Raw genomic sequence first — 72089 nt, 5'->3', positions numbered from 1 at the left:
GCGCTGCAGCTTTAAAAAATTCCAAAAACTGCCCGTAAGCTTTCTGACATCCAAAAAAATAAAATAAAAGAATGATGACATAATGATGCCAACATAAAGTGGACATATCATAAATGTTATTTATTAATTATTTTGTGTGGTATGAGTTTTTGCAAACTCTTCTAAATTTTTTTGTAAATGTCAATTACTGTATAAATAAACACAAAACCTATAGAACGCTAATATAAGGTACAGTGTGTCATGAAAAAAATAATAAAAATAATATCAGAATCACTTGGTTCAGTAAAAGCATTTCAAAGTTACCCCCACATAAAGTGGCACAGTCCAAAACTGGCTGCAACTCCAAGGAGTTGAGAATGCTGTTCTCTCATGTTGTAATTCCTACCACCCTCCCTGACCAACCATTCAGTGTATCAACCGCTCTACTTCTTCTCCTTCTCCAATTGGTGTTGAGTTCCCCCAGAATTTGGCCCTAGCACTCCCCTCTTTGAAAAACTGGCGTTTGAAAAACTGGTCTTAATAAACTTCTCCATATATATATGAAGAGGTTAATTAAGACCACTATTTCAAACGCCTCGTCATGCATGCCTCTTTATTAGAGATGAGCGAGTATGCTCGCTAAGGCACATTACTGGAGCGAGTAGTGCCTTAGCTGAGTATCTCCCCGCTCATCTCTAAAGATTCGGGGGCCGGCGCGGATGACAGGTGAGTTGCGGGGGGGAGAGAGGGAGAGAGAGCTCCCCTCTGTTCCTCCCCGCTCTCCCCCGCCACTCCCCGCCCACCGCTGGCCCCCGAATCTTTAGAGACGAGTGGGGAGATACTCGGCTAAGGCACTACTCGCTCCAGTAATGTGCCTTAGCGAGTATACTCGCTCATCTCTACTCTTCATATATTATGTGTATCTCGGCCCATCCGTGAGCCTACACAGAAATCCAAAAATCTACACTAGCTAGGAGCTGGCATAAGGTTTTGGTATAATTTAGGTGAGTTTTTTTAAATAAATTATACATAAATGTGTTGATCCAGGAAAGCCACATCCCCTTCTGACAATACACCCTTTTTCCAGAAAACTAACATGAAACAATGTAAAGGGTAAAAAGTAAAAACAAATTTTACAAGCTAGCCTTGCACTAAAATGTGCCACTTTTTTGTGCCTGGTTTTAGTTTATAAATCTTCCCCATAATATTTATAGCTAGGTGCACCAGAGATGATCTTACACTTTAAGCCGATGTGTCAATAACAATTAGAATTACACTGGTGACTGCTGTACGTGTCTGGTTTTAGTTCTTGATGTTCTAGTTGGATTTCAATGAAATAAGTATTAGGTCATTTCAATTTCAAAAGATAGGTAAGCTGAGACAGGTATTACCATCTAGCTATACCACAACCATTGTACAACCTAATAAGGAAATGTAAATATCCACTGAGTCTCTAGCTCTACATCTACTTTTACTGATTTTCTAGATCCTACTTTTTTCTGCCTCTACAAGTGTGGACAATATGATAGATAGATAGATAGATAGATAGATAGATAGATAGATAGATAGATAGATAGATATAGATATTAGAGTTGAGCGAACATACTCTGCCGAGCTTGATGCTCGTTCGAGTATTAGCGTACTCGATGGTGCTCGTTACTCGAACGAGCATCACGCAGTGTTCGACCCTGCCCCAGTTTTTGGCTCCTCCCTGCTGTGGCGTGCCTGTTTTGGCCCCTCCCAGCTGCGACGCAGCGCGCGTCAATGGCAAATTTTTTGGCAGGCAGGGGGAGAGAGAGAACCAAGGTAAAAAAAAAAAGCTCGGTACCCGGCGTCCAACATACAAAAATGCTCTAGTCTCTCATTGTAGTCAATGGAGCTCATTACTCGAGTAGAACTCTCGAATTTTCCGAAAAGCTCGACTCGAATAACGCGGACCCGAGCATTTGGGTGCTCGCTCATCTCTAATAGATATGATATAGATGGATGGATAGATAGATAGATAGATAGATAGATAGATAGATAGATAGATAGATAGATAGATAGATAGATAGATAGATAGATAGATAGATAGATAGATAGATAGATAGAAAGGCTTCTGACGTTTAAGCCCTTTACTCTAATAGTCCACATTCTATGGGATTAAAAGCGTTTCACCACTTTTTGGAACTAGACCCACTTATGCCACATCAACAGAAGCTTTTCATTATAGACTCCATTCGTTTTATCTTGCACAACAATTATTTTGTTTTCAATAAACAATTTTATCTCCAGAATAAGGGAACTGCGATGGGGTCCCAGTTTACCCCAAGTTATGTGAACCTCTACGTAGGCCTTTTGCGAGCTTGCGTGCGCTTTTAACGTGCCTTTTAACAGATCACTTCATGTATTTATTTGTGGTCCTTCTACTCGTTTCCTTCTTGATTTTGCTTTCCAAAGGAGCCTTAAGCTCTGCACGGTGTAGCACCCTACTCCTGATTGTGCACATGTAGTTCCCTGTATTTTGTTTTTGTTTGTTATTCCCTTTTTATTTTGGTATAATATTTGTCTTCTAATGCCAGCATGGAAGTGGACCTAATTCTTCTAACGTTTCACTTCACACGTTCTTGGATTTATAGTGGGTGTCTTAAACTTCCATAGACCCTCTCTCAAAGTAAGTTATTTTGTATCTTCGGTTTATGAATATCCACGTCATCATGTTCTCACGTGACTAGTGACGGTCGTACGTCCCCATGTGACCACTCACCTAATACACCCAGAGCCCGCCGCATCATCACGCGGCGTGACTGACGTGCACACGCGACCACCTGACATCCGGAAGCGACTCCACACACCATATGGGGAGGTACTCATTTTATTGTTATTCTATAAATATTGTATGTTTTTTATCATGCTTTGTACTTGATGAAGGCCAAAACTTTGCACGGCGGAAATGCGTCTACCATCATTTAATAAATCGTGGAACCTACTACTGTTGCCGACGGTAATTTGATACGTTAGCCGGGATTAGGGGGCGTCTGGGCACGGACGCCTCCGTGAAGTAAGTCATCTGCTTTTATCATTCTTACATCACCCACCAGCCTGTACCCTTATTTTTGAGCGCTGAGGTTTTTCTTCTTTTTCTCTTTTCATATTTACTCCACCATTCACATGATTGGAGCCTTCTCAAGTTGCTCTGCAGCATTTCCATTGTCTGCATGAATTTGGGTATATTCTGCAACTGCATCAAGAGGAACATTTCTACCACCGCACTTCTTACCACAGGGATACCTATGGACATCTAATTAGTGAGCGCCACCTATTTAGTAACTCTGACGGTTTATGAATACAGATACAGCAGGTTCTACTTTTGGAGTATGGGAGCCTTTTCCTTAACAACCTTTGTGTATATATTATTTTTGAGACTCCATTTGTGTTTCTTGGACTCTCACTGTCACCCTTTCCTTTAGTGGATGTCTATTTGACAGGGTATTGGCCTGCAGCAATTGGACATACAGGCATTTTGGGCATGGTGATCTACCCACAAGGGTCTGGCCGTCCATGCTGGGTAAGTTCCCCATCACTAATTCCTTTGCTATTTACTCATTTACTCTGAGGCACTGTCTTGATTGTTTTTTGTCTTTGTATGCCTTTTGCTTTTACAGATTCCCTGTTGGAAACTCAGTGCATTTTTTGTGGACTCAGTGATGGTAACCCTAAAGTAAGAAAAGCGTACCCTGCCAGCCAGAATTATCAAATCTCTTATTAATGAATTTTTATTGTGAATGTGCCTTCCCATTTTGAAAGTTTATGGGAATGGGGAACATTGCATAAGAATGACTGTCCTGGGAATATACACAATTTAAACTACAGACTTAAGAGTTGCATGGGAAATTTAAGTAGACACACTATAGATTATAAATCTTCAGAAAGAACCAAAGAGAACCAAAGCAGCCTTCCCCTTGGATTCCATTTTCTCTGGGGAATAGACTTTGATGCTTCAGACTTTTTCAGACCTCATGCTGGACAAGGTCATTGAGAAACGTCAGAGTAAGACCCTCCTGGATGATCTGTCTGAGCTTGTCCTACTGAGCAAACAGGAAAACATTGATTTTGTCCTGAAATACACTAACCATGTTGATTTGAATCTAATACACAGGAAGGTTAATAAACTTAAAAGACATGGGAGATTTTGGTAAAACAAGATCTTTCCTTGGGAATACAAAAAGAATAATCCCTCCCATCACCTTATTCAAACTAGACCCAATCCCCTGTGGCCAAACTCATCTCTGTTTGGTCTGGCCAAACCAAGACATTAACTAACAGCACCCTTCATTCTACACATCAGTGTTCGGTGGACTGCCAGCAATTCTCCCTCCATCCAATTATGTCCTGCTCCACCATTACCACCAGCTCTTCCCAGTTTGACCCTTGAGGTTTCTACCATTCCACCTACATCATCTGGATCTGAGTCATCTTTATCTTCCAGCATCTCAGCTATAGCTCCACCTAACAGCTGTACACCTACTTTGAATCCACCCCAGGTCCCAGAGAACAGTTCCACAGCTTACTCAAATTAGGCATCTTCTGTTTTTTTAGATCCTGGCCTCCACCAGTATTCTCTCCTAGACCCATTGATCCCCAGTCTCAACACTCCATCTGTGAGGGTATATGTATATATTGCCATATGTTTTTTATGCTTTTATACCTGTATGCAAGTTCTATTCAAAGTTAAAATGAGAAAAACTTATATGTCGCCTTACATCAGATATTCCAAAAGTTTGCAAGGCTGAGAGAGATGTGTCCAGAAATTCAGAGACGATACAGAGCCGGACGCGAAGGCCGTGTGCTTGGCTGTTTTCCCAGAGGCGCCGTATCAAGATAACGACTGTTCAACTACGTATATAACTTTCACTGTCTCAGGCCGGAAATCCGGACTTTACATATATGGTTATGCGGTAAATTTGAGCCAATGAGCCCATCACCCATTCCTAGTGATGAGACCAAAGGGTATAAGATCCCATGTAATCTGTAATAAAGTGCGCAGTCATGTCCCCGTGTGAGGAACTATACCAGACCTCCGTGTGTGGTGTCTCTTCTTTACCGCCGGCAGCGGGGCATTGGGGTGGGCCTGATTGGTGCTGTACGCAGAATTTTCCCTGACACATCCATTTCCACATCCTTAAAACAGAACACACTCTTTCGATCAAATCTCACTGCTTACCCCTTACCAAGAGTCAAATCCAAAAGCAGTCAATTCTATCTACCTATCACCCTGACCCGAGCCATCAAAAAAGACCAAACAGAGATGGACAAGTAAGAGGGCAGGGAAACACCTGGACTAAAAAAATATTCATGCCCATGAAGAAATAAGTAATGAAGAGATCCGTGCTCATGAAATTTTTAATATATCTAACTACATTCTGAAAAGGGGTGAATTGGAAGTTCTGAGTAAGGTTCTCTCCTTTAGTCCTACACTTCCATCAGATCTGTTTGATTTTTTTGTTGATTTAAACAAATGTATAAGAAAACTGACAATATGTTGTCATTGCTTTATCAAAAAGACAGAAGGCCTTTCCCATACAAGGGATGATTTTGTTTTGAACCACTCACCGAAGAGGACTCCACCTTGTCTATATTACACGATCTGATCCTTATTCATTTTAAATTGGTCAGTAAATTCTACCCAGTAGAAAATAAAGGCCCCGAAATAGAGAATTTTTATATGAGAGTTTTGGATGATTTTTGTTTCATGTCTAAATGCAAAGGGACACCCAAAACAAACCTAAGTAAATCACAAATATCTACACTTGGCGTACTAGTTGATAATGGTGTAGTAATAAAGAATACGGATAAGGCGGGTACTGTTGTGATTATGGACAAGGCATATTGCAAACTGGAATCCCTTAGAATCCTTGACAATGTAGAATTTTAACAGAAAATTGATAAGAATCCCACAGGAGACATCTTTGTCCTCTTACATAATTTTGTTGAGGAGGCACTTCTACATAAGCATTTGTCTAAAATGAAAAAAAAAATAATCTGTATCAATAATCTAGAAATACCTTATTTTTATTTCCTTTCAAAAGTCCACAAGAGTGTTACTAATCCTCCAAGTAGAGAAATTATTTCAGGTATAGGCTCTATCACTAGTGGACTTTCGGAATATGTTGAGCACCATCTGCAGAGATATGTACCACATTTACCAGCCTATATTAAAGGTACAGGCCACTTACTAAAATTGATTGAACAGATCACAAGGAAGGAGTCTTATCTTTGGGCTTCTTGTGACTTTAAAGCCCTCTACTCTAATAGTCTACATTCTATGAGACTGAAAGCGATTCTCCACTTTTTGTTACTAGACCCACGTATGCCACATCAACAGAAGCTTTTCATTATTGACTTTATTAGTTGTATCTTGCACAGCAATTATTTTGCTTTTAATAAATAATTTTATCTCCAGATTAAGGGAACTGCGATGGGGACCAAGTTTACCCCAAGTTATGCAAACCTCTACATAGGGGCTTTTGAAGCTAATATTTTAGATACCAATATAGTATTTTATAAAATATTCATCACTGACATTTTAATTCTGTGGGATGACAACATGACAGATTTAAGTGGTTTTCCAATACCCTTGGGGGATGGGATTCTCTGGGACATTCAAGCAGAGAAGCATTGTATTTTTAGATCTAGAATTATACATTAAAGGGGTTGTCCCGCGCCGAAACGGGTTTTTTTTTTTTTTAACCCCCCCCCCCCCCCGTTCGGCGCGAGACAACCCCGATGCAGGGGTTAAAAAAACAAACCGGAGAGTGCTTACCTGAATCCCGGCGGTCCGGCGTCTTCATACTCACCTGCTGAAGATGGCCGCCGGGGTCTGCTCCCTCCGTGGACCGCAGCTCTTCTGTGCGGTCCATTGCCGATTCCAGCCTCCTGATTGGCTGGAATCGGCACGTGACGGGGCGGAGCTACAAGGAGCCGGCATTCTGCACGAGCGGCCCCATTGAAGACAGCAGAAGACCCGGACTGCGCAAGCGCGGCTAATTTGGCCATCGGAGGCCGAAAATTAGTCGGCTCCATGGGAACGAGGACGCCAGCAACGGAGCAGGTAAGTATAAAACTTTTGATAACTTCTGTATGGCTCATAATTAATGCACAATGTACATTACAAAGTGCATTAATATGGCCATACAGAAGTGTATAGACCCACTTGCTGCCGCGGGACAACCCCTTTAAGTTTTATTTTGTTAGGATGGGGAGGGCACTTGAAGATCCCCTAAGTTCCCTAGTGAGCCAGTCTGATGGCGGCTGTAGTCTATGTTCCTGATTTTTCTTCCCTCTCATCCTGACATGATAATGCAACTCAGAAGTTTCATAAGGGACAAAGAACATGTGCATTAAAAACAGAACGCCATGCAAAGTTATTATATATGTTATTGTAGATGTATTGGAGAATGTAAAATAATGGTAGGACAAGTTTTCACCCAGACTCATATTAAGCCTGTAGAGTGAGACATCTTTTGAAAGTTTTCTAGTTGCCATGCCAAGCAATAAAAGGTCAATATTCCTTACGGACAATTTCGAAGAATTAAGAGAAATTGTACCTCGGTTGATGATTTTAAAGAACAATCAAACATAATTAAAAAAAACGTTGCAAGAAGAAAGGCTATCCAAGCCACCTAATTGAGTCCTCATATAGCAAGGTTTTAAGCCAGAACTGTACCATGCCCCTTAATAGTACACAAGAAAGGGAATCCCTGGACTCTAGAGCCCTCTTCATTACTCATTTTACTTCTCAGCATTGGCATTTTAAGAATATTTTAAATAAACACTGGGGAATTTTAAAAGGAGAGCCTTTCCTATAAGGTGAAATATCTGCAGTTCCAAAATTTATCTTCAACAAAAACCATAGTCTTTAGAATATTTTAGCCCCTTTGTGTCATCAGTAGAAAATCACAAACAAATGGGTCTAGAATAGATATCAGCGAGTATACTCGCTAAGGCACATTACTCGAGCGAGTAGTGCCTTAGCCGAATATCTCCCCGCTCGTCTCTAAAGATTCGGGGGCCGGCGGCGGGCGGGGAGTGGCGGGGGAGAGCAGGGAGGAATGGAGGGGAGATCTCTCTCTCCCTCTCTCCCCCCCCCACCCCGCTCCCTGCCGCAACTCACCTGTCACCCGCTCCGGCACCCGAATCTTTAGAGACAAGCGGGGAGATACTCGGCTAAGGCACTACTCACTCGAGGAATGTGCCTTAGCGAGTATACTCGCTCATCTCTAGTCTAGAAGTATTCCTAAAGAAATTTTGAAGGGTGCATATAAATGTGGGATTACAAGATGTAAGTGTTGTAATAACATCCAAAATGGAAGGCAAGAGGTTTATATTAATATAGGGAAATATTCTCCTCTGAAACAGCCAGTGTTAATCCTTGGACTGTGGAACGCACAGCCACCACATGCTGGCTCATGCTCATCTATTCCTGTGTTTGTTCACACATATTGGTGCGTGTTCCACTTGCTTCTCCGTTGAGCGCACACTAGATTTGGCGCACCCGCCTTCTCGCGAGCTTGCGTGCACTTTAGCACGCCTTTTCACAGATCCCCTCATGTACTCATTAGTGGTCCTTCTACTCTTTTCTTTCTTGATTGTGCTTGAAAAAGGAGCCTTGAGCTCTGAAATGCGTAGTACCTTACCCCTGATTGTGCACATGTAGTTCTGTTTTGTTTTTTTAGCTTGCCATTCCCTTTTTAGGGCCAAGTAACTGAACTATGCATGAAAACCTAGGAACTGGGGTGAAAAGAAATGGCAGCAGGTGCTTACGACTGATGAGTAAAAATGTAAAATATTTTGCTGTAGCAAAAAGTAGTTTTTTGATGAAGGGTTGGAGAGTGGTATAATAGTGAGCGTCTGCAGGAAACAGTGAAGCATGGTAGAGATTCCTTGTACATTTGGGGCTACATTTCAGCAAGCAGACTTGGAGATTTGGTCAGGATTAATGGTGTCAGTAGTGCTGAGAAATACAGGCAGATACTTATCCATCATGCAATCCATCAGGGAGGCAGCTGATTGGCTCCAGATTCGTTAGGCAGCAGGACAACAACCCCAAGCATACCAAAGTCTCTAAGAATTATCTTCAGCGTAAAGAAGAACAAGGAGTCCTGGAAGTGATGATACGGCCCTCACAGAGCCCTGATCTCATCATGCAGTTATCTAGGATTACAAGAAGAGACAGACGTTATTTGAGCAAGCCGACATCCACAGAGTATTCAGCTTGCTGGGGGGTAAAATATGACTGGGGAAGGCAATGGCAAACCACCCCGCAAAAACATCTTGCCAAGAAAACATCACGATGTGACGTCACTAGAGATGAGCATGCACCCAAATGCTCGGGTCCGCGTTATTCGAGTCGAGCTTTTTGTAAAATTCGAGAGCTCTACTCGAGTAACGAACCCCATTGACTACAATGGGAGACTCGAGCATTTTTGTTTGTGGGACGACGGGTACCGAGCTTTTTTTTTTCTTCTAGGTTCGCCTCTCTCTCTCTCTCTCCTGCCTGCCAGACAAAAAATTTGCCATTGATGCATGCTGCGTCGCGGCGGGGAGGGGCCAAAACAGGCGGGGTCGTACTCGGCTTGATGCTCGTTCGAGTAACGAGCACCATCGAGTACGCTAATACTCAAACGAGCATCAAGCTCGACAGGGTATGTTCGCTCAACTCTAGACGTCACCCAAGGAGTCAGTCATGACTTGGTGCTTGCACCAGAGAACTTTACCTTTACCTACATCCACAGAAGATCTGTGGTTAGTTATCAAGGTGTTTAGAACAACTTCCCTGCCGACTTTCTTCAAAAACTGTGTGCAAGTGTATTTAGAAAACTGATGCTGTTTTGAAGATAAAGGCTCACAACAAATAATAATCTGATTTATATTTATTTTTTGCTAATTGACAAAAATAAACGATTAACTTTTCTGTTTCTGAAAGCATTCTTACTTTGCTGCGTTTTTCCCCCTAAAACCTTTGCACAGTGCTGTATTTCCTTCTGATAGCTTACCAAATACTGCCTTAAACCCTTCAAATAAAAAATACATTGTTAGTACTGTAAATCTGTTGGAATTGTCCATTAAATCTCCATTTTGCAGAGTAGCTTCAGGCTGTTAATGTCTTTGTGCATGGACTGTATAATGCCAAATGAGCCGTTGAGTACATTAAGTATTGAAAGTTATTTTGTTATTATGAGACGTGTGAAGTACTGCACATAATAGTTCTATGTCTAAAATAGAATTGTGGTCAGTCTTCTTTTAATCTAGAAACTTCTAAAATAATAACAAAATGGACAGCTTGGGAAGTGTGCAGTTCTGCAACAGCAAGGGGAAACTTTCACTGTTTTCTGGCTCTAGGGTCAGTGCGGCAGCGGTTGACCCTTCCCAAGCAGATTTCCTTCAGTCAGGTGCAGCAGTCACAGTTGCTCCAAGGGAAGACGAAATTCAGCCAGTCATGTCTTTGAGTCCGAATTGACTCAAGAAAAGCCCTTCCCAACCACAGCCTCCCCTCTTCAACCCCCCAAACTAGTTAGTGGTGACGTCCCTCGCTCATTCAAACGAAAATCGGCTGGTCTAGTTGGACTATAATCTAGTGGCAATGCGCAACTACTCCTATTAGAGTTCCATCTCACCAGGACCCAGTAAAATACCGCAAAAGGCAGTATAATGAGGGACAGTTTGTATATATGGTGGCCGTTCTCTATCTCTCACCATCTTGGATTCCAAAATAGGAGAGGAGGGACTATGATTAATAAGTATGGGTCATCCAGTCCTAAACTACCCTGTAATTGCAGCCACACACAGGAGCACCATCTCACTGTCCACACCAATGTGAACAGCGCAAGATCACAGGCCCACATGGAGCCGAAAAACTCCACCTTTAGGGCTTATTCTGACATACGTGGGCACAACTATGCTCAGTGGCACAGAGTGTAGTTGAGCCTGAATGGGCGGAATTCCTTTCCCTTCACCGGCTTTTCAAACTCAAGACAGCAGACCTCGTTCCAACTTTGCAGGTCTCAACAGTATGATCCATGGATGCCCTTTAAGAGAACAGCTTGAAAAGACTGCACCCATCACATATGGGGACCATTAAATTCAAAAGCCAACAAACCAAGTTAAACGATCCAGCACCTGCATTATTATATTGTGAAAGAAAAAAATGTGTGTAAATCCAGAATTTATCAATTTCTACAGAACTAGTTTGGTTCTTTTGCAGGACTTGTTCCACTCAGCCTGAGTGCAAGGCACAGCATAAAGTCCTCTTCTGGAAATACTGCGTGAACGCGACATTCCATACTCTTGGGGCTCAGTTTTAGCCCACAGGAGTGGTAGGTGGCACAGGTTACAATGTATAACATAATGTGAAGTTTAATTGTCCTCTTTTAGTTTAAATTGATTTCATTTGAAGGGCTGGTAAGATGTATGGTATAGCTGGTATGGCCATTATGTTTTTCTGCAACACCCTACTCCCTGTCTTAGCAGGGTGCTGCTTCCGACGTCGGCCTCTTCCTCCTTCCCTGCTAAGCTGCTATCATGACTCTCCCTGTCTGTCCATGATGGGTCAAGCACCTCATCATCTTCAACCTCTTTTCCTCTTTGTTGCCCTTCTTCTCCTGAGTGTTATAGTCAGCATCAGGAGCTGGCCCTTCCATTTTCACATCCCGCTTAATGCCATTGTCTGTGGAGGGCTGACCGTATGCACTAACCCACCCTCTTCTTCCTCTTTGGAGGAAAAAATGGTTATGCATGCATGCATTCAATATTTTGGTCTTCTCCCTTCGGCTTTTTGGACTGCCCGGTTGACATCAATTACACTGGATGATTAAACAGCTCTATAGACTGATCCAAGTAGACTGCTTCGGAGGATGCAGGGGATTTGTCATGGGGGGAAGTACAGGGGGATGTGTGCCTGCGAATGGGAGGAAGAGGAGGTGGAGGTACTTAAGGCATGCTGTGTCATCCACTCTGTGACCTGTTCTACTTGCTGCAGATGTAACGCATGGGCAGAACCGCTTCTAAGGAATGGTATTGAGCTTGCCTCGCCTCCTGCAGAACGTGGAGCTGTTGCTTCAGTGGGAGCCACTTAAAGTGACAACTTGGCTTACCCTTTACCAACTCAACCATCACTACTGACACATCACCTACCCCTGCTTTCTTCATGTTTCCTTTTTTAATTTATTTCTTTTTATCTAGTTTTTTTTTTTTTCATTTTTAGTGTAGTTTGCAGAAAACCAAAGCTAGCTGCGTAAGGCCTGCAAATAATTTGTAATGGCCAGATTGGCAACTTTGAATGAAGTCTGAAGCCACTGACACGCAGTGTGTGTATTTGCCGTTTCCCTGTTTGGCTTTCTTTTTTTATATTAACAATAAAACACCACCAACTACATAGGACACAATCCCTTGGAGGCATGATACATGAAAACAGAAGGCCAGAGAGTATAGCTTGTGGTAGTCACTTACTTCACAGGGGGGACTTGGATACCATGAGGTCCCCCCAATCCCGGTTAGCAGATAGGAGATTGCTTCAAATGATATGAGGTAGTTTCCAGTCATTTATTCCATATAAACATATACAAAAGGACCAAGCAAATAACAAAACAAAAAATATATTCAGGTAGCCTGGCAACGTGTTTCAGGGTTCTGGCAGCCCCTTTTTCAGGCCTGATGCAATGCAGAGAAAAGCTTACTTTCATAGAGAGTTACAGCAGATCAGTATGATAGCAGGTCAAGTACCTATGACGTTTCTTTGAGCCGGTCGCTTTATGATGACATCACACACCATATCAGAGCGGTGTCACACTCCATGTGGTTATCATGAACATTATAGGCATTTTCAGCATAGGTACGTCCCTCAATGACAGCACGGCTATCACGTGGAACACAATATATAGAGTATAGCTTGTATGTTTGTGAGCTGTCCCTGTTTGGCGCAACATAATTTAATTCCCCTCACCCCACTGCTAATAATTCGTATTGGAGGACTGGCAACTTTAAACAATGTCTGAGGGTCTGACATGAACTGTGTGTATTTGCTGTCTCCCTGTTTTGGTTTCTTTTGGTTTTATATGAACGCAAAACAGCACCGCATTGAATGACATCTGAGGCCAAAAACAGAGAACTGCAATGTTCCCTACACCAAAGCATAGTATGTCTGTCTGCTTTGCTGCAATATACATTGACAGCAGCAGAAATATACCCTCTCCCAATGTAAAGACCATGTTTTATATAGAAATATAAACATGATGCAGCTTCTTTCTCTGCTCCCTCCAAGAGAAGTGTTAAAGTATTCTGCTGGTATACAAGCTTTCACAGCCAGAAGCAAAATATCCTTTGTAGAATATCTGTCCCTAACAACAGACCACGTTTTATATAGGCATTAGAGATGAGCGAGTGTACTTGGTTCGGGTGTTTTTGGACCCGAGCACCGCTTTTATCGAGTAACTGACTACTCGGACGAAAAGATTCGGGGGGCGCCAGGGGGCGGCGTGGTGGAGCGGGGGGTAGCAGTGGGGAACAGGGTGGAGCTCTCTCTCTCCCCCCCCCCCACTCCCCTCTGCAACCCCCCGCTCACCCCCGGCGTTCCCCGAATCTTTTCGTCCGAGTAGTCAGTTACTTGGAAAAAGCGGTGCTCGAGTGCAAAAACACCCGAAAAGAGTACATTTGTTCATCTCTAATAGGCATATAAATGTGATGCAGCTACTTTGCTAAATCAATTTTTGCTTAATTTTCCTTCCTACTTGAGTCCTCCCTTTGTAATGTGGGGTTTGTTGTTTTTTGTTTGTTTGTTTTTCTTCACTCGTTTTCTCTTATTTCTTTCCCTTTAATTCTCTTTCTCCCAGCTTTATTTATTTTCTTGTTCTCTGTCTTGATTTTCCTATGCTGTTTTTCCATACCTCTCTTCTTACTCTCCAGTTGGCATATATTGCTTAGTCTTAGATACGGTGAATAGTTAAGATCTCCAAAATTATGGATCAGCTATAGCTGCACAAAAGACCATTTTGTTCAAATGTGTGGTATAATCCATATATTGGAGAGTGAGGCAGAATTTGCATGCATCACTGATGAGATTTCACTGTTTACAAGGCCAACTCGGATTTGGAGTCTTAGTTTCCACATCCTCACGAAGCTGAGTTTATTGTGTACTGTAATTGATTGCTGAGATTATAATCAACTCATTTGGGAAAATGAGCTCTGACACATTGTTTTACTTTTGTATGTTCTGTGTTATATATGTATTCTTGTACATGTATACTGTTAATAGTACTTAAAAATGTAATAAGAGAATATATATATATATATATATATATATACATATACATAGTCTAAAAATATCCACCTGACTCATGCCATACTTGTTTGAAGTACTTCTCAGCTTAGCAGTAAATCTCTCCTTGACTATACGTGTTGTCTGTTGAATCATATATTGTATACACCCAAGCAGCGTGTGCAGACTGATTGTAACTCTGTCGCCAAGAGATATTTGCAGAAGACGATAACTAGAAATCCAACTGTTACTCAGAAGGCCGAGCAGGGCTGTGTAAATACAGTACACATAATCATTCTCAGCTACGTTAGTTCCCAAATTAATAGGGCTCTAAGTGTACTTCTTTTGACAAACGTCTTACATGTCACCGAAAAGTTATGGGAAGGATTCTGGGATGTTAGACTGATTGCAAGAATAGGAGATACAAGCATTCTTCAGAGATGCCATGCCCCTTAGCGATACTCTGTGACCTATGTTCAGCTCTCTATATGTAGCCAAGTGCTGCCAAAGGTGCATAGCACTGAGTGGAGCATTTGGGACTCTTGGTTCTAGTGTTCGGTATAGGGGGTGGCACAGTACCGAGACGCCACAGGTCAATTACTGCAGCTCATAAATAAGATTTTTCAGATACTTTGCTGATACTGTATTCCACAGCAGATTTTCTGTGTGCAAATCCAGATGCAAAATCTGTAGCAATACGGCTATATGTGAACTTAGTCTAAGTGTATAACTGTCATTTGATCTCTCGCTATGCAGTTACGGGAATTCGTCAAAATTCTTTATTCATTGTGCTGTCTGAAAAGATATCAGGCATCATTAAATTAAAATATGGTACAACATAAGTAAAGCAAATGATTTACAAAGTGATTCACTTTTAATATAGGTTTTAAGAGATTCTAACAGCTACTTTGAGTTCTGTAAGCTAAGCTTATGGGCTGAAATTAGCTGACCCACTGGGTCCGGAGAAGTACATTTTATACATACATCCCAATGTTCCCCTAGTATTTGTAGTCAAATTTGTAGCTGCAGTGCATCGAGCGGCATTCTAGGTAGTCCTCTCATTCAAAGTTTAGGAGGGGAGGACTACTTAGCATACCGTTCAATTAACTGCAGCGGTGGGTTTGAGCGCTTACACTGATGGAACCATGGGGAAGGTTAGTATAAAACTTACATCCCCAACTTAGTGGGTGACTTAGTTTTAGCCCATAAGCTTAGTGTTACGCATGTCAGCTCATAGTTAATTTTGCCAGCACACCTTGTTCTGTCCAGACGAGCCACGGTTAACATCTCCTGTGTCTTTCAGTCAGGTTAATTACCCTGCTATGTGTCTGAGTAGTGTGCTGGTGATTGACAGGTCTATCTACCTATCGGCTCCACCCGCCTCCCTATAAGATCCAGCTCTGGCTGCCTGGGTGTGGCCGATTATTGTCCAGCTGTTCTGTTGTTCAGTTTTCAGTCTGCTAGTTTGTCTGCCTTGTTTGTATCCCTTGCTTTTATGTTCAGTTTTCAGTGTGTGCTGAGTAGTCCTGCTACTCTGACTGCCTGGTAATCTGGCCCTGGTACTTTGTGCCATTCCCTCTGTCTGCTAGCTAGTCTGCTTCATTTGGTATCCTGCTTCTGTCAGCTTGTCCACTAGACCTCGCTGTTATCAGCCAGGGTTTTCCAGTCTGCCTCTGTTTGTATCCTGCTTTTGTCAGCTTGTCTGCTAGCCCTTGCTTTTATGTTCAGTTTTTCAGTGTGTGCTGAGTAGTTCAGCTACTCTGACCTGCTGGTAATCTGGCCCTGGTACCTTGTGCCATTCCCTCTGTCTGCTAGCTAGTCTGCCTCGGTTGGCATCCTGCTTCTGTCAGCTTGTCTACTAGACCACGCTGTTATCAGCCAGGCTTTTCCAGTAAGCCTCTATTTGTATCTTACTTCTGCCAGTTTGTCTGCTGGACCTCACCGCTATCAGCCAGGGTTTTCCAGTCCGCCTCTGTTCGTATCTTGCTTCTGTCAGTTTGTCTGCTAGACCTCGCTGTTATCAGCCAGGCCTTACCATCTGCCTCTGTTCTGTTTGTATTGTTTTGTGTTGGTTCTTGTCATCTGCCTTTCCTGTCGGTGCTAGTGGATAGTAGTCTCTTGCATAGGTACTGCGGTCCCTGCCTGTCCCCCTTAGTAAGTGTACGGTCAGAGTTGGTGGCCTGGACGTGTCCACCATCAGGGCTATCTCCAGGAAGGGACAGTGGCGTGGGTGTAGATAAGGGAGCCCTGCGCCGTGCGCACCCAAGCACCCCACTGGTACAGTAACACTTAGTTTATAGAGCTCAAAGTAGTTGACAGAATCTCTTTAAATTATGGAATATCATAAAATGTAATTCAAGTGCAGAGTTTTTCTTTAAATAAAACAATTTGTTCAAAGAGTAATAATGAAAAGGGTAAAGAGAGAAACAGTTTGACAACTCTACTGTATTTAATGTAGCCATATAATCTTAGTCCCCATGACTTTAATAGAAAATTCTTCAATATTTTCAAGACAGTGACAGTGGGCTTTAAATACTCTATAGAGCACTTGCTAGGATCCCAGATTTCACCCATGTGATTGTTTCACCTGTATCAATGGCTTGTCAGAAGATTATATGGATTGGATTTCCCCATTAAGAAAACAAAATATAGTGACCTATCACTATAAACAATAAGAAAAAATATTTTACAAGTCAACTATGTCTAAACATGTAACTATGTATCAAACATGTGATTTCATATACTACTGATTTGCATACACCTATGTCTCCTAGTAATTGGCTCTGGGACATTCAATGTTACTTTAGACCATGTGAATTATTGGAGTATCCAACAGTTCACAGAGTCATACATTCAAGAATAAAGCATTATTTGTGACATCTTCTAATTTAAAGGGGCTGTACAAGAGTTACAAGAGATCTGCTATCCAATCAGTGGTGTTCTCACCACTGAGATTCCTGAAAACATGGGTCCAGTGTTCCTTCTCCTCCTCGCTGCAGGCTTACTGCACCCTCCACCCTCCAAAGTGAGAAGGAAAATGAATGGAGCGTCAATCATACAAGTGCGCTGTCGCTCCATTCAATTTCAATGGCACTGCTGGAAACAGACAATCAGTAAGCACTCAGGTATTTCTGTCAGCCCCATTGAAATGAATGAAGTGCAACAGCACGTACTTAGCCAGCGCTGTATTCAGTGTGACATCAATGCGGGTAGGAAAAGCATGTTCACAGTGATGAGAAGAGGGAGACACGGGACCCCAATTTTCAAGATTGGTAGGGGTCTCAGCAGTGACAGGATGCAAGCTACAGGTGTCCTGCTTTGCTAGTGCCTGTGATTGCTAATACAAGCGATAAGGCATTGCAGGACAAAAGTCCTGCAATGCTCTATCATAGTAATCATAGCAGCTATGGTACAAATCAACAACAGGGATATAAAAAATTTTTTTAAAAAGTGAAAAAAAAGTAAAATGTAAAAAAAAAGTTAAAAACCCGTTTTTTGTGCTTTTCTACATAGTGGTATAAAAAAAATCCCACATATTTGGTATCATCATATCCGTAATGACTCATACAACAAATTAAACACACTTTTTATCCTGCACGGCAAAAAATGTAAAAAAACAACCGAGGCAAAATGCTTATTTTTTTTCATTTTGCCTCCCAAAAAACGCAATAAAAGTGATCAAAAAAGCCGTATGTACTCCCAAATGTCAGCTCGTCATGCAAAAAGCAAGCCCTCACAGAGCTCCATCCATGGGAAAATAAAAAAAGTAACAGGACTTTGAATGCAGCGATTTAGAAAAAAAAATCATTTCCAAAAAAAGAGTTTTTATTGCGGAAAAACCTAAAAAAATAAGAATTTTGTTTTTGTTGTAATCGTACCGACCTGCAGAAAAAATGTATTGTGTCATTTATGCTGCATGTTGTTAAAAAAACAAATCCATGGCAAAATGTATGAGTTTTCTCTCCCTGCTATCATAAAAAAATTAATAAAAGTTTTACAATATAGTCTAGGCATTCAAAAACATCCCCAATGAAAACTACAGTTCGCCACGCAAAAAACAAGCCCTCACACGGCCATGTCGACGGAAAAATTAAAAAGTTATGGCTTTTAAAAAGTGAAGATGTAAATCTCCCAAAAATCATTGTGTCCTTAAAGGGGTTGTCTCACGAAAGCAAGTGGGGTTATACACTTCTATATGGCCATATTAATGCACTTTGTAATGTACATCGTGCATTAAATATGAGCCATACAGAAGTTATTCACTTACCTGCTCCGTTGCTAGCGTCCCCGTCGCCATGGATCCGTCTAATTCTGATGTCTTCTTGCTTTTTTAGACGCGCTTGCGCTGTGCGGTCTTCTGCCTGGTGAATGGGGCTGCTCGTGCCGGAGAGCTGGTCACCGCGTCGTCATCGTAGCTCCGCCCGTCACGTGTGCCGATTCCAGCCAATCAGGAGGCTGGAATCGGCAATGGAATGCACAGAGCCCATGGTGCACCATGGGAGAAGACCCACGGTGCACCATGGGAGAAAACCGCAGTGCATCCTTGGGAAAGGACCGGCGGCCATCTTTGGGAGAAGATTTTTTAAAGTCCTTATTTCATCGGATCAGTGAGTAGCAAGCGGTTTAAAATCCGCTTTAATTTGCTATTTTATGCCAGGGGGGTGACAGGGGGAATGGGGTAAGGTAAAATTTTGAGGTTTGCCGTGAGACAACCCCTTTAAGCCCAAAATAAGCCATGTCCTTAAGGGGTTAACCATATACATGATCACTGCAATTTACGCTTTGTGCATCTCCATCTGCAATGATATTGGGCTAAATATAACGTACAGCTATAAATAGCACCGTCTAAAGAAAGAGATCCCCAGCCTTTGTGAGCCACATTCAACCTCAGAGTCGGTCAGGAACCACATTCAGGTATATTGTTAACACATTATAAGTGGTGGAACAAAAAAAGCTGACATTTCAATGGGATAATACATTGAATAAATAATAAATTGAACTACGCACCTCTAACATAGAGTTAGTTCAGGTCTATAGAGCCACAATCTGCCCAAGATTTACGGCCACAATACAGGCTAAAAAATGTGCCCATAGTACCCATATGAGTGTTGACGGTCCCTGGGCTACAGTGATCCTAAACTGTCATGTAACTAAAAATAAAATGAGTTACTTGTGTTCCCTGCCAGTTATCATTTGTATTCCTTACTAGAGGGCATGTTGCAGCTCAGTAATAACATGTAAAAAATAAAATAGAAATACAAAGAAAATAGAGCTATAAATCAAGGTCTTGATAAGAAAACTTAGTAAGAGCAATTGATGAAAAAAGCCTTGTATAGTGTAAATGGCCTAGAATAAGTCTTGTTTCTTAATGCACGTAAATGTGTCATAGTGAAGACTGTACCCCACTTGGAAGGGTCAAGGTTGAAAACTGGGATTCCCCAAGTTCTGTCTCCTTAGATAACCCTAAGTCAACCTGGCGTGTGGCAAGGCGGATCCACACGTGATTGTGCATTCCAGGATCAAGTTTCTTGGATCCTACAGAATGTCATAACTCATCTTGCTTCCCTGGAAAATGCAAGGTCTGCTATTCAAGCAACTTCCCAAGCTGCCACAAAAGTGATCACACACTTAACTAATTAATTGCCTACTTACTCAGCTGGCAGCTCAGACTACTCCTCTGCCTCTGAACCCCAGTTTGCATTGCCATTACACTTTGATGGAGACCCCAAGTTCTGCTGAGGTTTTTTGAATCAATGCTAGATACACTTTGAACTTAAACCAACTGAGTTTCCTACTGACCATACCAGGGTGGCATTTATTATCTCCTTGTCATCTGGTGAAGCAAGACCTAGCATGGGCAAATCCATTGTTGGAACCGAAGAATACCACAACTGATGACCTTCTGGGGTACCGTGGTGGTGGTGGGGTGTATAATTTCTCCATAGCGAGAGCACCTAGTAGGTGTGAAGAGAGTTAAAAGGCATGAGGAGAAACTATATCCCTCCTGACCCACCTCATAGGCCTCTCATGCACTCAGCCAGTAAACCTGCTACACACTGATGAGGGCAGAAACCCTGCAACAACCTGTCTGTACATCGTTATCTTATCCTTCGGGAGAAGACTTTGGCTTTGCCTCATATTTTCAGTCATTGTTACAATAATAGGTGGCGCTGTAGAAGCATTTTCCATCTTCCCATTTACTGATCTGCAGACATTCCTGACAACTTTTCATACTGTTTTTGAGAAACCAGGCCATGTTTCTTTAGCTACTTCTACATACACCAGGACTCCGGGACAGTTGGACAATATGCTATACAATTTTGTACATTAGCCGTGGAACTGGAACTGAATAACCTCTCTGGCAGGATTAAAGATGAACTATGGTAGCTGGCAGAGATCTACCTTCTACCCAGGAGAACCTTATCTCTCTAGCCTCCAGAATTATCCATTTCAGAGGACATCTCTGTTAAGTTAGCTGTGAAATAAAATTAATTTGGCTCCCACCTTCTTTAGACCATTTCAGCATTCATCTGTTCCTTCCACTGAAGAATCAATGGAGGTATAAAGGAATAAGTTCTCATTCAAGGAATGCCTAAGACAGCAAACACCAAATGTATGTCTTTATCATGCTGGTAATGGACATTTCCTAAGATTCTACCCAGTCAAGCTAGACAAGCTCTGCTATCTGTCCAAAGTTTCTGCTTGCTGCATCCCTGACCTGTGATGACACCCAGTTCTCTATGGATGCATACACCTGGATTCCGGCTCCACCAGGAACTTAATCCACCAGGATCTGGTGGCCAAGTGCACAACCCTGAAGAAGCCCATCTCCATCACTTCTATTGATGGGGAGGTCCTGTCTGATGTAATTAGGTTTGTCACCATACTTCTGGATCTGCAAATTGGGATTCCGCACATATAGAAGATTTCCATGCTGCTTCTACTCAGGTCCATAAACTATGTTTCATAATATTTTATGGACCAATAACTTCATTGATTCCTTCTGTATTCACCAGTCATTGACTGGCATACTGGGCAAATCCCTCATTGGAGCACTCATTGTTACACCCATTGTCTACGTTCTGCTGTTCCAGTCCTAAAACCACAAGTTCCTCCAGAGCTACCAGGCTACCTGTACAATATGCTTCATATGCTGATGTGTTCAGTAAAAATAAGGCTGAGATACTACCACCTCACACACCGTATCATTATCTTATTGACCTCCTGCCAGGCACTTTACCTCCCAGAGGTCGAATAAACCCATTATCTTTGCCAGAGACTAAAACCATATCAGAGTACTTTAAAGAAAAGTCTTCCTCACCAGCTGGCGATTCATCTTTGTAAAAAAAAGAAAGATGGCTGCCTATGGCCATGCATCGAGATCTTAATGCTGCCACGGGACAAAAAAAACAAAGAGTTGTTTGATAGAATTCATAGGACTATCACCAAATTTGACTTCCACAGTGTCTTTAATCTCACCAGAATCCATGAAGATGACTTAACCCTTTCCAATCCACTGTCTGACGTCTGAAGACATTATGATTTAAGGCTATACAGCTCTGATGTTGGAAGACGCCCGTTGGGGTTCTCCTACTGTATACTGCCAGTCTCTCTGCTGTCTGAGCCTATCCAATGTGTAATCTCATGCAGTACTGGCTTTAGCCAGCAGATAGCACCATTGTTAACGGCAGAAAAAGAGTAAGCCCCCTAGGAAAACCAGGATACAAATTGGATTGGAAAGAGTTAAAAACTGATTTGACACCAGAGATTAAAATTATGAGTCTACGTGTAACAGATGCAAAATCTAACACTCTTTATGAAAAGGCTTTACACCGGTTCAGGTAAACAAGCAATACTTTACTAAATGTACTATAAGGAATAACATGGCAATAACATACAACAGTACTATTTCTATACCATACAAACGGGTTACTAACTTTCAATTCATGCTATAACTTGGCCTATAGCCTACGAATAGGGGGCCCTTAATATTGTACATGGCATACAGAGTTATCACAGTCAATAAACGGTTTACCCTGGCCAGGAGTAAATAGTTCCACAATTGAAAATAGGAGTCTCCTCTGAAGTAACTTAGTCTTGCAGAAACTTCAATTAACCAAATGACTAAATCCACTAACTGAAATATGCAGTCAGTGTTCCCTGAACAAATTATTAGCACTGGATTTTTGGGGAGGCTGCACAGTGATAAGGTCAAAACAGACCAGTTTAACAATGAAGAGTCTGGATGATGGTACTCACGATTAAACATCACCGAAACTTGAATATCCGGATACTTGCTGTGTATCTATCTGCCATGGCTGGTAGTCTCCTTCTCTCGGTGATGGCTCATTGCTTGCGGTCGGCAATTGCCGCTGATGCTCCCTTGGATAATTGGCAGACCTCTCTTTGCCATATGCATTGCAATAGTTGGGCCACTCGAGGAGACCGAGTTGTGCTCTCCTCAGGTACAGGAAAAAGCAACTCTCTGGTAGCACTGCAGCAGCTCACTCTTTGCAAGCCTCTCTGCCCTCTGAGTCACAACAGAGTCCAAATACAGCACCTGCCTTTTATACCAAGCCCTTCAGCCAATCAATAGGCAGCTCAGGTCCTGTTTATCCACAACAGCAAAGTTTGAATAAAAAAAAAAAAAAAGCACAGTCATGTGACCTCTCGAAGGTTCTAGCAGGAACATATATATAGTTTAGCTATAATATACATAGACATATATGCAAGGGTATTTAATGGTGATATTTTGGGCATTTACTATTGATAGGATAGATCATCAGTAGTTCATCATAGTGGATCTGCCACTCGGGATTCCTGCTGATCAGCTAATACTCAGGTCTGTAGTCAGTGCAGCTGCCTTCCACTCACAGGCAGAAGCTCCTTTCACACACATTGACTCCCCAGTGAAGTCTCTGTGGTGCAGCAGAAATTCCTTTCATATCCCAGGTGCTGGACAATCAGTTCTATGCCCAGTTCTAGTGTATCAAAATTTGGCACAGGCATGCATGGCCATTTGGATGCAATTTTTGGCCCGTCTCATAGTCGATCACCATGGCAACCATTTAAGCTTTTAGAGTAGCCCTTTAAATGCCTCTCTATTAAAACTTGCCAGTCCCTGGCAAGAAAAGTTGCTGTAACACAAGCATTTAAACATTCAGTTTACATTTCACACAATTTTCTCAAATGAACTCTTTAGCAGCAAATCTTTATGGCAGAACCTCTACATTAGGCATGGAGGATCTTCAAGGGTCTGACTGCTTTCCTCTGGTACAGGCATAGATAAAGGCACTTCTTCAGTTTCAGGGGACAGTCTGAAACTGGTGTCTCCAAGTTTATATTCTTGGGACTCAAGGAGGACTCCAGCACTACTCTGCTGAACTTCAGTTTCTGCCAGCCGTGGCGTCTCCTTCTCAGCCTCTTTTTCCTCATTACCACCTTTATAGTTCATAGGTCCCTAGTCCAATTGCATGTGGGACATTCCCTACAAACGTCTTCATTGACTCTTTCTAACCACAGACTATACAATAATTGTTGCAAACCTTGATGGCTCCAGCATGATTCTTGGTTTAGGCTCAGGGGGTTCGTCTTTCTTTGCCTAGTCATCTACATTCCCCATAAGAGTAGCAGGAGTAACTCTTGATGAGACTTGAGGATTCACAATTTCAACTTTCAGTACGTGTCCTTTGAGTGGTCGCTTATTTCCAGTAGCCTGTTCTATTTCCAGTAATATAAAGGGGCATCACCTTTAACAGGTTTACACATGATAATAACTCTTTTCTAGCTATCTTGACTGTGCAGTGGCATATTTATCCGTGTGACTCCCAATACAGGGACTATCATTTGGTTTTGCTGCAGTCAGATTGATTACTTTTTCTCTTTCAGGTCTAACCAAAGCCTGGAAGTACTGATTAAAGAAGACTTTTGGCATTGACGTAACCTGTGAGCCTGTGTCCACCAAGCAATCAACTGCTATCCCTTTGAATTCTACCTACATTGTTGGGAATTCAGCTAATAAATGTTCAGAGCATTGGACCTTGGACACTCTCTACACTTTCCCCATAGTATGCTCCACTACTGCAGGGCGACAGTCCAACGGCTCCTCCAGACAGCGTCTAGCCTCACTTTGACAATTTTTTGCGAAAAGGCCCCTCTCTCTGCACCGCTAACATTGGATGTCTCCTCACTGACTGTGTGTACCCATACTCCGGAGCTGAGGAATGCCTCAGCTCTTTGTGACAGATGACAACCTAGATGAATATTGAGGTTCTTTGTATCATGGCCTATCAATTCTGGGTTGCCTCATTCATGCTTTCACTTAAGTTGGTCCTTCTTTGATGGAGCTCAAAGCATCCCAGAGTTATCAGACTATTTTCTCCCAGGCTTCTTCTTCTCTGGTCACACTGCAACCTTTAATGGTCTGGAACATAACAGCATAGGGGCTAGGAATGCTATCTTTTCTCCTTAGGGAGAGCACCAAGAAGGTGAGTGAGTGAGGAGACTTATAAGGCCATTCATGCTCCTCTGGGTATTATACAAATAATCCCTTATTGTATAGGGGCCGTAACTCTTATCCTGGCTTCAAGAAATGGTTTCCATTAGCAATTGATGGAAAGTCAGCAAAGGATCAACCAGAACTCATTCTCGTAATGCTTGATCTAGTGGGACACTATGTAATCCAATAATGAACTGATCTCTCAGGACCTGGTCTACGTGTCCTATCATATATAGCCCAGAGGGATCTCTCTTCTGTAGGTTGGCTAAGATCTCTTGGATGGTGTTGGCATAGTGGGGGATGCCCTCATCCCTTTAAAACAGCGTGAGGAATGGAGCCCTACGATTTCTAGCGCTAGCAAGTTCTCCATAAACATCTTCAAAATAAAATAAATAAAAATAAATCATGTTATTTGTATAGCGCCAACTTATTCCGCAGCGCTTTCAGGTAATTTTTTAATTTATTACCCCCAACCAATCTGATTACTTAAGTAGTTTAATCATTTAGTCAACAGTCGGGTGCACTTATTCAGTCCACAGGGGTAGGGTTTTACTAGAATCCCCTTGAAGCGCTATTACGGCTATCTCCAAGGTTGCACTATGTAGTCCAGCTACCCAGTCCATATGCATTTCCTTATGCTCGTCAAATTTAGTAAAATGGCATAGAATTGCACTTACTGGAAGAGTTCTTGCAGAGGTTTTGCCACTAGCTGAGGGATATGCTGTTGCAATCACAATACTTTCACTGCATCACTATCCTAGTTGGTAACTGCGAGCAATGCACTTTGTTGAACAGTTAAATTCCTTTGACATGAAGCTCTCCTAGGCAGCAGCTCTGTTGGCTGCTATGTCCCAAGTGCACACCTTGTATTGGAGTTGAGGTCGGCCTCACTTACTGTTTTTTGTGATTATTCTCAGCAAGAGAAACCAAGCAATCTTGTAGATATGATACCTTTAGATGGCTAACAAAAAGATATGATGTTATAGCGAGCTTTCAAACCTACTTGGGGTTCTTCCTCAGGGTTAATGGAATAGATCTGAAGAAGCATAAATATCTATGCACATACATATGAAAAGGCACAGACATGGTGTGATTCATTTGCGCTTAAAACAATAGCAGAACAGGATGAAAAGAATAGTAAATACTTAATTAGTATCATTTGGGCAATATGGATAGATGACTGGCAAATATTTCTGACACCAGTAACCTTGGGAGAAACAATAGTAACATAGTATGTTAGGCTGAAATAAGACAATGTCCATCCAGTTCAGCGTGTGTTTGACCCCCCTTGTTAATTCAGAGGAAGGGGGGAAAAAAACGAGGCAGAAGCCAATTTAGCTTATTTGGAGGAAAAAATTCCTTCCCGACTCAATAATGGCAGTAAGAATAATCCCTGGATCAACGTTTGAGTTCCTACCTGACTCCAAGACCCGGATCAACAACCTCACTAGTCACCTAATGTCTATATCCTGTAATATATTAGCACTCTAGAAAGGCATCTAGTCCCTCTTAAAGTCCTCTATCGATTTTGCCATCACCACGTCCTCAAGCAGAGAGTTCCACAGTCTCACTGCTCTTACAGTAAAGAACTCCTTTCTGTGTTGGTGATGAAACTTGCTTTCTTCTAGATATAGTCCTGGGTAATAGGATTAGATGAGCTTATATAAAACATGATGCACACATTGTTCAATCAGTATTCATGAGCTCAGACTCCACACTTGTGTTTGCACCTGTGCAGTACAATATGATTGCATTTGCAGACCCAGGTATAAAGTGCATGGATGCGGTGACCATGTGATTGCACACAGCATGTGATGTCCCACAGATTGGGGTTTAATGGTGTCACATCCATCCAGTCCAGGAAATCAACCTCAGAAACAGGAGACAGAGACAGGCTGAATGAATGTGTAAAACACAGGGAGTTTCTAGGTTGCTAAATATCCAAGACAAGATAACTGATGGAGGTAGAAACAGACGTGAGGCTTAGGTTCTTTCCCTGACCTGCCTTAGATGGACCTAACAATAGAGTGGACCATCCGCCCTGAAAAGGGTAACCCCACATCAGAAATCTAAATTGATTCCGTATACATCTCTAGGTGTAATAAAGAGGAGAGGGATTATATAAAGATGGGATGGGACCGGATAGACAAATAAACCAGCTGAGGACCAAGCTTTAGAGCAACAAAAGTCAATGCCAGAAAGATGAGCAGACAGACATAGTCTAAAGCCAAGAGCAAAAAAGAAAGGCATAGAAAGAAACACTCAGAAACACAAAGTCAAAATATACCTAACTGCTGAGCAGGACCAGTATACAAAGAGGAGCTGCAAAAAATACCCTAAGACACTGATAGGGTGATAGTCAAGAGACAACTCAGCCAGCCTCTCAGAACTATAACAGAAGGGAGATGCTTCTCTCTCGGCAGTGATGGGCAAACTTTTCAAAAGTCGGGTTGGCCAGTTCGCCGAATTTTGACAAAAAGTTCATTTTGTCCCTAATTAGTTCAAACCAAACTGGAACATCACCAATACCCCTAAAAGAAGTGAAAGAGGTGGTGGTGGAGGTATTTTTTTAGTGCCCAACAAGGTTCAGGTTCCCACCAAACCAAGCTTACGCCAAGTTTGACCGGAAACAGGATTTGACTGTTTTGGTTCACTCGACGCTATCCCTCGGAATCCAATGTCACATGTACTGACAACTGCATGACGTGGTCTGGTGCTAATGCGTGACTTCACACCATAACCGTGACAAATGGTGGCCGTGGATGTTATGTATTGTTAACAGACAATACTGCAGCATAAGTCATAGATGCACAATCCAATAGCAGAGTATTAATGCAGTAAGGGTGTGTTCAGGGGCGTAAATATAGAGGATGCAGAGGATGCGGTTGCACCCGGGCCCAGGAGCCTTAGGGGGCCCATAAGGCCTCTCTTCTCCATATAGGGAGCCCAATACTATGAATAAAGCATTATAGTTGGGGGCCCTGTTACAGATTTTGCATTGGGGCCCAGAAGCTTCAACGTACGCCTCTGGGTGTGTTCACACATTGAAGAAATGCTGTGGTTTTTCCACAACGGGAACGCTATGGAAAAAACGCAGCGGAATCATTTACTATTAAAGTGAATAAGATTAAGGCCCAATTTCCACAGGCGGAATTGATTTGCGGAATCTGCACGGGGCACCCACGTGGGCGATCTGTAGTTCAAGCCACTCATAGACAATCATGAGCGTCCGCAGCTGAATTTCAGCATGTGGATTTAATTTGCGGACCATTTGGTCTGGAAAACAATTCACATCATGCTCCATTTTGCCGCAGGTCCCGCACGGACGGCTTCCTTTGAAGTCAATGGAAGCTGTCCGATCCACAGCTCGCCCCCAAATCTGACACTGCAGTAGGGCTGTGGATCCCGAGGGAAAGCAGAAGATTTTTTTTTAAAACTACATAGCTCATACAGAGGACAGAATTTCCACACTGGACGACACCGTCCCTCCAATGTCGGACGCAATACGTGACCTCACACAAAAAGCCGAATACTGGAGACAAAAAGCGGACGACCTCGAAAACCGGTCAAGACGGAATAATTTGCGCATAGTGGGTCTACCAGAACGTGCTGAAGGGCAGAGACCTGAAGAATTTATGGAAAAATGGCTCCGCGAACTTCTCCCCAATGCCGGACTATCGCAAGTATTCGTGATCCCACCGGGTTCCTATGAAGCCGCCTATACCAGGAGCGCCGCCTAGACCCTTGCTGGCAAAACTACTCAACTCCCGAGATAGAGACACAATCTTACAAGCTGCCAGAAAAGGAGGCCCTCTGCGATTTGACAACGCCGCAATATCCATCTTCCCTGATTTCTCGGCGGACCTCCAGAAACAACGGGCCTCATTCACTGGAATTAAAAGGCAGCTACGAGACCTGCAACTGTCATACTCCATGATGTATCCGGCGCGGCTACGAGTGATAGACGGAGATCGCACGCGCTTCTTCTCTACACCATCCGAAGCAGAAGAGTGGCTGGCCGCCAGACGCCCACCAGAGGGACTGTAATGTATAATTAACCGCCTTTCTTCCCCCCTGCAGGTACTGGGACTCTAATGTGAACAAGCATATATGCAATAAAAGCTACCCCGGTGCCCGCTAGAAATTATACCCTAGCTGCGCCCTGCCCAGATGCGAGACCGAGACATGGGTCTGAATCCCCGACCGTATGCCACTGCTGCTCGGCCTGGCCCCCCTCCCCTGCAAAGGGTGGTGGACCGTCCTCCCCCCGGTGTTGGTAACAACGCTGGCAATTTTTCCTCCCCGAGTTATTATTGCATTTCCCCTTGACCCCCCTTCCTTCCCGCCCCCTCCCTACCCCCCCCCCAAGGGGGCCCACCCAGTAAAAGCCTACTAAGCTAGTAACGGCTTCTATCACTATCACATTAATCTAATAATACCTCAGGTATAGTCTAGGATATAGCTATACTATGTAGGTTCCCCCAAATATTAGCAGGCCACGAACGCTATCCCAGCAGAGGAAGCACTTAAAGTTTGTTGGAAACAAGTTATCTGAGTTCCAAGTTGGTAGTAAACTACCGTAATGTTGACGAATTGTGTGCATCAAGAGCTCCATGTCTTCTGTAAAAACGCATTGAAATACTGTTGCATGACGTATGTTAAAGATGTAAAGGTGTGCCACGGGGGGACTCCTGACAGGCAGAATATCATAAAGAAATTTATCCGGACCCGATTGACCTGTCCTTGCCTATGGCGGAGGTAACCTTCGTGTCCTGGAACGTCAGGGGAATGGGATCGACCAGGAAGCGATCCTCGATAAATTCCCTAATACGCTCCTGGCGACCACATGTACTATGCCTGCAGGAGACCCACCTCACACCTGAAACCACAAAAATCTTGTTGAAGCCGTGGGTGCAGTGGTCCGCTCACTCATGTCACACATCTTACTCCAGGGGGGTGTCCCTGCTGATAGAAAAGTCACTAAGATGGGAAGTAGAACAAATCAAGAGAGACCCAGATGGTAGATACATTTTCGTAAGATCCAAAATCAATAACGACCCATACGTCCTCCTGTGTTACTACAACCCACCGCCAGCAACAACAGCCATTCTGGCAGATGGCATCCAATTTGCAGCATTCTCACCAGACGCAACAGTTGTCTGTATGGGAGATATGAATCTGGTGATGGATCCTGTGGTGGACAGATTCGGTGGTGGTGCTCGGAGGGAGGGGGACGCGGGCAGGACTCGCCTCGCCTCTATTATATCAGTGACGGGCTGGCTGGATCTGTGGCGCGTATTCCACCCACAAAGGCAGGAATTCACTTGCCACGCAGCCCACAATAACGCACTCAGCCGAATAGATTACATATTCGGGTCCCCTTCACTATTCCCCAAAATCAGCTCCATAGAGTTTCTGCCTCGAGGGATCTCGGATCACACACCAATCCGCATGATCCTCAAAAACCAAGGCCAGGCCACTATCAAGAGAATAAATGTACACCCATTCTGGCTGTCACTACTCGGCCCCAATGACCGCATACCCGACCAAATCCAGATCTATTTTGAAGCACACGAGGCGCACATAGACAAACTATTAGTGTGGGAGACATTTAAGTCCTATCTTAGAGGATGCCTCAGATCCTCAATATCCTTCATCAAAAAAGCCGCTGCGCGAGAAGGAGAGCTCTTAGCAGAGCGATGTCAACTACTAGAAAGAGAGTTTATCGCTGACCCATCAGACACTAAAAGAGACAGATGGCTCCAGACTGGTAGGGATTACTTGCTATATTTGAGAGAAAAAGCCCAGAGGAATCTCTTTTACACTCGACAATCCTTCTTCGAGCTGGGAAACCAATCTAGCAAACTGCTAGCCCTTATGGCCCGACAGGAGACTGCCCCCCCGTCCGTCCTGAGAATAAAAACAGCCCAAGGAGAAACACTTACTGACCCAAAAGAGATCCTAACTAGATTCCAACAATTCTACGATAACCTGTATCAAACACGAACTGATTATTTACCAGAAGAACTAGAAACATACTTGACAGACATAACATTCCCAGTACTGCAGGACACCCATAAAGCCCTGTTAGACTCCCCAATTACAGAAGAGGAGATTGAGGAAACATTAGGTGACATGGCAAAAAACAAGACTCCTGGCACAGATGGTCTGCCGATAGAAGTCTACATACAATACAAGAAAGAAATAATGCCACACTTGCTCCCCCTATATGAACACATATTTGATAAAAATCAGCTCCCAGAATCGATGTCAGAAGCCAATATAGTCCTCATTTTAAAGCCAGACAAAAACCCAGATGACTGTGGCTCATACAGGCCTATATCATTGTTAAACACAGACTATAAAATCCTTACGAAAATATTGGCCACCCGTCTAAACCAAGCCATAAAGGACATTATTCATCCCGACCAGACGGGCTTCATCCCTGGAATGCCTACATCAGACAATATTAGAAGGACGCAAGTAATCACGCAGGTGGGGTGGAGGTGGAGGTCAGACTGGGCCCTGGCCTCATTGGACGCGGCCAAAGCATTTGACTCGGTCGAGTGGCCATACCTGATGGAGATTCTACGGAGGTTTGGGCTGGGAGAATTATTTATTAAATGGATCTCTATACTTTATAAATCCCCGACCGCTAGGGTAGTGGTGAATGGCCTGGCCTCTACCTCCTTCCAGCTACATAGGGGGACCCGACAGGGTTGCCCTCTTTCCCCCCTCTTGTTTGCGATCACAATAGAACCCCTGGCTTTGAAGATCCGACAGCATATCGCATATAAAGGCATCTCGATAGGACCCAGAGAGGACAGAATCGGGTTATACGCAGATGACATAATACTGTATATGTCAGACCCCCAAAACGCCCTCCCGTTAGCCATCTCCCTAATAGACGAGTTTGGAAACTTCTCAGGACTACGCATAAACTGGCAGAAATCCTTTTTTATGCCCCTAAGAACAGAAGGATGGCAGATGGGAGACATATTTTGTAAGCTGCAAGTCACCCCACAATTTAAATATTTAGGGATATGGATTGCCAGAGACCACACGCATAGCTTAGACCTAAACATCACCCCCTTACTGACAACACTACAACAGAAATTTAAATCCTGGAGCTCCCTGCCACTGTCTGTAGCAGGTAGAATCAATCTCATTAAAATGATAATACTCCCCAAGTACCTATACTGCCTAGAACATGCAGAAGCACCCATACCACAGAAATTCTTCAAAAAAACCAACTCCCTAATAACACCATTTATATGGGGAAACTCTAGAGCCAAACTCCGCATGGATACTCTACAGCGGCCTAAAGAGATGGCAGGAATGGCGTTACCAGACTTCAAAATCTACTACTTAGCGGGACAAGTAAGGTACATCCGACATTGGTTGTCGGGCTCCCCTCTCCCAAACTCCGAGCACCACCTGATGTTCTTTCTCTCAGAGGCATCGCTCTGGATCCTCCTAGAAAAACCGAGACTACTGACCAAGCAGATGCTCCCCATACATAGACTCGCAGCCAATGTGTGGCAGGCATGCAAGCGTCTGACTAAGCGGGAAGACACCCCTCTGGAGACCCCCCTATGGGATAACAGAGAGCTACCACATTTGATAAATCTACCAGACAAACAATTCTGGGTAAATCTGGGAATCACCACTCTAGAACATCTATACATTGATCAAGTCTTAGCTTCCTTTGAACAGCTACAGCAATTATACCAAATTCCAAGATCCGGTTTCTTCAGGTACCTACAACTCAGACACGCCTTAACAGCACAGTTCCCAGAACCTAGGCAGCCTTTCTCCCATTATTCACTAATAGGTATACTGCGCACCCAAGGACCCAAAGGCCTGATATCGGTGCTATACACCCATCTACTACGATCTAAGATCCCCGATATGCCCATGACAGTGATGGAGAGATGGAAAGATCTCATCCCCACCCTTACGAATGAAGACTGGGAAACTGCAATGTCCACGTACACCGCGGTTTCACCAGCCGCAAATAATAAATTAACACAACTATACATACTGCATCAATGTTGCTTGACACCGACCAGACTGCACAAAATGAACAGGACACCCACAAACCAATGCCATCGGTGTGGAGCACCTAACGCAAACTTTAACCATCTAATATGGAACTGCCCTAATATTGCCACATACTGGGGGGAAATCACTGAATTCCTAACTCAACTGATGGGTGTACCTGTACCATACGACCCAGCGATATGCCTCCTGGGTATCTTAGATGAAGAACAGTGGCAATATCATGACAAAATATATCTCACCAAGGCGTTATTCTATGCCCGCAAAACAGTGGCCCTGCGGTGGATGGATAGACGTCCCTCGACACTCTCAAAATGGCAGAACATAATCAATGCCATACTACCATATGAAAAAATAGTATACAAAAACAGAAAGTGCCCAGGAAAATTTGATAAGATATGGGAAAGATGGTGTGGATCGACTAGCACAGTATTCACGCAAGACCGATTCCAGAGCCTAATGAGAGCAACTGTACCTAGAACGAACCCGTAAAATAAGCAAACATCACTGACACTACGAGCAAATGTAATGACACATTGTAATTAATCTCTGCATATGTTAATGTGACGCATTTAAGAGCAATTGTATGACCACAAGGAGCCAAAAATGTAACCAAGTTGTTTATTCATGTTTTGTATGGAATATACACTGTTCAATAAAACGAGTTTAAAACTACATAGCTCATGTGCGTCGGCACCCCACACACATCTGCAGTGGAGAGGATGGAAGACCCACACAGCCCCGCAGAGGATCCGGACGGGTAAGTAATGTCCTCTTGCTGCGGGCAGGGTGGGATTCTGCTGCAGGCTTCCACCCACAGAATCCAACCCACCCGTGGACATGAAGCCTAAAGCAAATCCTGTTCACATGTAGAGGAAAAAAAGCACTGTAGATTTTCTGCTGTAACTATACTATAACTGTAAGTAAGGAAGATGGAACAATACCTCTACAGCGCCACCTATTGGATGCCAGCATTCCGGCAAATCAGTGTCCGACCCTTTATACAGGTTTATGCAACAATGATTGGGAATTGAAAACCAAGCTAGAATCCATACACAGACAGCTATTTCGGGGTGTTTGCCCCTCATCAGTGTGCAGTAGGATTCTGGCTTGGCTTGTGAGAGTTCTATGACGTGGGTCAGGAGGGGTATCACCACCTCTTAAGGAGAGCACCAAGTAGGTGAGTGAGGAGACTTATAAGACCATTCATGCTACTCTCTACTGTAACTCTTAAATGTGGTTCTGCTGCGGAAATTCAAAAACAAACCCACAATGTGTGAACGCACCCTAATTAAGGAATTGCAGGGTTTTATATGGGATTACTCCGATGGCTGTACACCAGCTTACACATCCCTTCTCCATTTATTTATCCCATGTCAGCAAGTCCAGTGATTTAATTTTTAGAATCCGCTGATCAGATACTGATAGCACATTTTTTCCCAGTGATCCAACCCACTCGCCATACACGATGTTCTCTGCAAGTGGATTACCTCCAGAACACACAGTTGGAGAAAGCTATAAATTATATGATGTCAACCCCGGCACAATTGCTCTTTGGCAATAGACTGTATATGGGTAATTGATCCGCAGCATCGTTTGGATTGCCATGTATAGCGTTAATGATTTTCTCCATTATATGACCACAAAGTGTTTTTTGCTTAAGAAGGGCCTTGTTTTTGCTAATCGCTATACCACTTTCCAATGGATAGAAGCCCCTTCAAAGTTTTTCCCTACACAGTGGTACAGTTAGAGAGGTGTCATCACTTTATGTCATGGCTATACTGCCTTCAACTCCAATAAGCCTCGCTTTCATAATCTCCCATTCAGGAAATATGCAAGCCAATAAGTAATGGAACTACCCTAATTAACCCTTTGTAATCCAATTTCCCTCCCACTCGCACACTCCCCAACTCTTATTTATTTCGGGAGGGAAAGCACAGTGTGGATTCCTTGGAATTACCCAACAGAAACACATAAGAATGACCGTCATGACTATCTTATTAGCAATTTTTTGAAAATTAATAATTTCCAATGTAGTCCTGTCCGTTGTCCGACATAAAGATTTCAGATTTCCCTGCCTAGCTCCAATGTCAGGCGAGGGCTGACACATGTTTCTAACACTATGCAGGACAGAGCTCCGAAGTCAAAGGCTGTTCTGTATATGTATGAATACAGTAAAGAGGACAGCGCTCTGGTGTCGGAGGCTCTTCTGCATATGTATGTTACAGTGTACAGGACAGCGCTCAGTGCATCTGAGCTATGTAGGGAAATCTAAATGTCGGATGAGAGCCAACACTGGACTGAAAATGGTTAAATTACGTTTGAGGTTCTGGATCAACATAGTATAGTAATATAATGGACATGAGTCTTTTATGTATTTTCTGTATTATTCGTTGTTCTGGTCAAGCCTTCTCAAGAACCAAGTGGGTCTCTTAGGGCCACGTTTTGAACAGTGATGTAGGGCATTGTTCACTGCATGTGTCGGGAGGTGACAGGTCAATATAGGATAGCTATAATCATCTTATGTAACTGCTAAATGTAAGGCATATTATTAACCTGCACTATGTTCATTGCAACACTCTACCTCCCTTCCTTAGTGCAGTGCTTTACTTATAAATCCTATACAAGTTCCTAGGCTTTAGAAATTAAGTCACACATTGTGATTTTTTTTCATTTAGTAGATTGCAAATGACTTATAATTAAAAGGGGTGGCCCAGGGTTAAAAAAACATTGCTGCTTTCTTGCACAGTGCCATCCTTGTCTATGGGTTGTGTCTGGTATTGCAGCTCAGATTCCATTCACTTCAATGGAGTTAAGCTGCAATACCACAGACAACCCTATGGACAAGGGTGGCGCTGTGTTTGGAAATAAGCAGCCATGTTTTCTAACTCTGGATAATAATACAAATACAGGCTGCAAAAATCCCTGTTTGTGTCTTTAGTTTCCATTTTGCTGTACCATCTTTATGTTTTATTACTGCTGAAGGTTATCTCCTTTTACCACCCAATATTTTCTTTAAGCCTCCCTTTCAGTACACAAACAGCATCTAACCTACAATCTCTGTATTCCAGCCGCGTTGTGTGCTTTCTGTGCACTGATTTGTATGCTATCTTCTTCTGCTACCTTTTGCCTAATTGAATAGAAACCAAAACTAGTCTAGCATGAACAGGCGTCATATTATAAAGCAGATGGAACTTCCTTTTACCTTCTGTAGAAGTATCTGTCTAGTACTTATCATCTCATATAATAGTCACCCAATACAATACAATCTCCTGTGATTGCCGGGGAACCTGAGCTCTCAAACCTTGTAGATTACACAAAAGGGGAGCTGCAGGAAGAGAGATAAGCACAATATACCATGTGTATGCCAAAAGCATACTTAGGAGAAATCTTCTGACATTGGTTAATGCCACCATACTCCAACCATCTGAGACTAGAGGACTAGATTATTGTCCACATTTCCTTTCCAACACTGGTTAACACCACCATACTCCAACCATCTGAGAGAAGAGGACTAGATTATTGTCCACATTTCCTTTCCAACACTGGTTAACACCACCATACTCCAACCATCTGAGAGAAGAGGACTAGATTATTACCTGCATTTCCTTTCCAACACTGGATAACACCACCATACTTCAACCATCTGAGAGAAAAGGACTAGATTATTGCCCCAATTTTCTTTCCAACACTAGTTAACACCACCATACTCCAACCATCTAAGAGAAGATGACTAGATTATTGCCCGCCTTTCCTTTCCAACATTAGTTAACACCACCCCAGTCCAACCATCTGAGAGAAGACTAGCTTATTGCCCACATTTCCTTTCCAACATTGGTTAACACCACCACACTCCAACCATCTGAGAAAAGAAGACTAGATTATTGCCCACATTTCCTATCCAACATTGGTTAACACCACCATACTCCAACTATCTGAGGGAAGAGGACTAGATTATTGCCTGTATTTCCTTTCCAACATTGGTTAACACCACCATACTCCAACCATCTGATAGAAGAGGACTAGATTATTGCCCGCATTTGTTTTCCAACACTGGTTAACACCACCATACTCCAACCATCTGATAGAAGAGGACTAGATTATTGCCCGCATTTGTTTTCCAACACTGGTTAACACCACCATACTCTAACCATCTGAGAGAAGAGGACTAGATTATTACCTGCATTTCCTTTCCAACACTGGTTAACACCACCATACTTCAACCATCTGAGAGAAAAGGACTAGATTATTGCCCGCATTTCCTTTCCAACATTGGTTAACACCACCACACTCCAACCATCTGAGAGTAGAAAACTAGATTACTGCTCACATTTCCTTTCCAACACTAGTTAACACCATCATACCCCAACCATCTGAGAGGAGAGGACTAGATTATTGCCTGCATTTCCTTTCCAACATTGGTTAACACCACCACACTCCAACCATCTGAGAGAAGAAGCCTAGATTATTGCCCACATTTCCTTTCCAAAACTCGTTAACTCCACCATACTCCAACCATCTGAGAGAAGAGGACTAGATTACTGCCCCCATTTCCTTTCCAACATTGGTTAACACCACCATACTCCAACCATCTGAGAGGAGAGGACTAGATTACTGCCCGCATTTCCTTTCCAACACAGGTTAACACCATCATACTCCAATCATCTGAGAGAAGAGGACTAGATTATTGCCCACATTTCCTTTCTAAAACTAGTTAACACCACCATACTCCAACCATCTGAGAGAAGATGACTAGATTACTGCCCGCATTTCCTTTCCAACATTGGTTAACACCACCACACTCCAACCATCTGAGAGAAGCCTAGATTATTGCCCACATTTCCTTTCCAAAACTAGTTAACTCCACCATACTCCAACCATCTGAGAGAAGAGGACTAGATTACTGCCCGCATTTCCTTTCCAACATTGGTTAACACCACCACACTCCAACCATCTGAGAGAAGAAGCCTAGATTATTGCCCACATTTCCTTTCCAAAACCAGTTAACTCCACCATACTCCAACCATCTGAGAGAAGAAGACTAGATTACTGCCCGCATTTCCTTTCCAACATTGGTTAACACCACCATACTCCAACCATCTGAGAGAAGAAGACTAGATTACTGCCCCCATTTCCTTTCCAACATTGGTTAACACCACCATACTCCAACCATCTGAGAGAAGAAGACTAGATTACTGCCCCCATTTCCTTTCCAACATTGGTTAACACCACCATACTCCAACCATCTGAGAGAAGAAGACTAGATTATTGCGCACATTTCCTTTCCAACATTGGTTAACACCACTATACACCAACAATCATTTCCTCTCCATGATCCATGGATTAAATTACTTTTTGTTTTCTAACATTGTGGGGCCTAAAAACATGGGAATCCTGTATGGATTCTTACCCCCATAATATAAGCCATAAAACCAACCTACCCCTCTCTCTAAGGCCCTATAGCAGCACCGTATATAGTATTATGCTCTTGGGAACTACAGTGAATTTTATCTGAAGCTATTCATTTGGTTTTCTTTCTAAGAAAGAAAAAAAGAAGTCAAAGTCTGTTTCTGGGGTTACAAAATATTTATTTTAACATTATTACTGAAGGCAAAAAGCTCTTTTTCATACAGAAATACAAACAAACATGCATAGACCAATATGGCCTATTGAGATGTATATTTAACACAGTAAATATAATCCTTTTACAAATAATATAAATATTTTTAAAAAATATTCACATAATAAATTTAGATAAAAGATAGCAGATTAAATAACTGCCATGAAAAAACCCAGTTTTAGCTCTTGTAAGTAGCAGTCAGTGCTGCCCTCTGCTTACTATGTCCAAACCAACCAGTCACTAAATACGTCAGGGATTATTGCATGTCAACGATTTGATTAGCTCCAGTGAAGAAGATCAAACCAAGAAATAAGACATAAGGTGTTTTCACAGGACAAACTAAAATATAGGCAGGAAGGAAGCCCTGTAGGGGGAAGTAAACCTGAGGTAGACTTGTATGCGATATGTAATCTGTCCTTAAACAATGGCATAACTTTAATAGTCTATCTGCAATGCACATATCTCCATATGCAGCATTTCATGTAGAGTAAGGCGTGTAGCTTTCAATATTATATTCCAGTGTTTTACTGTCAGTGTCAGTAGCAATGAATGTTGTTTGGCAGGTTGTTCGAAAACTCAGTTGGAAGGCAAAAACGTTCCTATGGCATTCATCTTCATAACCAGCAGCATTGTTTCAGCGAGGATTACTGCCTTTCATCCATCTCACATGTCCATCTTGAAGCTGGATGGAAGTTCCAGATCTTCTACTTTAAAAACTTTATAAATTAAGTGCACTTAGCCACCAAGAGAAATAGAATATGCGCATTGAACTCGTTCACTGACAGCAATGTCTCCCACACTGTGGAAAGAAGGCGATAGTTCCCTCTTCTTCAACTAGGACGTCGTTATTCTGGGTTTCCAAATTGCTCGTTTTCTATGTGCCCAAGGATGCGACTCAGCTTTCAACTCTTGAAGTTTTTTCAGTAGCCTGGCAAAGATATAGGATCTTTTAATGGCTTCTCTGATAGATTCCGTTCTGTAAAATCAAACAAGATTTGGGGGTTTATTTCAAGGCAAGAATGGAAAGACTTAACAAAAAAAATATCTGTCACTTGTAACAATTTCAGTTCCTGATGTTATGTAGATTATTAGAATTATATGAGCTGATGCTACAAATTGTTACACTCAATGGACTTTCAATGTTCTTCCAAACTCATCATTTCTTTAAAGGGAAGGCTGACACTTAAATATCTTCCATTATGTCAGATGATGTAATCAGTTAGTTTCTGTGTTCTTGAACCTTCACTGATCATTGGAATGATAGGGTTAGGGGGGGGTTCACATTTGCACTAGAACCTTCCATCAGAACAAGCTTTTCTCATCCGGTAAAATGCCAGACATCTGAGCAGAAACTGGATGGATTCCATTATAGTCAATGGAGTCCATTCAGTGCGATTCAGATCCATCAAAAGACGGGTCCATTTGGCCAGGGGATTCCCCTTTCTTGCTTACCGAATGGAGAGGAAAACAGAACCCCTGTCACAGAAAGCAGCTTTATTCCTCTGAGGGCTCATTCAGATGAGCGTATTTGCACATTGGACTATACGCACAAACTTTGCAGCATGACCGATATTGATGTGTATTTGGGCAACACAAACGTCCATTGAAATCAATGGGCGTGCATACATGTGCACAACACACACTGTGTATTCGCTGCCCATTTACACATGTGATTTTGTGCACACACAAATCCATGCCAGAGCAGGGGAAATACATTAGCACAAGCACATTTTGGTCGCTGCCGATTTACGCTTACACCATTGTGAACAAGTCCGAAGCTCAATGCACCTTTGTGCTTCAGTTTATATGGAGGAATCTTGCATTTATTGCAATGAGATCATAATGCACATGTGAACTTTCCCGTTAATCCAGTTTATTGCATGTATGCATCTATGTAATAGGAATTATTGAAGACCCAATGGCTATGCATGTATAAGTCAAAGGCAGATGTATCTATAATCCTGCTTCATTAAGCCACATTTGCCAGCAGCAATCCATTCTGATGCAATGCCCATGCACTGGAAAACAGAACTGTGTATCATTCTAAATGTTATAGGGCAAATTTGGGTCGGTGAAAGTAGTTTTCCTTAAAATAATTTTACAAAGGCCAATAGTTGCACAGATTATAATCACTCAAATGAGCAATTATGGGCAACTGTCGGCTTGGGTATACACAGCTTCTGACAGGCCGCCAAGCAAGAAATCACTCAGTAGCCGCTAGTCGTTCCGTTGCAGGTCACTGAAATGGAACAACTACTGAGCAACTTCTAGCTCAGTGTAAACAGGAGTCTCTTAATCCTCAAGCAACTGCCATTTGCCTTGAATGAAGCGGCTGAAGAGATCTCTGACCTACTCCACCTCCATTCTCTAACAGACTATCACTCCGGTGTAAAAGTTCAAGAGCGGTAGCGGCTGGGGTGGCTGTTGAGTACCTATGCACCCAGTAGTCGTACTGTGCATAGGTACCTTTAGACTTCTACATGCTGGCAGCTGATTGGTTTAAGATATGTCCTGACATTCACTGCAGAGCAATACTTATTAATGCACAGTTAACTTTTTGCAAAAATTGCACAAGGGTGCTACAAAGCTGTAAGACTAAAATCAAAGCTGAATGCTTCCACTAGAAGAATAAGATAATCCTAAGAAATACTGAAATGCTCTTTAAAAGATAGGTGTAAACGTCTCAGGAGGTGTGACACAAACTGAACTTTCACCGCATGAGATATGGGCCACACCGCTAGGGGTTGACCTATTTCTACTCCCTCAATCCTGCATGCATTACAAGATGGAGAATAGATCACACCCCAACACAATCCTATGCGCCCCAAAAATACACACTGGACCACACTTTTAACATGTTCCAGACACACCTCCATAACCTTCCTCCTGACCATGTGATAGGAACGGGCTGAGTACATGCAGGATTGCACTCTTTTGCAGCCATAATTCATATTTTGGTCATTTTTTCATATAGAAGTTCATAGGGGGAAACTAGGACTTATGTTTTAGTATATTAATTTAGTAATCTGTCAGTACTAAACACGGGTGTCATTGTATAGTAGCTTGAGAAGATATTGAGTTTTGGGGGTTCTTGGTGTCCTATGATCCTGTTGTTCAGACCATAGGGTGTGGCTGGATTCCCCCAGCAAAACCACATTATTGGCGTTATCCAGAAAATGCATTATATCAGGGAAATCTTAAATGATGATATTTATTTGTCTTGCAAATAACTCAATGCAGACCCGCTAGTGACATGGCGGCTGCCTCCAGACTATGTCTGATGCATCGGTTACTCAAAAGCTCTTTTCAACTTTGTAGGAAGTAATTACAAACCACTGAGGCCATTGAAGCCAAGATGGCCTACCGTTTACATATAAGCAACAAAACTGTCACTCCAAGCTCTACATAGGATTTTCAGACTTCGTTATATGGTCAAAATCTAATGCCCCATTTAGATGGAACGATCATCGTTCAGAAAGTCATTCAAATGGGTTAAACTGAACACTAATCATTCAGTTTAAACACAGCCAACGTCTGAGGGATGAACAAGAATCATAAGGTTCTCGCTCATCATTCAGTTTCAGCTGGCATAAAAAACAGAATTGGCTCATTCACTTCTCATGCAGTTTAACACTAATCATTCACAGTTTCACGTAAGAACCTGGGTCAGGAAGGGTGTCGTGTCTCTTTAAGGAGAGCATCTAAAAAGTGTGTGAAGACACCTAAGAGGGGTTGGGTAGTGGGATGGCATAGTCTCTCCCCGAGAAGAGCACCCTAGAAGGTGAGTTAGGAGACTTATAAGGCCATGAAAGCTCCTCTAGGTAATTTATGCAAATAAGAAAGATCGAATTACTTCCTCTGCAGCGCCACCTATTGGATGTCAACATTCCTTCATATCAATGTCAGACCCTTTATGCAAGTCTTTATAACAATGATTGTTATTTGCACGTAGGAACGTGAAGCACTGAACGACTAGTCCATGAGAAATACACGAGAATCATGCAGATGAAACAGGCTCCCCAAGCGTGAACGAGTTGGTGATGACGTCACCAGCTCACCCGCTCGGGCAAACGAGAATCAGGAGATTCTCATCCCGTGTAAAAGGGGCGTAAGACATGGCAGAATTTTGATATATTCCATAGCACACATGATACAGTCACAGTACACATTCATATCAAGGTGGCCATGTATATGCAAATAAGATACCATTTGCAAATAGCTGATAATCCATCCATATAGAACAATCAAGTCTGCTCACCTTTCAGTGTCTGTATGAAGTTTCTGAACGCACTGTCCTCCCAATAACAGTCCATTGCATACTTTGGCCTTGTGAGATTCTTTTTCTATGGAAGGCTTAACACTGTGTACGAAAAACAAAGTATTGTGAGATACAATTGAAGGAACACCTTTTCTCCACACATGCTTCTGAGATAAAGGCAGCCTCTGCTACAGGTGTACTCAGGGCTCGCTCTGTCATTTTTTCAGACTTAAAATATTTGCACACACCTGAGATCTGCAGCACTTTGGCAGAAGTCCAGACAATTCTTGTCCTCACGCTTGGCACAGATACACCTGCTACTAGACTCAACAACTTCTTCTGTCTTTGTGTCCTGCAGTGAACGTTTCAGGCGAGGACCCCCGAGTCCATAAGGCACTGTTTTCCTGTAAGAGAAAATGTAACTATCTTAGTTTTGCAACAGAATGTATCAATACAATGTATCAATAGAATGTATCAAAACATCACACCAAAGACATAAATAAATAAAGACAAGCTGACTCCCAGCTAATATAGTTGGGAATTAATGTAAGTAGACTAGATAATTAACTAGCAAGCAATATTGATGTCTACATGTTTCCAAGCCAGCAACATATGTTAATCAATATGATTTTAGTTTCCTATTTAAATACATACTCCATATGCCACTAAGTAAATGTCAGTGTGTAGAGAAACTTCCCACACATTACACGCTACACGTCACCTTTGCACAATACCTTAATTCCCGGCTCATTTAATGACATACAATTTCACAAACTGCAAGCCTCAGTTTCACAGCGGCATACCAGCAAGTTATACAGGTTGCAACCTGTATTTCAATTAATAGCTTGTTAATGGTTCTTAAATCACAGTTTAGGAGTATTTCACTGTAAATGCCTGAGAGGTAAAGAGTAAGGCAAATATTTACAGCTTAGCATATTACGCTATCCGTTCGAGCACATTATACATAGTTACTGCTTTTGAAAACTCTCTAGTTATGTGTCAACAAATAACAAGGCCAATGCGCTTCCATTAGTCACACTTTGTACTGTGAAGCGCTAACATAAGCACCCAAATCAGTGCTACTTTTTTGGAACATTTAGTAATTCTTCAATCACCAGTGCTCCCAGATGTTTGCAACAAAGAGTCTATTTCAGCGCTTGTTTGTTTAGAACAGAAATTAATTGGTGGGGTTAAAAATGATATAAAATCACTATCTGTGGGTGATGCTTAAGTGCTATTTATTTTCGTAGGTGTTGGCTACTTGGCTGCTTTTAGTTCTGCTCCATTACAGCACAGCTATGATCAGTGACTCCAGCTTAACTGCATTGTTTAAAGAAGGTATGTAGTCCAAAATACACTTTGTGTAGCTCGGTCTGTTCAGATTAGCTCCTGTGAGTAAGCACTAGCCCACCACAATTCAGTGCACTGGGAGCTCATTTCCATTACAGCAAGGGCAGAAGATATTTCAATTTAAGCACTTGGATCTATTAGTAATATCAGTAAAATTAGGTAATTGGCACATATAAATTAAGTCAGATGAGCCTCTGTAGGGAGTCCTATACATGTGCAGGGGCGTAACTATAGGGAATGCAGAGGATGCACTTGCAAAAAGGCCTATCTTCTTCATTATAGGGAACCCAGTACTATGAATAAAGCATTATAATTGATGGCCCTGTTACAGATTTAGCATTGGACCCAGAAGCTTCAACCTTTGGTTCCAGTTCCATTAATGACTTTGAACATTTAGCATAAATCCTCTGTAGAGAATCCATCTACAGTACTACAAAATGCTGGGATAGGTGTGAGATTAGCAAACAACCATAAAAGGATATCCCAAGTAAGCTCTTAGAGTATGAAAGAAAGCAGACAAATTGGACAGACAGGGTGTGCCGAATGGTCATTACCTGCCGTCAATTGTCAAGCAACCTGAAGACGTATGACACAGCACAGTGAAATCACACCAGTGTTTCCCTCATTACATAAATTATTTTTTTTTCCATACGACAACTTTTTTATTTCATTTAAAAACATAATGCACATAAGACCAAGCAAGAAACTTCATCTGCACAGTTGTATGTCATTGCTGCGTGCCTGTCTCTCACACGCAACGTGCAGCTACATATGACCCTGGCCAAATACTGTTATCACGGAAACTGTATCTTGTAATCAGAGATTTATTGACCTATCAGTGGTTACAGTCATGCATAACTGGTACCCAACATTTCTCTTGGCTCTACAAAGTAATTCCATAAAAATAGTCTTATATGCAAAAAAATACCAAAAAAGATCAGTTTAAGATGCCAAAAAGAACTGAAACAGTATAGCACTTACTCTGGCGTGTTTATCCAGATTATATCTAGGTGGCAAAAGTAGACACATTCTTTATCCATGAGTGATGAACAAGAACAGCGTTTAAATCTGCGTGGCCTCAAGGGGGCACCAGAGGAATGATGAGTAGCTGTAGTTTCTGCTAGTGAGGAGTCTTCAGAGGATGAAAAAGTGCTGCTCGACCCTGCAGGTAATTAAGAAATGCATTTTGAGTCAACTTTATGACATTAGATTAATCATATCATTAACTACAACCCACAGAGGTGAATGCAGATCATCAGTGATCAATAAACATGAATAGTGTTAGCTGTGACATATATGGGACCTCACCTTGGTCATAGTGTAATGCTACATCAGGATACGAAATGTAACTCCAGCTGGAGCTTAGTGTTGTGCAGTGCATTCCTGTCCTGGTAATAGTAGAGACAGGACTAAACATGTCACCAAATACATGATATTGTTTTATATGTGGGTACTACACAACATAGATGGGGAGAAGGAAGCTAACTGCAGCAATTACAGTATCTTCTCATTGCTAATTAATAGAGCTCATGATCTACTAGCAGTAAATGGAGTTGGGGTAATAGCTGACAGTAACCCAACAAATTAGGATCCTCACTGCAATAGTGTGACATCTAGCACATACTTGTTCTTGCTGCTGAATGAAATGTTAACATAAAACATGTCACTATCAGTCTGACAGGTGGTTATCTGCTCAGCCTTCTGCTTTTATGAGATTCCAGATTATATGTTCTTTCTGTGCCAGGAACAAGTGCTGGGCTGTCATAATTACTGGACTGCTTGGATGCTGATTAATACTATCATATATAACATCAAAAAATGAAGAACTAGTTAAGTGTCTGTGGACTTTTCTATCATCTCTATCAGCTGTATTATTCATATATTCCCTTTTATCTACTGAGCACACTTCTTTCTGGCCTCTCCATATCACTAATTTATAAGTCACTTCTGCCTCTCCAACCACTTTTATTTGTAGATAAGTGGCCAGTGATTTGTCTCTGTATCCATTACTGCTTTTCAGTCTCTCTGTCACCTTACTAGGCTATCTACTTTGTATCAAATAACCTTGATGCTCTCTTTCCCTACTCATCTAGCAATTATTTCTTCTCTACACACACTACTATTTCTCACTTCTTCATGTCTCTAATCTATCTCTATGGTGTGATTGATGGGACTAGATGATCAGGAGTCAAATATCCAGCACTACCGTCCAGCTTCAGTGATCTACAGCGCTGCTGATTCCATGTGTTCTATACATGTGCACCTCAAACCTGTAAATTATGTCCTGCTTTAATATGCCCCTGTGTGGGGGAATTAGGCACAGCTATGGGGAAAGTTTTAACCACTTTGTTTCATTAAGTTATGCCCTGCTTTAATAAACCCCCTGTGTCGGGGAATGAAGCACTGTTATGTAAAAAGTTTTGATACAACTTTTATAAAACTTTCTGAAACTAAAATGTGCAGCTCATCCCATAGCACCCACACCAAGGCCATTGTGCCTGCCCTGACCTTCCTGAGCTCTGTGCACCTGATCACCGAAGCACAGCCACAAAGAGCATGGAAATAGCATTTTGTGCAATTCCACCTGTGCAATAACAAGAGAGGGATTATACACTGATAATCCCATGTCCTAGTAGACCATAGGTTGCATACAAGACTTCCTCCCAGCAGTCAGATATTCCTAGTAATAATCAATATATAGTGTGCCAGGGTCATGCTGCCTGCACAACACCAGTGCTGCCCACTGATCTATTCAAGTCATATAAATTTGCCCATGGTTGTAACTGATGAATGACATTTTTTTCATTGCGACTTGCAACTATTTTTTAACTAAAAGGATCTAACCAAGAATAACTCCTGCTAGCTACCCAGCACAATCTCTGATTTAATAGGCTAATGCCAGGTTATCAATGTACACCAACTCATGTACCATAAATAGTATTAAATATAGTGTATAACATGGGGATATGTTGTGTTCAGTACCTGTTCCACAGGTGCCTTGAAGAAGAGCCAAGAGCAGATAAATAATCATCTCCAGATCCATTGTTAATGTAGAGGAATATCTTCTTGTTAGGTATAAAAAATAATAATTTCCAAAAGGTAAAATCAATAAATAATAAAGTAGATGTGATTGTTATAAAAGATACAAAACGAATAGAAAAGTTTTCCAATATTGATAAATTAAATGTCCCCAATCCAAAGTCCACTGAGAAGAGGATGAGTGCTGGTTATTCCTGAGAGCTCCCAAAGTGACTGTGATGCTGCCAGCTGCCCTGCTGCTCCTTTTTATATTCAACCGCCATAGAGTTTGTAAACAGCCCTCAATGGATATTATCCTTAGACAATGTTATTGTGCTATTAGTCACCGAGAAGCAACGTGCAGACTAAGATAAGGGGAGGTTGGAGAGGAAATCTTTGCAAACTTCAGAAAGGGAGACGCCGACTAACACCATCTGGGCGGGACTTTACACAAATCCTTGGGTATTTAAATGTGCAGTGACGGGCTTCTGCCACTAGAGGGAGCGGTGTCTCCACTTGGAGCTGCGCTTGTCACTTGCACAAGGTCTAAGAGGCTGCAGTTCTTCTTACAGCTACTGGAAGAACTGGAAGGGTGTAGTAAATGCTCTCTTAGAAACAGGAATGTACATTAATGAGTGGTGTTCTTTTCCATCACAGCACCTTACACAATTATCTGAGGATTATTATGGAATCTGACACCTTATTGCATACTTCGTCCATGTATTCATCCTGGACGACATCCAGCAGCTGTAATAGTTCTGCTTCACATTTAAAATCATTCGCCATAAAAGTTTAAAAATCTAAGTTCTTTATTTGCCTTTTTGCCAAATTGTTATAAACTCTGCAGTCGTTTCTCCCTCCGGTCTGCAATATGGGATTGTTCGTTTTTCTAGAGTCCTGAACCAAAGATTTGCCTAGTTAGGGCTTAGTCACTCAAACGAGGAACGTGTGCAAGTTTTGTGCAATGTGATGCACAGAAACCTGTGAAATCCATTATTTTGAATGGATTTATTCACATGAGCGATTTTTTTTTCCTTGCCAAGAAAAATGATCGCAGCATGTTCTATTGTTGGGCATTCCCGTGGGAGGAATCCCCATTGTTTCCTTTGGGACATAGTAGAAAAAAAGGTGCATGGCACACGCATGCTATGTGATTTTTCCCATTGAAGTCTATGGGAAACACTTGTGATCCTTTCATGTGCATAAATATATCACAATTTCACAGAAGCAATGTGTTTTTTAATAAAAAAAAACACATTGCATCACCGTGAAAATCCCACTTTGTTCACCTGTGTGAATACAGCTGTACACACAAAAATTGCGCTCATAATAAGCAGAGAATAGCCAAGCTCCGCCCTGTCCTTCCCCTCCTATTGCCAACAATGGTGAGGGGCGGAGAGGGGGCGGGAGCTCAGTGCACTGCTCCCGTCCCGTCTCGCCTCCTCCCCTTGCAGAGAGGGGCAGCATATATCAGCCAGTCGTGAAAACCCGACTGATATATGTCCATGTGAATAAGCCCTAAGTGTGCAAATACGTTGAGCGGAGGCACATGCAAGTGCGCGTATGCTGTGTGAAGGGGCCTTATACAGCTATTTTCTGAGTATTACTGCACAACTAAAAAATATGCCACTCAGGACTCCAGGAAAGCTGGATTAAAACATTTTGTGAACTGCAACGGCAACTATCTAGATTGGATGTCACCTTTCTTTCCCAGAAACAGAAATAACTAAAAGAAAAATGAATTTTTTTTTTAAAGCTTGACACATGAGGTTACATAGTGACTAAAGGTACCTTTAAACCGGCTTCACACAGGCGCTGGACGCTGCGGAATTTCCGCAAAGTGAATTGCTGCGGACAAGCCACGTGGAGGAGAAATCTCCTTCGCATTGCTAATTTCCTGTGGGATTGCTGTGGCTATTCCGCTGCAGAACGCCCGCAGTGATTGCGCCCTATGAGAAGGCTCCCTAAGGGCTTCTGCAGGCGAGCATTTGAATGGGTTCTCTCACATTATGCATTTTTGCACACAAAATTCGCGCATGTAAAAATATATGTGACATGACCTAATTTTGTGCACCAAAGCCATCCTATAAGTCTATTTGGGGGGCGGGGGTGCAAATGCGCACCTGATCAGCACGAAATCGCACACTGCGCAGCTTGATTTTGCTGGAAAATTGATAACACCGGGGATTAATTAGGCTGTGGATTTTGGTTCGAAATTCTAGAATGGTATATCCCACAATGTTGTAGCAGAGTAGTTCCACTCAGGTGAGAGCGCCCTTAGCCTGGGTTCACACAGGGCGGAATTGCAGCGGTTTTGCCGCGGATTGCCGTTGCATATCTGCACTGCAGCAAAACCGCTGCATTTGCAGTGCAATGCAGCACAAATGAGATTTGCCAAAAAGCTGTTCTCACAGTGCAGATTTTTTCCGCACAGCCGCAGTGCGGAAATGCAACTGCGGCGTGGTTTTCAAAGATGCAGCATGTCCATTCTACGGTCTTTTCCGCAGCGCTTTTTTGCCCATAGACCTGTATGGATGCAGCCAAATACGCGCCAAATACGCGGCAAAAAGTTAAAAACTGCTGCAGAAAAAAACGTGGATTTTTCCGCACGAAAATCCGCAGAAAAATCCGCAAGCCCAAATTAACCTTTGAAGCAGTTTTGCCGCAACGGAAAAACTGCGGCAAAACTAGGGCAAATCCGCCCTGTGTGAACCCAGCCTAAAGGTACCTTTACCGTACCTTGCACAAAGCTTTAAAAGTCAACCCCCCACCTCCCTCCCCCAGATCATGCGCTAATACGCCTGTTTAGAGTGAATAGAGGCAGGCGGCCGGAAGAGATCTTTAGCGCACTCCACCTTCATTCGCCAAAGGACTATTGCTCCTGTGTGAAAGCACAGGAGCGGTAGTTGGTAGGACGGCTCTTGGACATTCCTCCACCGTCAGTCCCATGTAAAGGTGCCTTCACCTGCAGTACAAGCAGGCTTAATAACCAGTCTACTTTCCGTTATTGTCAGTTTTTCCAATCTTTCCGTCCATCTATGAAACATGATGCAAGTAACGCTAAATTGGACAGTGTATAGCGAGCGTCTCGTTCCCACATAGGCTTGTGCAGTAAATATTTCTTGGGGTTTTCGGAACTGCTGATATGTAAGTGGCAAAGTGGTGATCATGGTGACAAATATTTTTCTGGCATTTGTGTCACTAATCCATTGAAGTACAAACTAGTCATCACTGAAATTGCTGCATACAGGGAACACGGTGCAACCATTTCCAAAATATGTGTACTTACATCCAAGTAGAACGTACCTCATGCCGTAGGAATGCGAATACAGAGTATGCCGTAACTTTAATAGGAGCTCATAACCTGATTTTAACCCCTTGGAGATCGCAATACACCTTCTTACTGACCTCACTAATGAGCTTTAGACCTGCATATACATCTTTTTAAGGCGGTGGCTTGGCTGACTTCTGACAACCAGGCTCCTGCTGTAACAGCCAGGAATGGAGAAACCTCAGATCCTGGCAGTTTAACTCCTTAGATGTCACAATCAATAGCAACTGCAGCATGTAAGCAGATGACAGGGGGGGAGGCTTTTTTGGGTCACCCATTGGCACCCCACAAGGTGATTGCAAAGTACCAATGGGTTTCCATAGCAACTGGAAGCCTGATAAAGGATTCCCTGTCTGCCATGTAACTCAGCCTATTAGGCTCTGCCTTCCCAGTAACCAGTGTATAGTGTTTATTTAAAAACACAAAAAATGAAAGTGAGCAGCAGAATGATAATAATTAAACAATGTAACTGTTCGAGTGCTGAAGCACTCCCTACTATTAACTACAACGTAGGAATAATAATACCTTAGTATTACCTGAGCAATCTGTAATAGCTTTGTGAAGAATATCAATAACACTTGGCTAAAGGCAGTACCATCTCAGAGAGCTACAGCGTACAGAATAGAATGCACAGCTTCTCCTTAGGGGTAAACAGTCCCATAATGTCTCTTCAAGGCCTGCGTGATACCCCAGGCAACATTTGACTCTTCCCTTGCTAACAAATAACTCAGTCCATTAACACAGCAAGCCTGCTGACTATCTCTTAACCCTTCCTGATGTGCACACCCATTGTCCCTTATGAGGCCAGCCTCACTTACGGTTCTATTGTGCAGGAGTTGTCACTACTACCAACCCAATGTGATGCCGCAGTGTTCACTGGGCGTTACTCCCCACTCCTCTTCATGCATTTCTGCTGATGTCCGATGATTCTGCTCCTCTCTGCACCCAGGCAGCTTTCACACACTCATTCCTGCATCTCCGCACCTCTGCTTTCTCTGCCTCACTGACTTCTTTCTCACAAGCTTTGTGCACCATCTTCTCACAGACCTTTTTATATCAGGGCTTTCATAACTCCCAATCAGTCTAGTTAGCATGCTCAGCTTTGTTGCCCCAAAATTTGGTGCAAAATTTGGCCCATGCAATAATTATGGTGCAGTTTTTAGTGCATTTCTCCAGTACATCTTCACATCAATTTTAACCCCTTAGGGGGTGAGTCAATTACACTGGAGCTGTATGACAACATTGGTCACATAGAATCAAGTCTCAACCAAAAAATTGTGTGTGATTTGTACACAACTTGCTGTTTCCCAACTATTTTAGATTTGTCTTATGAAAAACAACCAAATTACATTCTGCTCCGTGCTGGAAAAGTCATGTTCAGCTTGCAATCATTAACTCAACAGGCTCGGATTTTTGTTGTTGCGCAACACTTGCATCCGCAACGCAACCACCTTGACATTCGTTAGTTGCAATCTTTCCAATGCAACATTGTGACCAAAGTTGTCATGTAGCCCTAGCCTTACAGAGGCTGCAGAAGCTGTCAGCAGCACCCCAAATTCCTAACTCTGCATGGGCAGCATATAGATATATAGTATGGATAGACGCTAGAGTGCAGCATTCCAAATAGTGAATTTGTACTTGTTAATGAGGGACATGCAATGAGTAGTTCCTGGTAACAAAACGGTTAAGGTACAAATGGAATGATATGTAATAATGATGTAATGTCATGTTTATAAATATGATACAATAGGTTGGAGCGGCTGGATTACTACCGTGTAGACGTGCACTAGCCCAGCAACCTCATATAATCTCCAAGTAGAAAAGCAGCTTTTTTATTTGATATCTATCTACGAGCCTGGCATGGCACGTCTGCAGAATTACAGCCCGGATGACAGCATTGGTTCCTGCATGTACAACTCCTTTATTGGTCAACATGGAATAGGAGATACATCTGCAGCCCTGTGACGCTCACTAGTGTAACTGTATATTTCATTGTTGTAGGTTATAGTGCCGGTGGTAATCCCAATCAATCCATACCAGTAGTTACATAAACCAAGGAGACTAATACATTCCTGAGGCATGTTCACACTTTGCTGAATATAATACTCAGTTGTTATCATCATCCATGCTTTACCATGAATGGTAAAAGTAATACTGGTTAACATGTGAATGTCATCCATTAACTGAAAGTACATATGTTGTACACAGGGGTTTACTGTGGTTCTCTGTACATGGTGCTTGTGGTTTCACCATTAAAGTCAATAGGGAAAAATGGCCAAAAAGTGCCTCCAACTGCCATGAAGATATGATTCTGTCGGTCAATAGTCAAAAAAAAACCCCATATAGGCGTGACCGTCTTAGAAAGGCATAAGGCATCAGAGAATTAGTTCAAATTCTCTGTTTCATTGAAACCAGCATAAGTAGACAGGTTTTGGGGCTGTGGAACCCCTTCCTCTGTATTTGCTGGGGAGGCACTATATTAGAACATGTGACAAGAATAAAACCAGGGGAGGGGAAATTAAAGGGGGCATTTCTTACACATGCAAATATCAGGTGCAATTTCACATGGAATAAATAAAGACGGATGTATAGGTCTGTGAAAACGAAACGCTAAACGCATGTATAAAAAATGACTGACTAAATGGTTGAGCTCTGCCTCTGATTGGTCACAGCGCTCAATCCCCAGCCAGAAGAGATGCTGAAGAAGAGTCCCGGGGACCTGGAAGAAGACGCGCCGGAGATGACAGCACCTCTAACGTGATGTATTGTTTATTTTTTATTTTCATGGTAGGGCTTATAATTCAAACACCCCTACCGCGCAAAACCTTGCCATAGGGAGTCCCCTCATCAATAAACACTCTGACAGTGCTGTCACAGTGTTCAGTGATGAAGGGACTGCCCACGGGGACGAAGGAATCCTCTGCCACAGCTATCACAGCAGTGGTAAAGCATTGCGATCTTCTCCCATTGATGTCAATGGGGCCGGAGCCGCCGGCTCAATTGAGAACAATGGGAGAACATCACGATCCCCTGCTGCAGTTGTGACAGCCTGTACAGCCTGATGCAAAGTCCAAAGTTGATAGTACTCAATTTTGTAATTATGTTTATTTTACATTTATTTAATCCGTATTGCTTTCTAATAGTCTGTAGATTTTGATGCAGAATTGATATTAGCCTAAAACCCATCTGCAATTCTGCATCAAAATCTGCAGCGAGACCTGTGGCGTAACTCCATCCCCTGTGAAAGGTCCCTAAGTCAACTCTGATCTGAACTGCCAGTAGGAGAAGGAGACTTAAAGATTTGATAGTTTTTATACATATTATATATATATAATATATATTTTCCCCCTGAAAATAAGACCTAACCTGGGAATAAGACCTAGTGTGATTTTTCAGGATTTTTGAGAATGCAGCATGATTTTTCACAATGCTTTAAAATATAAGCCCTGCTCCAAAATAAGCCCTAGTTAGAGGTAATAAAAAAGTCAATTTAAATAGTTTGCAGGCTGCTATACATATAAAAAAGTAATTTTTTATATGTATAGCAGCCTGCAAACTATAACATATCCCCCATTTGTTTTCCTTATTAATTTGTTTAGGCAGTTAGGGAAGAACAAAAGAAGAACACATCCCCATCGATGAAAAAAGAATTACGGGGGTCAAATAATGGAAGTGGAAAGCAATTAAAAACATTTTTAAAAGATTTCCTGTTTTTAAGTATTACTGTATTTAAAAAAATATATATATAAATTTGGTTTCATTGTAACCGTATTGATCCACAGAATGAAGACATGTCATTTCTACTGTACCATGGACGCCGTAAAAATGCAATTGCAGTTTTCTGCCATTTCGACCCGCTTAGAAACATTGGTACCATTGAAAAATATAACTCATCCCGCCCTCATGTAGATGTGTCACTTGAAAAATAAAAAAGTTATGATTTTTTGAAAGTGGGGACCCCAGAACTGCAGAATGTGACCCGGACACAGGACCATCAATGAGCCATGGTCAAGAAATGGGTAATGTGGGTAAGTATAAATGGTAAGGCATTGTTAAACCACAGCTGTGATAATACAGCCACGTAAATAGATGCATAGATCTACATTAGTGGTCTGCAAATTATGGACCAAATATGGAATAAAAATACTCTTGTCTGAAGGAGGCCTGATACGTTTTATTGTTACATTGTGTTTTTTTCTATTTGTCTAACCATTCTCTTTCACTGACGGGCGGGCTGCTTCAGATAAAAGAACTCACTACCTTTGTGTTCACAATAGCATGTTTGGGGAGCTTTACTAGACTTTAAGCACAAGAGAATGCAGACTGCATTCCAGGTCTCTCTGTCATCATTTCCCTAGAGGAAATTCTATTGCTCACTGACTTACTTATGACTAAGTAGCAACCGAGTCACTGATATGTCCAACTCATAATAGTAGAACATCGCAAATGCCTAGAATTGCTTCTTCTCTTAACCCCTTAAGGACCAAGTGCGGTAAATTTACGACGCTTGATCCTTGGCTTTAATGCCGGCCAATAGCAGAAATACGGAGCGGGATTAAAGCCTCTACCCCTGCAATCAAGCAGGAGCAGGTCAGGTACTCAGCTGTAATTAACAGCTGAGAACCCGGAGGAGAAGGGAAAAGTGGTTTTTAACTGCTTCTGCCTTCTCTTTTCCTAGGTACAGAGCACTCAATGAGCGCTATGTACTAAGAAGTGAAAGTGTAAGTGTTTCTTCTACAACACGCCCCACGATCACGTGGTTGCTGGGTCCCCCTGACAGAGCAGAGCTGCAGGGTCCTTGCAGATCCTGATCAGCTCTGCCAGGGACTATTGTCACTACAGAGGAAGTTTTCCCCTGTACCCGAGGGGCTCCCAGCTACAGTGGAAAAGTGTGTAATTAAAATAAAAGACCATGTAAATGACCCCCAGAGGTCTTATATGACGTCATGGGGGGCATAGATAGTAAAAAAATAGTTGCAGGAATAAGTTAAAAAAAAAACTACAGAGTAAAATAAAAACATATACATAAAAAAGAAAATGACCCAAAACCGACACGAACCAAAACCGTTGCCGTATGCGCCCTGTAATCTAAAACCATACAAATTATATAGAAAAACATCCGAAACAAAGTGAGCAACCCGTTCCCATACTTTATTTTAGCGTAAATATGCTAATTTAAGAAAAAAACTATACATCTTTAAAAAATATTTTTTTAAGCTTTTTAACCCCAATAAAACTGAAAAAAGGTAGTGAAAAAGATATTTAAAAAAAAATAACCCTATATGTCACGGGAAAAAAAAACTCAGCAAAAATAATTTTGGTAGCTGAAGGAGAAAGAATAGGGCAGTAAAACCACCACATGGGTAAAATCCCTAAAAAGTGTCTTAGGGTACAAAACAGTCTGGTCCCTAATGGGTTAAAGGGGTTGTAAAGACAGAACTGCCAACCAAACTTCCTCAGACTCCTTATTACTTCTCACAGCCTGCAGGTGCCTGAAGCTGTCAAAGACTTTAGAACAGAGCGGGAACATTCTACCTCATTGGGGCTTTTTGCCTTTCTCTGGATCAACAGTGGGGGGAAAATAGGCTGAATGGATAGACATTGTATTTTTTTTACCTAACATACTGTGTTAGGCCTCCCTATTTCAACGCTGTGTTTACTGCAGATTCCACCCGGTTTCAGCAGCGCTGGCATACTTTATGCCAGCGTTTTGGCTGCGTTTTCAAGGATGCTGAAAAGAAAAAAAGAAAGCAATACTCACCTAGCCGCTGCAGTCTGGCAAGCTCTGATTAGCTGAGACAGTCAATGAAGGGCTGTGATTGGGCATCGAGCCAGCAACCATTCACAGCACTCTATTGCTGGAGGCGGGGTTCTCAAACCTGGCCTACGACAATAGACTTGTGAGTGCTGGGGAAGCCCGGATCAGTGGCAGAGACCAGCGGCTCTGACCCGGACCGCAGCGGCTAGGTGAGTATTACTTTCCTTTTTTCCTCTGGGACTGATTTTCGGGGTAGGACTTCTATTGCAAGCCCTCCCCCCGAAAATTGGTGAGCGGTTAACGCTGCCAAAAACGCGGCACCAAGTGTTGCCGCGTTTTCAGCAGTGCTAAAACTGCTGCCCATTCATTTTAATGGGCGACGCAGGGCTGAAAACGCCCCAAAATAGAACTTGCATCGCTGTCAAAACGCATCGTTGGAAGGCGCTGCGTTTTCAGCCCTGTGTGAGCAGCCCCATTGAAATGAATGGGAGTGTTGTACAGCGTTTAGCGCTGGGCTGAAAAGGCAGTGCTAAACGTTGTCCAAAACGCCCTGTGTGAGGGAGGCCTAACTGTGTTATTGTCTCCCCCATGTTGTTGGTTTTTTAACTCTGCTATATACAATCCTTCTAATACGCTCTTACGTTACTAGTTGTTGCATAGCTTGTGTTATATATTACCGGACATATAATAAAATCTACTTACACCAGTCAGGCATACCTACCGACTTTTTGATTCTTTAAAGATGGTCTTTGAAGGTCCACTGTGTCCAATGCTCAATTTGCTTGGCAGATCTTTCCCCCTTCTCTTAGCGAACAAGTATGAATGACACATCCTTATGATCTTACATTATAAACCAGGGAGACTGGCAGGAGGGGAAGGGGCAAAAAGTGGTTAAGTAAATCTAGGAAAATACTTAGTAAAAATGCTGGCTGCATACTAAATGACAAATCTGAACTTTACCATTAGCAGTCACCTTTCTTGGGTACAAATGGTGTTTTCCAATAATCAGTTACCTGCAGGAGTTATAGTAGAGCCAAAGTTTAACAATCGGACATTACAACAAATATTGATATGAAGCACGTAGTGTATAAACACAGTAAAACAAAGAAGATTCTAGAAACTCACCATTAGATGACAGGGGCAGAGAGTGACAGTAACCGAATGATGATGATTAGAGATGAGCGAGCGTACTCGCTAAGGCAAACTACTCGAGCGAGTAGTGCCTTATGCGAGTACCTGCCCGCTCGTCTCAAAAGATTCGGGTGCCGGCAGGGGAGAGCGGTGAATTGCGGGAGTGAGCAGGGGGAGCGGGGACGAGAGAGTGAGAGAGAAATCTTCCCCCCGTTCCTCCCCGCTCTCCCCCGCCGCTCCCCGCCCCGCGCTGGCACCCGAATCTTTAGAGACGAGCGGACAGGTACTCGCATAAGGCACTACTCGCTCGAGTAGTTTGCCTTAGCGAGTACGCTCGCTCATCTCTAATGATGATTAATATTATGAAACCAGTAGTGAAGACTGAAGCAGATGGTATGGAACCAAAATAACCATAAAAATGCTGCCCCTCATGCTATCTCTCCCTATGTCTTCCCCTAATACTACTATCCCTCAACACCAGGCACTACTGTCCCTAAGTAGCCCTCAGTTATCTCTACTGACATGCCTGTGTGAAACACTATCCCTGAGAACAATAGGGAATTAGGACCCAGACAAGAAGCAAAGAAGCAATGCTGAAATATGGATGGAGGCAGACAGAAAAAAAAACAAAGAATGATAAAACAAAACTGCAGACTAGGAAGCATAGATGGGACTAGATATAACCAAGGAAGAAGGCACTGACTGGACAAACTAGACTGGGCAAGAACAAGATACCTAGAAGTAGAAGGAATACTAGATTAAACACGTGTTGTAACAGCTATCAACTATACCACATTACTGAAAGCATTAATACCCAATTAGTGACAAGCCTATCTCTTGCTTTAAGGACCAAGCGAATGCCATCGTCGCATTGCAAGAGCCAGAACTTTCTGACATAGCCATATGAGGGCTTGTTTTTTTTGGGGGGGGGGGGGGGGAGTTGTATTTTTTTATTGGCATCACTGTGGGGTACATGTACTGTACTATATAAGTTTTATTAATTTTTTTTTGGGGGGGGGGGGGATATTGAAAAACCCCTCTGAACAGACATCTGCCTGGGTTGGTGTACAAGTTACTATAGTTATGGGGATATCAAATATGTATATAATTTTACAGCTTCATAACTCTTAATATAATAAATATTTGAATATTGTAAACAATACATTGTAATTTATCTTTTGCCCTTTTTATTATAAAACATCATTGTTGTTTACTGTAATGATTCTTTTTGCTGTAATTTTTTGGACTTTTTTTTTTTTGCAGATCAGCTTTTCTATCTGTAGTTCTGTACATTATGGAGTAAGACTGAAATTTGAGTTTTCTTTTTTTTAATGACTACTTCCTGAATGTGTAATTGGGGATCTGTCAGGGGAGTAGAAACAATACACTGCAATATCTAATACTCCAAGTGCCCGTTTCGGAACTGCTATAAGAGTGTCTACATTGTACATCTTATTACTCATGCAGAAGTGTGTTGAATGATGCTGGAGCCAATAAGAACAAAGGTTTATTTTAAGTCAAAGTCGGTGTTTGCTTAGATCATATTTGTGCATTGTAATTGAATGATGTTTTTCTTTTATATGTTGAGTATTCAAAAATATCATGTTTATCTGTTTTTGGACCAGCTCTTGCAGCTCTTAAACTGAAGTAAATAAATGTTGTGAATCTGGATATGCAGCTGTAATGATACAAAATGTCTAGTTACTTATATCTAAGGAGGAACTCCAGCAGAGCAATAGATGTTACCCTTTTTACCAGGAGTTAGGCCTCATGCATACGGTACGTCCACAGCGGAATCCAACAGCAGAGTTCGGCCCACGCCGTAGCTGGTGAACCCAAAGTACCTGCTTTTTCTTCTTTAATCTGTACTGCAGATGGTCCGGCCGTCGTGCCATCGCACATGTGCAGTACAGACTGTGCTGCGCCGCCGCTAGGTGATGATGCAGGTCCCATGACCTTTTCAGAATGTTATTTGTAGAGGGGCCATGGGTCGAACAGCTTTCATTGACTTCAATGGAAACCGTCCATGTGGGGCCTGCAGAAAAATGGAGCATGCTGTGATTTTTCCTCCATGAGCAGAAATTGCAATTGATTTCCGCTCGTGGGCATGAAAAATCACTTTGCCATAACATGCTTTGGAGGGTTATTGCTGTGGAATCCGGGCCAGGCATCTCCCCTCCAAAGCAAAAATCCACCCGTGTGCGTTAAACCTTAACCCCGTTATAATTTTACGCCAAGAAATATATTTAACTGAATTATTTAAATATTCTAACTAGAGATGAGCGAGCACCAAAATGCTCGGGTGCTCGTTACTCGGGACAAAATTTTCGTGATGCTCGAGAGTTCGTTTCAAGTAACGAACCCCATTGAAGTCAATGGGCGACCCAAGCATTTTTGTATATCGCCGATGCTCGCTAAGGTTTTCATTTGTGAAAATCTGGGCAATTCAAGAAAGTGATGGGAACGACACAGCAACGGATAGGGCAGGCAAGGGGCTACATGTTGGGCTGCATCTCAAGTTCACAGGTCCCACTATTAAGCCACAATAGCGGCAAGAGTGCCCCCCCCCCCGCACTGTCAGCATAAAGATCGTTCTCCTCTGCCATAGCTGTAACAGCTGTGGCAGAGAAGAACGATGTTAGCCCATTGAATTCAATGGAGCCGGCAATACAGCAGGTTCCACTGAAAGCAATGGGCTGCCGGCGTGCGTGGGATGAATTGTCGGGAAGGGCTTAAATATAGAAGCCCTTCCTTGCAATTCATCCAGAAATGTGTAAAAATAAAAATATATACCGTATACCGTATAGCCAATCACAGCCATTCAATGACTTCATTGTCATTGGCTGTGATTGGCTGAAGGCTAGTGTGTTTTCTGGAGGCGGGGATTTAAAGCCCTGCGTCCAGAAAGCAATGCTCTGTCGGGGACCAGGAGGGAGCGACAGCCTGCAGCAGCACCGCAGACCGCCGGGGGAAGTGAGTAATGGTTTTTATTCTTTGCTCCGCTGTATTTCCGGCGTATAAGGTGACAGTTGGGGGGTCGTCTTATACGCCCTGTCGCCTTATACGCCGGTATATACGGTATATATTTTTATTGTAACACATTTTTGGATGAATTGCAGGGAAGGGCTTATATATTTAAGCCCTTCCCGACAATTCATCCCACGCACGCCGGCAGCCCATTGCTTTCAGTGGAACCTGCTGTATTGCCGGCTCCATTGAATTTAATGGGCTAACATCGATCTTCTCTGCCACAGCTGTTACAGCTGTGGGAGAGAAGAATGATTTGTCTTCTATATGTTCTCAATGGGGTCGGCGCTGCTGCCGCCGGCCCCATTGAGCGCATATAGAGAAGAGAACAGGAATCGCAGATCGCACATAGGTGCGATCTGCGATTTCTATGGCCTAAGAAGGACCGTTGGGGTTCTTAAAGCCTAAAATACTCCTAACGCTCTCCCTATAGCAGCTCCGGCACCAATAGCACTTTCCCTGAACTATGTCAGAATGCATCTGTGGCGAGCCGCGGGCGGGCAGATTTTAATACTCGGGTGACACCTAATCTCGCCAGCCACTCACTGCAGGGGGGTGGTATAGGGCTTGAACGTCGCAGGGGGAAGTTGTAATGCCTTCCCTGTCTTTCTATTGGCCAGAAAAGCGCGCAAATTTCTCAGGGAAGAAAATGAAAGTGACTCGAGTACCGCGTGGTGCTCGTCTCGAGTAACGAGCATCTCGAACACCCTAATACTCGAACGAGTATCAAGCTCGGACGAGTATGCTCGCTCATCTCTAATTCTAACCATCTGCCTTCAATATATTTTTCTATACAATGGATGGCGAGATGGCCCAAAATTTTTATAGACGTACACACAAAAAAGGGCTCCTTCAAACGAGCGTATGCGCAAATACATATTGTGCTATTACCGAGGTTGACTTATGCACATGTCTTATTTAAATAGCCTAATGAGATACAGGTGGGTTCTCTTTTTCATGGAATTGTGCATTTTTGTTCTCATTGTTTTCATTTTTGTTCGCATTTGCACAAAAAAGCCTCATTCATAGTGCAAAAACATGGCGCTAAAGTGTGCACTATTGTGCATACGTTGATCTGAAGCCAGCCTTATGAAACAATACTTTATGGATGGAGGTGCTAGGAAGCTGTAAATTTCAGCGTGTACTTGTCTGTTTGTCTATATTCAATGATACAAAAATCGACTACCTATGACTTTAACGTCTCTTTTTTTTCGGTCCAAAGTGAACATGGCAGCATTTCCAAAAACGTTCAGTGTGGAAGAGCATAGGACCACAATCAAGTTCCTGTTTCTCCAAGAAAAAGGTGCAAAGCACATGGAATGTCACAAGCTTTGGGTGACAACAGCCCTTTATATGCAACACTTAAAGGAGATGTCCCGAGGCAGCAAGTGGGTCTATACACTTCTGTATGGCCATAATAATGCACTTTGTAATATACATTGTGCATTATTATGAGCCATACAGAAGTTATAAAAAGTTTTTTACTTACCTGCTCCGTTGCTAGCGTCCTCGTTCCCATGGAGCCGACTAATTTTTGGCCTCCGATGGCCAAATTAGCCGCGCTTGCGCAGTCCGGGTCTTCAGCAGTCTTCTATGGAGCCGAGAGCGGCTCCGTGTAGCTCCGCCCCGTCACGTGCCGATTCCAGCCAATCAGGAGGCTGGAATCGGCAGTGGACCGCACAGAAGAGCTGCGGTCCACGGAGGCAGAGGATCCCGGCGGCCATCTTCAGAAGGTGAGTATGAAGACGCCGGACCGCCGGGATTCAGGTAAGCGCTGTGCGGGTGGTTTTTTTAACCCCTGCATCGGGGTTGTCTCGCGCCGAACGGGGGGGGGGTTTAAAAAAAAAAAAACCCGTTTCGGCGCGGGACATCTCCTTTAAGTGTTGGGTTGTACATTTTAAAACTGGCCATTTCAGCGTTGAAAGTGAGAAACCCAGTGGATGGCCTGTCTCTCCGTCTCCTTGCCTGCAAATGTGAAAGCCATACATGGCATGATCATGAAGGATCACCGAATATCAGCCAGAAGTATTGCTACATAACCGGTGGATATCACGTGAGAGAGTTGGTGCCATTTAGAGATGAGCAAACGTACTCGTCCGAGCTTGATGCTCGTTCGAGTATTAGCGTGTTCGAGATGCTCGTTACTGGAGGCGAGCACCACACGATGTTCGAGTTACTTTCACTTTCATCTCTGAGACGTTAGCGCGCTTTTCTGGCCAATAGAAAGACAGGGAAGGCATTACAACTTCCTCCTGTGATGTTCCAGCCCTATACCACCCCCCTGCAGTGAGTGGCTGGGGAGATCATGTGTCACCCGAGTATATAAATCGGCCCCTCCCGCGGCTCGCCACAGATGCATTCTCACAGAGATCAGGGACAGTGCTGTTGGTGCCGGAGCTGCTATAGGGAGAGCGTTAGGAGTTATTTTAGGCTTGAAGAACCCCAACGGTCCTTCTTAGGGCCACATCTGACCATGTGCAGTACTGTTAAGGCTGCTGTGAGCAGTGTTGCACTTTTTTTTTTTTTTGTATATCGGCCGTGCAGAGCATTGCGTCCTCATTCTGCAGTAATTTTACATAGTATAGGGCCAGTAGTGGTGAGGCAGGGACAGTGGGAAAGGTGAAAGAGATATACTGTCTATATAGGCAGTGGGCTTTTTCAAACAAATTTGGGAAAAATACTATCTTTGGGCTGCCTGTGACCGTCTTGAGTGTACTGCATCTCTGCTGGGGGTAGTAGTCCTAATTAATATGCAGCTAAGTGTTACAGCAGGCTTGCAAAAAATTGTTTCCTGGCTCTGCGTTGCCTGTTACATCACCGCCGTCATCCCGTCCAGAGGGAAACAGTCTGCAGTAATTTTACATAGTATAGGGCCAGTAGTGGTGAGGCAGGGACAGTGGGAAAGGTAAAAGAGATATACTGTCTATATAGGCAGTGGGCTTTTTCAAACAAATTTGGGAAAAATACTATCTTTGGGCTGCCTGTGACCGTCTTGAGTGTACTGCGTCTCTGCTGGGGTAGTAGTCCTAATTATTACGCAGCTAAGTGTTACAGCAGGCTTGCGCAAAATTGTTTCCTGGCTCTGCGTTGCCCGTTACATCACCACCATCATCCCGTCCAGAGGGAAACAGTCTGCAGTAATTTTACATAGTATAGGGCCAGTAGTGGTGAGGCAGGGACAGTGGGAAAGGTGAAAGAGATATACTGTCTATATAGGCAGTGGGCTTTTTCAAACAAATTTGGGAAAAATACTATCTTTGGGCTGCCTGTGACCGTCTTGAGTGTACTGCGTCTCTGCTGGGGGTAGTAGTCCTAATTAATACGCAGCTAAGTGTTACAGCAGGCTTGCGCAAAATTGTTTCCTGGCTCTGCGATGCCCGTTACATCACCGCCGTCATCCCGTCCAGAGGGAAACAGTCTGCAGTAATTTTACATAGTATAGGGCCAGTAGTGGTGAGGCAGGGACAGTGGAAAAGGTGAAAGAGATATACTGTCTATATAGGCAGTGGGCTTTTTCAAACAAATTTGGGAAAAATACTATCTTTGGGCTGCCTGTGACCGTCTTGAGTGTACTGCGTCTCTGCTGGGGGTAGTAGTCCTAATTAATACGCAGCTAAGTGTTACAGCAGGCTTGCGCAAAATTGTTTCCTGGCTCTGCGTTGCCCGTTACATCACCGCCATCATCCCGTCCAGAGGGAAACAGTATACATGTATACGCTGCCTACAGTATCTGTCTGCTGTCTCAGCTCAGCCTTTAAAAAAATAGAAGCAAAATACTTAAGGCCTACTAGTGGCCTTTGGACACTTGACTGCTTCTGCGCTGTGAATTCCACTAGCTCAGTCATACGCACCTACGTCTCACTACAGTCTTGCGCAAAATTCTTTCCTGGCTCTGCTGTGCGTTCCGTAAGCGAAGTCAGCCTCCAACCACAGGCCAATAAGCGGCACATTTAATTACAGCGTTCTGTTTCTGCACTACTGGTAATACACCATGCTGAGGGGTAGGGGTAGGCCTAGAGGATATGGATGCGGGCGAGGACACGGAGGCCCAAGTCAGGGTGTGGGCACAGGCCGAGCTCCTGATCCAGGTGTATCGCAGCCGACTGCTGCGGGATTAGGAGAGAGGCACGTTTCTGGCGTCCCCAGATTAATCTCACAATTAATGGGTCCACGAGGTAGACCTTTATTAGAAAATGAGCAGTGTGAGCAGGTCCTGTCGTGGATGGCAGAAAGTGCATCCAGCAATCTATCGACCACCCAGAGTTCTACGCCGTCCACTGCTGCAACTCTGAATCCTCTGGCTGCTGCTCCTCCTTCCTCCCAGCCTCCTCACTCCATTACAATGACACATTCTGAGGAACAGGCAGACTCCCAGGAACTGTTCTCGGGCCCCTGCCCAGAATGGGCAGCAATGGTTCCTCTCCCACCGGAGGAGTTTGTCGTGACCGATGCCCAACCTTTGGAAAGTTCCCGGGGTCCGGGGGATGAGGCTGGGGACTTCCGGCAACTGTCTCAAGAGCTTTCAGTGGGTGAGGAGGACGACGACGAGACACAGTTGTCTATCACTCAGGTAGTAGTAATTGCAGTAAGTCCGAGGGAGGAGCACACAGAGAATTCGGAGGAAGAGCAGCAGGATGGTGAGGTGACTGACCCCACCTGGTTTGCTAAGCCTACTGAGGACAGGTCTTCAGAGGGGGAGGCAAGTGCAGCAGCAGGGCAGGTTGGAAGAGGCAGTGTGGTGGCCAGGGGTAGAGGAAGGGCCAGACCAAATAATCCACCAACTGTTTCCCAAAGCACCCCCTCGCGCCATGCCACCCTGCAGAGGCCGAGGTGCTCAAAGGTCTGGCAGTTTTTCACTGAGAGTGCAGACGACCGACGAACTGTGGTGAGCAAGGTTTGTCGTGCCAAGATCAGCCGGGGAGCCACCACCACCAGCCTCACCACCACCAGCATGCGCAGGCATATGATGGCCAAGCACCCCACAAGGTGGGACGAAGGCCGTTCACCGCCTCCGGTTTGCACCACTGCCTCTCCCCCCTGTGCCCCAACCTGCCACTGAGATCCAACCCCCCTCTCAGGACACAGGCACGACCGTCTCCCGGCCTGCACCCACACCCTCACCTCCGCTGTCCTCAGCCCCATCCAGCAATGTCTCTAAGCGCACCGTCCAGCCGTCACTAGCGCAAGCGTTAAACGTGCACATAGCCAAATTGATCAGCCTGGAGATGCTGCTGTATAGGCTTGTGGAAACGGAGGCTTTCAAAAACATGATGGCGGCGGCCCGCGCTACTCGGTTCCCAGTCGCCACTACTTTTCCCAATGTGTCGTCCCAGCCCTGCACGACCACGTCTCCCGCAACATTGTACGCGCCCTCACCAACGCGGTTACTGGCAAGGTCCACTTAACAACGGACACGTGGACAAGCACAAGCGGGCAGGGCCACTATATCTCCCTGACGGCACATTGGGTGAATTCAGTGGAGGCTGGGACCGAGTCAGAGCCTGGGACCGCTCACGTCCTACCCACCCCCCGAATTGCGGGCCCCAGCTCGGTGTTGGTATCTGCGGCGGTGTATGCTTCCTCCACTAAACCACCCTCCTCCTCTTCCTACGCAACCTCTGTCTTGTAATCAAGACGTGTCAGCAGCAGCACGTCGCCAGCAGTCGGTGTCACGCGGCGTGGCAGCACAGCGGTGGCCAAGCGTCAGCAGGCCGTGCTGAAACTACTCAGCTTAGGAGAGAAGAGGCACACGGCCCACGAACTGCTGCAGGGTCTGACAGAGCAGACCGACCGCTGGCTTTCGCCGCTGAGCCTCCAACCGGGCATGGTCGTGTGTGACAACGGATGTAACCTGGTGGCGGCTCTGCAGCTCGGCAGCCTCACGCACGTGCCATGCCTGGCCCACGTCTTTAATTTGGTGGTTCAGCGGTTTCTGAAAAGCTAACCATGCTTGTCAGACCTGCTTGGAAAGGTGCGCCGGCTCAGCGCACATTTCCGCAAGTCCAAGACGGACGCTGCCACCCTGCGCACCCTGCAACATCGCTTTAATCTGCCAGTGCACCAACTGCTGTGCGACGTGCCCACACGGTGGAACTCTACGCTCCACATGTTGGCCAGGCTCTATGAGCAGTGTAGAGCTATAGTGGAATACCAACTCCAACATGGGCGGCGCAGTGGGAGTCAGCCTCCTCAATTCTTTTCAGAAGAGTGGGCCTGGTTGGCAGACATCTGCCAGGTCCTTGGAAAGTTTGAGGAATCTACCCAGGTGGTGAGCGGCGATGCTGCAATCATTAGCGTCACCATTCCTCTGCTATGCCTCTTGAGAAGTTCCCTGCAAAGCATAAAGGCAGACACTTTGCGCTCGGAAACGGAGGCGGGGGAAGACAGTATGACGCTGGATAGTCAGAGCACCCTCATGTCTATATCTCAGCGCATTGAGGAGGAGGAGGGGGGGGAGCATGAGGAGGAGGGGAAAGAGACATCTTGGCCCACTGCTGAGGGTACCCATGCTGCTTGCCTGTCATCCTTTCAGCGTGTATGGCCTGAGAAGGAGGAGGAGGAGGATCCTGAAAGTGATCTTCCGAGTGAGGACAGCCATGTGTTGCGTACAGGTACCCTGGCACACATGGCTGACTTCATGTTAGGATGCCTTTCTCGTGACCCTCGCGTTACACGCATTCTGGCCACTACGGTTTACTGGGTGTACACACTGCTCGACCCACGGTATAAGAAGAACCTTTCCACTCTCATACCCGAAGAGGAAAGGGTTTCGAGAGTGATGCTATACCACAGGACCCTGGTGGACAAACTGATGGTAAAATTCCCATCCGACAGCGCTAGTGGCAGAAGGCGCAGTTCCGAGGGCCAGGTAGCAGGGGAGGCGCGGAGATCAGGCAGCATGTACAGCACAGGCAGGGGAACACTGTCCAAGGCCTTTGACAGCTTTATGGCTCCCCAGCAAGACTGTGTCACCGCTCCCCAGTCAAGGCTGAGTCGGCGGGAGCACTGTAAAAGGATGGTGAGGGAGTACGTAGCCGATCGAACGACCGTCCTCCGTGACGCCTCTGCCCCCAACAACTACTGGGTGTCGAAGCTGGACACGTGGCCTGAACTCGCACTGTATGCCCTGGAGGTGCTTGCTTGTCCTGCGGCTAGCGTCTTGTCAGAGAGGGTGTTTAGTGCGGCTGGGGGAATCATTACGGATAAGCGTACCCACCTGTCAACCGACAGTGCCGACAGGCTTACAATCATAAAGATGAACAAAGCCTTGATTTTCCCAGACTTTTCTTCTCCACCAGCGGACAGCAGCGATACCAAAACAATACGTAGGCTGCACCCGCGGATGGAAGCATCGTTCTCTATCACCATAAAAAACGGGGACCTTTTAGCTTCATCAATCTGTGTATTCTATTCATCCTCCTCCTCCTGCTCCTCCTCCTGAAACCTGACGTAATCACGCCGAACGGGCAATTTTTCTTAGGCCCACAAGGCTCAGTCATATAACTTTTGTAAACAATGTTTATACGTTTCAATTCTCAATTCAATAAAGCGTTTATTTTTATTTTAACTGGGCTGCCTCCAGGCCTAGTAACAAATTAAGCCACATTAACCAAAGCGATTAATGGGATTCACCCACCTTCTTGGTTGGGCATGGGCAATTTTTCTGAGGTACATTAATACTGTTGGTACACCAATTTTTTTGGGCCCTCACCTACAGTGTAATCCAATTAATTTTTAGCCCACCTGCATTAAAGCTGACGTTACCTCAGCTGTGCTGGGCACTGCAATGGGATATATTTATGTACCGCCGGCGGGTTCCAGGGAGCCACCCATCCTATCGGTCCACACGGAGTTGTAGCTCCATGTGTCCACTTCTAAATAACCCCAGTCTGACCGGGGCATGCAGTTTGGGCCGAAGCCCACCTGCATTAAACCTGACATTACCTCAGCTGTAGAAAAAAGAGGTTCCCAGCAGCACAACATATATCCTCACATAGAGCCAGGCAAAACAGATACTATATAGTATCAATAAAATCACAATTTGACTAGGCAGTTAACAGTTGGTGTTCTGCTCTTTTTTATTGGTTTATACAATGGGTTAACATTGGACTATTCATACTCTATGGTTGAGAATGTATATTATTAGATAAGATAGCCTTTGTCAACGTGAATAGACCTGGAAGGGATGACTTTCTAGATGAATATGGGGACATTACTTGATAATACCAGTAGGTTGTTGATATACCCCTTTTTTATTAGATATAGAACATCACAGTAATGATAAAAGGTCATCTATATTATATTGGATAGATATAGTCTCCCTGTGATAGGATGGAGGGCTGAGTCGGCCTTGAGCCTGATTCATGTGGGAATCGAACTTGCAACCTCCAGGTCGTGGGCGAGAGCTTACACTCTGCACCACACGAGGCTCATATGACATCATCAACGATGCGCCAGATAACAGCTGAGACGTGTGGAGAGAGGTAATCAGTGATGAGACACTCCTGTGCATGTTTGTATGTCATTGGTTAATGGTGTTCACATTTCCTATATATATGGTGCACTTTGTATGATATGTATTGGCTTGAGGAAGGTCTATTACGACCGAAACGTTGCCGTAATTTTTGTAATGGGGAAATAAATCTTGTATTTTTCTACATTGCTGAATGCTGCCAGTCACTATTTCCTTATTCCTGATTACCTCAGCTGTGATCGGCACTGCAATGGGATATATTTATGTACCGCCGGTGGGTTCCAGGGAGCCACCCATGCTGTGGGTCCACAGGGACTTCACATTAGGGATTTGTACCTGCCAGTGTCTATGTATTAAAAACCCCGGTCATACTGGGGCATGCAGTGTGGGCCGAAGCCCACCTGCATTAAACCTGACATTACCTCAGCTGTGCTGGGCGCTGCAATGGGATATATTTATGTACCGCCGGTGGCTTCCTGGGACCCACCCATGCTGTCGGTCCACACGGAGTTGTAACTCCATGTGTCCACTTCTAAAGAACCCCAGTCTGACTGGGGCATGCAGTGTGGGCCGAAGCCCACCTGCATTAAACCTGACATTACCTCAGCTGTGATGGGCAATGCAATGGGATATATTTATGTACCGCCGGTGGCTTCCTGGGACCCACCCATGCTGTCGGTCCACACGGAGTTGTAACTCCATGTGTCCACTTCCAAAGAACCCCAGTCTGACTGGGGCATGCAGTGTGGGCCGAAGCCCACCTGCATTAAACCTGACATTACCTCAGCTGTGATGGGCACTGCAATGGGATATATTTATGTACCGCCGGCGGGTTCCAGGGAGCCACCCATGCTGTGGGTCCACAGGGACTTCACATTAGGGATTTGTACCTGCCAGTGTCTATGTATTAAAAACCCCGGTCAGACTGGGGCATGCAGTGTGGGCCGAAGCCCACCTGCATTAAACCTGACGTTACCTCAGCTGTGCTGGGCACTGCAATGGGATACATTTATGTACAGCCGGTGGGTTCCAGGGAGCCACCCATGCTGTGGGTGCACACGGAATTCCCATCGTGGAGTTGTACCTGCCTGTGACCATTTATAAAAAACCCCGGTCTGACTGGGGCATGCAGACACCTTGACAGAATGAATAGTGTGTGGCACATGGGTTCCCCATTGCTATGCCCACGTTTGCAGCTCCTGATGGAGGTGGCACAGGATTGGATTTCTCTTTGCTTCTGTACAGCATTATGGACTATCGCCCCGCCCCTTTTAAAGAGGGTCACTGCCTGGCCGTGCCAATCCTCTGCAGTGTGTGCCTGCGGTTCCTCCTCATGGCAGACGCACTTATAAATAGACATGAGGGTGGTGTGGCTATGAGGCTAGCGTGTGGCATGAGTGCAGCTGAAGGCTGCGCAGGGACACTTTGGTGTGCGCTGTGGACACTGGGTCGTGCGGGGGGGTTGGACAGCATGTTACCCAGGAGAAGTGGCAGCGGAGTGTCATGCAAGCAGTGATTGTGCTTTGTTGGAGGTAGTGTGGTGCTTAGCTAAGGTATGCCATGCTAATGAGGGTTTTTCAGAAGTAAAAATTGTGTGGGGGGGGGGGGGGGCACTCTTGCCGCTATTGTGGCTTAATAGTGGGACCTGGGAACTTGAGATGCAGCCCAACATGTAGCCCCTCGCCTGCCCTATCCGTTGCTGTGTCGTTCCCATCACTTTCTTGAATTGCCCAGATTTTCACAAATGAAAACCTTAGCGAGCATCGGCGATATACAAAAATGCTCGAGTCGCCCATTGACTTCAATGGGGTTCGTTACTCGAAACAAACCCTCGAGCATCGCGAAATTTTCATCTCGAGTAACGAGCACCCGAGCATTTTGGTGCTCGCTCATCTCTAGTGCCATTATGCCCAATGACTTGGGAATGAGAAAGCTTACAGCCAAGTGGATCCAAAAACGTTTGACAACCGAACAGACAAGACGTGGGGAGACATCGGTGGCTGTTTTGGAGCATTTTACAAGAAATGAGTCAGATTTCCTGGACAAACTAGTGATGAGACTTGGATCTACTGTTATGATCCAGAGACAAAGGAACAGTCTAAGGAATGGAGGCACAGTGGTTCCCCCAGGCCAAAAAAGTTCTGTGTGCAAAGGTCAGCGCAGAAGCACATGGCGACCATTTTTTTGTGATAAGGAGGGAGTTCTGCTTGTGGACCTCCCAAAGGGATAAACCATCAATGCAACATATTACTGTTCGTTATTGACAAAGCTGAGGCAAAATATTAAGGAAAAACATCAAGGAAAGCTCTCCAAAGGTGTCATCCTGTTGCATGGCAATGTCCCGTTGCACAAATGACCTCCTTAGGCCTCATGTCCACAGGGAAAATCAGGCCCGCCGCGGATTTTTCATGCAGAATCCTGCAGCGGGTCCCTCCTTTCCCGCGGACATGAGGCCTAAAAAGAAGATTAAACTTACCTGTCTGGAAGCTGCAGATCTTCCCTCCTTCGCGGCTGGATTGTCTTTCTTTGGCCCGGCAGATGTGCTCGGCACGCTCGCAGCATGCCGCGCGCATACGCCAGGCGCTCAATTTTCCTTTTGTGGATCACGCTGCGGGAAAAACGCTGCAGATTCTTAATTTTATTTTAGCAGTGGACATGAGGCCTTAGGCTTTCAACTGATGCCCCATCCACCCTATTCGCCCGACCCAGCTACATCTGACTACCATCTGTTCCCCAATCTCAAAAAACACCTAAAGGGACAACGGTTTGGGAGTGTTGTGGAGGCAACTAATGCTGCAAATGAGTGGTTTGACCAACAGGCGGAGGAATTCTATTTGCAGGGATTTAAAACAAAACTGCAGGAGAGAAGTCACAAGTGCATTGGCATCCTGGGGGAATATGTAGAATAGTGGGGCAGGCGCAGCTTCCTAGCTCAATTTTTTCTGGGTAATGCACAATACTTATCAACACCCCTCATAGGTAGTTGCGGACAAGTTTCCTGCAGGCCGTCCTAGAAGTCTAAGCACAATTCAACAATCTGCGTTCACCTGATCAGCTATGAAATAGGCAGGGTTTAAGAGGTTTTGCATAAGAGTATGACAACAGCAGTAAGCCTGGCTTAAAATCAGTCAGATCCAACCCAAGGAGATCCACTCCTGATTGGACCCTCTTCTCTGCCACTCTGGGCATGGTAGCTGGTGAAGCACTTAGGACAGAGTTTAAAAGTAGAGCAATCATACTGCACAAGTGTCCTGCATTAGAAGAGTAGGCATGCAGTCCTCTATGGCAGCAGGCA

General features: G+C 43.8%; 1 protein-coding gene across 1 annotated transcript; it reads right to left on the bottom strand.

Moving 5' to 3' along the window:
- Window positions 1-38404: 38404 nt before the first annotated feature.
- On the bottom strand, window positions 38405-47481 carry EDN1 (endothelin 1). The gene is made up of 5 exons (XM_066579369.1): window positions 47039-47481; window positions 45038-45218; window positions 42955-43110; window positions 42707-42808; window positions 38405-39424 (listed from the first exon to the last, which is right to left on the bottom strand). Exons 1-5 carry the CDS (start codon window positions 47097-47099, stop codon window positions 39283-39285), a joined length of 642 nt encoding a protein of 213 aa, XP_066435466.1. The 5' UTR covers window positions 47100-47481; the 3' UTR covers window positions 38405-39282.
- Between the last annotated feature and the right edge of the window lie 24608 nt (window positions 47482-72089).

The sequence above is a fragment of the Eleutherodactylus coqui genome, chromosome 9 (assembly GCF_035609145.1).
Source record: "Eleutherodactylus coqui strain aEleCoq1 chromosome 9, aEleCoq1.hap1, whole genome shotgun sequence".
Lineage (NCBI taxonomy): Eukaryota > Metazoa > Chordata > Amphibia > Anura > Eleutherodactylidae > Eleutherodactylus > Eleutherodactylus coqui.
The sequence above is the reverse complement of the archived record's forward strand: the minus strand, read 5'-3'. Positions and strand labels throughout refer to the sequence as shown.

What these genes read in the sequence shown, in the direction of transcription:
- EDN1 (XM_066579369.1), bottom strand. Translation starts at nt 47,099, where the DNA reads ATGGATCTGGAGATGATTATTTATCTGCTCTTGGCTCTTCTTCAAGGC. An exon ending in ATCTGGATAAACACGCCAGA is followed by an intron (nt 43,111 to 45,037) that starts GTAAGTGCTATA and finishes TTTCTCTTACAG; the next exon opens with GAAAACAGTGCCTTATGGAC. An exon ending in CTTCATACAGACACTGAAAG is followed by an intron (nt 39,425 to 42,706) that starts GTGAGCAGACTT and finishes TTGATTTTACAG; the next exon opens with AACGGAATCTATCAGAGAAG.